Source organism: Ochotona curzoniae, unplaced genomic scaffold, assembly GCF_017591425.1.
Source record: "Ochotona curzoniae isolate NIBS_2020 unplaced genomic scaffold, NIBS_Ocur_1.0 scaffold_4506, whole genome shotgun sequence".
In the NCBI taxonomy this organism is placed as follows: domain Eukaryota; kingdom Metazoa; phylum Chordata; class Mammalia; order Lagomorpha; family Ochotonidae; genus Ochotona; species Ochotona curzoniae.
This window is the reverse complement of record NW_024467119.1, coordinates 29,325,153-29,397,241: the sequence shown is the minus strand read 5'-3', so window position 1 is coordinate 29,397,241 and position 72,089 is coordinate 29,325,153. Positions and strand designations below refer to the sequence as shown.

At 39.2% G+C, this 72,089-nt stretch overlaps 2 protein-coding genes across 3 annotated transcripts; both read right to left on the bottom strand.

Moving 5' to 3' along the window:
• Positions 1 to 23,345: 23,345 nt before the first annotated feature.
• On the bottom strand, positions 23,346 to 34,733 carry MEPE (matrix extracellular phosphoglycoprotein). 2 transcript variants are annotated; one of them, XM_040967485.1, is made up of 4 exons: positions 34,671 to 34,733; positions 30,797 to 30,850; positions 29,064 to 29,156; positions 23,346 to 24,722 (listed from the first exon to the last, which is right to left on the bottom strand). In XM_040967485.1, the coding sequence occupies exons 1-4, from the start codon at positions 34,731 to 34,733 to the stop codon at positions 23,346 to 23,348; spliced, it is 1,587 nt and encodes a 528-aa protein (XP_040823419.1). The 2 variants fall into 2 exon arrangements, with proteins under 2 accessions (XP_040823419.1, XP_040823420.1); XM_040967486.1 differs by having other exon boundaries at positions 34,680 to 34,733.
• A 21,383-nt stretch (positions 34,734 to 56,116) lies between these two features.
• LOC121147397 (integrin binding sialoprotein) lies at positions 56,117 to 64,444 on the bottom strand. The gene is made up of 6 exons (XM_040967251.1): positions 64,391 to 64,444; positions 64,249 to 64,299; positions 64,077 to 64,154; positions 60,424 to 60,486; positions 57,348 to 57,509; positions 56,117 to 56,801 (listed from the first exon to the last, which is right to left on the bottom strand). The coding sequence occupies exons 1-6, from the start codon at positions 64,442 to 64,444 to the stop codon at positions 56,253 to 56,255; spliced, it is 957 nt and encodes a 318-aa protein (XP_040823185.1). The 3' UTR covers positions 56,117 to 56,252.
• Positions 64,445 to 72,089: the final 7,645 nt, after the last annotated feature.

Sequence of the window (72,089 nt, the reverse complement as noted above, 5' to 3'; positions counted from 1 at the left end):
TCAAATGTCTACAGCTGCTGGGACTTGGCCAGGCTGAAACCAGGACCAAATATTGAGTCTAAATCTGCAACATGGGTGGAAGAAACATAACCACTTGAGTCAGCATTGGCTGCCTCTTAGGGTGAACAACAGCAGGAAATTGAAATGGGAATTGGAAATGGGACTCAAACCTAGAACTCCCCAGTTTGGAATTCAGATGTTCCAAGTAGTGTCTTAACTGAAAATATCTGTCCTCAAGCTTTCTATTTTATGTTCACACTGCTTCTTTCTCAAACTTACTCAGAGGAATACTATAAGCGCTAACAGTTATTAATATATGCCCTGTACTGTTGAAAGGGCTTTATATCAATTATCTAATGCCCTACAACATTCTTTCTAGGAAGGTAGAATAGTATACTTTCTGTCTTACAAGTTAAATCAGTTGTTTAACATCCCATAACTTTTTGTGAGCAGTGGACCAGTTCAGACCCAAGTCTGAATCACAGCCCACAGGTGCTTCCACCTCTACCCTTTGTTCTGAAAACTGCAGGTCACCGCACACAACTGGGTCATGAAAGCAATTTAGAGGGCCACAACTATTATCTTCAGAAGTGAAATGAATTAGAAATTAGCACAATATGTGCACATCCTGTGGTCTTGTGAAATCTCCAATTGTGTATATGTAAGAGGACTCTTTCAAAATGTGAACGGTATTGCTTACTATACTTTGGAGGCTAAAAAGTTTGGAAGTATACTCACAATGTACTTTCTCTCCTAGAACTCTTATTCAGATCTGTAGAGAAGATAAAAATAGGGATTAGTGGAGGGAAACTTAGGACCAGAAGCCAATATGTATTATGTGTATCATTGTGAATAGAATTCCTTCTGACATTCGTAAAGGAAGCAAATAAATATTAGTTATATGTAATTTTTTTCATTGGGGATATCCAGAAAGCCCCCTATTGAGATGAATAATCTGCTTTCTCAGTCTTAGTTAAAGTGTTGTGACAATGCAGCTTGTGAGGGATCTCTAGGACCCCTCCCCACCACAATGGCACACTCCCTAAGCCATCACAACAAAGCTGTGCCTACAGAGATTGGGCCTTGTGACTCCTGCCCTTTAAGTTGTAGAGTTTGTTTCATCGTCCCAGAAGCCATTTCAACTGTCTAGGTTTTAAGATGTGAGCTCCAGCTGCCACAAGGGGCATGAAATTATGTTTCAGGTGACTGAAACATTGAAAAGTCAGCATCTCTTCAAAGAAACTAGATGTCCTAACGTTTTCTTGGTGTTTGACAGGAGCTATGTCTTCTGATAGTGTAGAGAGGAGAAGTGGCTCTTCAGATATCAATACTAACAATTAAGGTCATTCTTAGGAAATGCTGAGGTCTACCCTGCTGAATTTCCTGCTTTAAAGAAATACATTAATAGAATTAATTATTAATAAATGAATGCAAGCTTTCTTCAAATTCACAAAGATCCAGTTCTCATTGTCAGGAGTGTATTGAATTGTGCACTGAATTGTAAATAAAGTCTTTCAGTAGCCAGAGAAGGCTTATTGTGAGGTTGTTTGCTCCAAGGATGACAATACTAGTAGCAAACTAGATTTCTCAAAAGTGATGCAAGAGTCCTGGGTCAGGAAACACATGGCTTTTGCATTAAGTTAAGAGCACAAATGTGCCAGACTGTTTAGTAAGAAATGCTTTACCAATGATAAATATCAAAATAATCTGAATCAATTCACATCAGGTCAAAGAGTTTTTCAAAAACATGACTAGGAATTTTAAGTGCAGTGTCATGTTTGTCGACCATCCTGAATTTTGCCTCTGAGTGTTGGCAAAGAAATGATGGACGACAGAGAGAAATAGGAGTAAAATAATGATCAGGGGCACACTGCCACTTCCAAAAGGTAGCTGGGAAACATTCCAAATTGCATGTTAAAAATAAGCAATGCTTTCTGTAAATTTCTTTTCTTTTTTTTCTCAGTTGTAAGTTGTCCAGTCATGACCTCATCAGCAAATTCTATTTTCATTGTGACTGGAAAACCATCTACTTCATGTTCATTTTGGGGAACATCTAGTTCTTGCTTTTCTCAATTCTTCCCTCCCCAGTTTGCTTGCTTTCTGCTTCTCTGTCTGAGATGTCCCATGGAAAGTTCTGCTCATTTGTCTAAGAGTTTCTTCCTCAGGCTCATCCTCCAACTGCATGGCACTGCATCAGTTTCATTTTAGTCATTGCTATTTTTCTCAGACATTACTCTATTGCTTAAACCTGAGCAGTGCAGTAAAATATAGGGAACACAACTTCAGTTCACACATTATCAATAGGATTAGAGTAGTGGCAGAAGAATTTTTGTGGAAGAAAAAAGAATACCGGGTGTTTTAAAATGAATTCGTTGTTATCTCTGTTTTGTTCTAATACAACTCAGTGGTTCATATCAAACAAAAAAATGTTTGTTTTACTTTGAAATTCTTTCTAGAATGTCAGAATGTGACTCAGAACGTTTTTAGGAAAAGCTGCGATGGACTAATGCTGGACAGAAATGGCTTAGAAATCAGGTAACTTTGCATGAATATTCTCACTTGTGACATATATTAGATTTACACTGCATCATACATGATCCTATAGGAGAGGATTGTGGAAGATGCGGATGATGAAAAAAATTAGATGTAGATATCAAAACTTATCCTTGACCCAAATAGATTTACCCATTTTGCACATGCTTCTTTAAAAAGATTTGATGGATTTATTTGAAAGAGTTACAGAGATAGAAAGTTTGAGAGCGAGAGAGAGAAAGAGAGAGAGAGAGAGAGAGGGAGAATCTTTCATCCACTGGTTTGCAATGGCTGCAATAGCCTAGGGCTGGAATCCCACAGCTTCCTTCAGATCCTGCACGTGAGTACAGGCACACTTGGACCATCCTCCATTGCTTTTCTAGGCCATTAGTGGGGAGCTGAACTGGAAGTGGAACAGCCAGACATGAAATGACATCTGTATGGGATGCCGGTTGTTGCAGGTAGCAGTTTTACTTGTTACATCTCAGTGTCAACCTCTTCCACAACTTTTTCAAGTACCCTGTACTATAGATAATTAGGGAAATTCATCAAAGTTTAAAGTTACTTTTAAAGTTGACTGCATTATTATTTTTTGAAAGAGGATATTTATGTACTCTACATTTTTTTACATCATGGTACATATTCAAGTTCTAGTCAGCACAGAATCGATATCACATGTAGCGAGATGCCAAAGAACTAAGAGTTCATTTCATGGAGAAAACCACTACTAAATGGTTGGACAGTCTCATGAACCTGCCTCTGGAATTGAAGTTTAGTTTCAGAGACACACTTCTGCTTTATATCCCCTACATGTGTTTTGGCAGACACCTAGAACATGTGAGAAAATGAATTTACCATGTGTTTGGTAGGCAGGATTTTTGTGGATGTCTATTGAATTGGACACAGCAGCAACAGAAAGCAAATGAAATGAGATGGGATGGATAGATAGTAGGCAGGATGGAAGCTTTGTTCTACTTTATTTCTGTGAAGTTTTGTATAAGGTGGCCTTCAAAATGTTTATGGAAACCTGTCTACAGGTGAATGTTGCTGTGTTTGAACTTGGCCTGAAATAGGGTGTCATTTGCTGGACTTTCTGGCCTGACTCAGTGAATCAGCCAGAAAAGGACTTCCTCCCCTCACATCCCTGCCCTGCTCCAAATGCAGAGGAATGCCTTTAGTTTCTCGAATGAGTACACTTAACTCAGAATCATGAATACTCTTATTCTTTTGCCTAAAAGAAGGTAGATATTAAAAATACAAAACCTGGACCCAGTGTGATGGCTCAGTAGCTAAATCCTTGCTTTGCATGACTGGGATCCCATGTGAGTGCTGGTTCATATCCTGGCTACTCCCTTCCCATCCAACTCCCTGCTTGTGGCCTAAGAAGGCAGCAGAGGATGGTTCCAAACCTTAGTACCATGCATCCACATGGGAGACCCAGAAGAAACTCCTGGCTCCTGGCTTCAGCTCAGCTCAGCTCTTGCCATTGCAGTCACTTGGGAAGTGAATCAGCAGATAGGAGATTTTTCTCTCTGTTTCTCCTTCTCTCTGTAAATAAGCCTTTCTAAGAAGAAGAAATAAGTCTAAAAAAAGAGAAATTTTTATTAAGAAAAGAAAGTGTTAAGACAAAGTTCAGAATTTTTAAAGAGAAGCTCTTCAACAAATTCGTGGAAAATGCAGATTATGGAAAAGCTATGTATGGATTTCAGATTTATGGTACCAAATATACATGTATACATACACACACACGTACACACATATGTATATGTGTATGTATATATCTCCATATCTTTGAACTCCATTTTCTGTGAACTAAGAACCCTCACACATCAAAAGAAGCTGGATGTTTCTGAACAGGCCTGGCTTCCAGGGCCTGGACTTGGGATCTCATGCAGAATGCCATATGCTCACAAGAAACCCACACTTGCTTTGCTCTTGAAACTCTTCATTGCTGTCTTTGAACATATGGCTTACCAGAGAAGTCCAGTGGGATACTGGAGTGGGTGCTTGGGCAGGTGATGTATGCACAAGAAGGTAGGAACTTCCTATTTCATTACAGAAGTGCAGTTTTCCCTGCTTTTGAAACAACAGGCTCTGCACTTTATGCCCACTGGCCTTCACAGATTGGGTTGTTGGTCCCATCATCCTATGGATCTCTACAGGTTTTTAATCTACTAATAGTTGCAGACTTATATTGGGGCTCTTCAGAGAAGCAGAATCATGGCAATAGATAGAGATAATTATGAGACATATTATGGGAATTGGGACATGTGATTATGGAGACTATGGTTTATCCTAATCTTACAACTCCTAGCTGGAGACCTCAGAAAACAGATGGTGCATGTCAATTAGTCCAAGTCAGAAGGCTTGAGAACCAGGGGAACTGGAGGTATAAGGTCTGGAGTCTATCATCCTGATCACTCGAAGTAACAATGTCCCAAGGAGGGGAAGATGGATGTCCCAACTCAAGCAGGAAGCAAATGTGCCTCCTCTGCACTTTTGTTCTATGTGGGTCTCCAAACGGGTTAGGCCATGCCAACCACAATGGGGAGAGTGGTTTCTCACTAAATTTGAATTAAACGCTATTTTATTCTAGAAACATTTTCAAAGACACATTCAGAAATAAAACTTGCCAGTTATTGAACATCTTTTAGCCTATAAAATTGACATATGAGACAAAACTGTCATGGATACTTTTAAAGATTTTTTTTCTAAGATGTATTTATTTTTATTGGAAAGTCAGATTTACAGAGAGAAGAGACAAAGATCTTCCATCTTCCGTCAAGTGGCTGCAACAGCTGGGGCTGAGCTAATCTAAAGCCAGGATCCAGCATCTTATTCTGGGTCTCCCAAGCAGGTGCAGGGTCCCGAGGATTTGGTCTGTCCTCTACTGTTTTCTCAAGCCAAGCCATAAGCATGGATTTGTATGGGAAGTAGAGCAGCTGCAACATGAAGCTGAGTCCATATGCATATAAGGTGAGGACATTAACCACTAGGCTTTAGCCACTAGACTTTAGAACCATGCTGGGCTCTAGAGTTTTCACCTATGAAATATCTACATTAAAGTCTTCAACTTGTATGGCAGTGATCTGTTCTATGCATGCATGGGGTTACTCTGTAGAAATCAGCTTATGAAAATTATGAAATGATGTTAGCTCTTACAAGTATTAGTATTATTGAGTCTAAAATCAAGCCTTCCTAAAAGTGAAAGTCAAATATTATTGTTGCCATGAATTCTGAAGGTATTTCTCAAGATGTTCAGAAATGAAGCTTGTAGCTTCACAAGAAATATTTCAAAGAGCTCCCACTTGGATATGCATATTGGTAATAAGAACATCAGTATCACCAATATGTAGTCATCATTACGAAACAAAAATCTGTAAAACTATGATAAAGCCAAAGTCTTCTCTCTGACTATATCTTAGATATAATCCAACTTCCTGTAGATTTGCTTTGGATTAATCTAGCTCAAGAATGTGAAGCCTTCAGCAATAACATTTATCAACTTGAGTTAACCTCAACCCAGAAAAAAAAAAAAAGCAAAAAATCCATGTAACTTTAATTGCAAGGGCAAAATTTGCTGAAGTGGTGGGGTGAGCTAATGAAAAGTTCCATTATGGTTGGATTTTTTTTCTCTTTTTAACTTATCAGGAAAGACAAACATTTATTTGTGCTTCATATGCCACCAGCTTTCCCCAAAAGGCCATGATTTAAATTCCCAAGGGTCAGTGTCAACTCCTGTCTTATTTCATCTTCTACGTTGTTATAACAATCACTGAAACTGAGTAATTTGTCGGGAAATTAGCTTTATTTATTTATCACGGTTCTGGAAGTCAAGGGCAGGGTGTTAGCATTAGCTGGGTTCTGGTGAAGGCCTCCTTTGTGTCACAGCCCAACAGATGCCCTTAATGGCAGGACAAGACATGAGAAGTAGAGGGTGCATAAGACAGGAAGCTAGAGGAAGTTAGTTAGGCACTCAGGAGTTAGGCTCCCTGTTCTTAAAACCACCCAAACTCACTGGAACTCAGTTACTCCAGTAGTCCAACATTGATGCTTTCTGAGAACAGCATCTCTGATGACCCAGTCACTTAAAGATTCCATTATCTTTTAATATCACATCGGGGACCAACCTTCCAATATATTAATCTTTGGGATACAAGAAGCAGCCAAACCATAGCAAATCCAAGTGTGCGCAGAGTGGTAGCCTAGTGGCTAAAGTTCTTGCCTTGCATGCACTGGGATCCCATATGGGTGCCAGTTCTAATCCTGGCGGCCCTGCTTCCCATCCAACTCCCTGTTTGTGGCCTGGGAAAGCAGTTGAGGATGGCCCAATGCCTTGGGTCCCTGCACCCGCAGCCTTGGGACCCTACATCTGCGTGAGAGACCCAGAAGAGGTTCTGGGCTCCTGGCTTCAGATCAGCGCAGCTCTGGCCATTGTGGCTGCTTGGAGAGTGTATCAGCAGAGGGAAGTTCACCTGTATCTTTCCTCTTCTCTGTATATCGGCATTTCCAGTTAAAAAAAAAAGCTTTTTAAAAAATAATAATAAAAAAAACTTTAAAAACGCAGACTTCCAGGAAGAACAGAATTCCTTATGTCTCAGTCTGCCAAAAATTAACATTAATTTCCAGAGATTCTGGATTCTTTTCACATTTGCCAGAGTCTCCAACTTCCTTGGTTGCTTCTTATTGCACATTTTTTTTTTCCTAGCTGGTTGTTCTTCGTAAGCTGCTTGCTTCTGTGGCCTTTAATTTTTACTGTGGCCAAGGTTTGCCATTCATTCTCGGGTCACTGTCCAGCTTCACACACACCCTTGCTGATCTCATATAAACTTAAGGTTCTCAAATTTATATCCTTGGCTTAATTGTTCCCTAAATCTCAAGATGGAGTGGACACCTCTTTCCATTATACTATATTTTTAGTATCTAGCATATTGTTTAATTTCAGTTGTGCCTGAAACACACTTTGAGAAAGGATTCAGGTACTATAGGCTTTTATTGTTGATTTTGCTGTGATTGTTTAGTTTTGTTTGTATGAGGAGATGTGAATAATGCAATCAGAAAGTGAGGGGAAAAAAATGAAGAAATCCAATAAAGGATTCATGGTTGGCAGGCAACTCCATAGGCAACACAAACCTCAGAACTATTCTAGCCCTGGGGTGAGGGAACTAGACCTTGTCCGGTATTGGCATCTGCTCCAAGAGGGTGTTACATTCCCAGAACTTTCAGTCAGTTTTGGTGTTGAAGCAGACCCGTGTTGGGGTAGAGTTCTGAGGAAAAGATGTGAAGTTCTGGCATTGGAGTCAGGCAGGTGTGCACTGGAGTGAGTAAGATGACAGAAGCTCAGAGCACCAACCATTTGAACCATAGGTTCTGCAAATGTCACACCAGCTGACACTCACTACTTGCAACTCTGTCCCTGCCCATCTCTGAGGGCAGTTCCATCCTCTTGTTGCTGAGGTTAAAAATCTGAGACCCATTACTTACATCCCAAATCCACTCCACTAGCAAATTCTGTCCACATCACCTTCAAAATACAATCTGAATCCAAACACCCCTAACTCTTGCTATTCTGAGCCACGCCTGCCTCTGGCTGGTGTTACAGTGATGGCCTCCTAACCTGCCTCACTGCCCCACTTTAGCTCCTGTCTGTTTGGCAGGTGGGGGATTCTTTAGAAATAAAGGTCAGGTGATGGCACTGCCTTGTCAACACTCTGGCGGCTTTCCATTGCATTCTAAATGCCAAAATACTTCCTATGGCCCATAAAATCAAATGCGTTGTCCTTTAGCCTCCACTGACTCTATCATACCTTTGATCCCATCACAAATTCACCTAACTATTCATTTTGTTCAGATATATAAGTCACACTTGCTGTTTGTCAAACATGCTAGGCATTCTTCAGCCTCAGGATCTTTGCACTGGCTATTCTGTCTACTTGCAGAACTTATTCCGGCAACATTATTTTTAATCTTGGGTTGCCTTCCTACTCTCTTTAAGCTTTTATTCAGAAGTATTTTTCTTCCCATTGAGAACATTTCTTGGCATCTTATATGAAATGTTGGCCCTTTCCTCAGAATCTTAGCTTTCCTGCAGAAGTTAGTTTTCTCCCTTGGTATTTATTACTTAATAGCATACCACTAATTTTACTTGCACATTTTCTGTACTCAATATAAATGAACCATTTTTATATAGGCAAGACTTGTAGCTGATTTTGTTTAGTACAGTGTCCTACCTTGATGACTGTCAATAGATATAGGTTAATTAAATGATGGCAATTCCTACTGCTATGCTTTTCTTGAATTCATTTAAATTTGAATCATAAATGCTTAAAAATAAACAGGTGTAGAATCAGATAACTGTAGGCCATTTAGCTATGGCATGAAAATTCTTAAGAATAGGTGAAGATTGGCCTTTATTGGTATATTATGCATAACTGCTTCTCAGCCTTTTGGCTAAGATCAAGTGTGGTATATTATGCATGGTTGGCACACATAGTTGTGATGAAAAGTAGCTGCAACATTTCCCCTTTTCTAACCACATCCTTAGCTATTTGGGTGGTTGTTTCCCAAGAGGCTATGTGTCTTACAGCTTGGCTTTCTGATTTGCTTTTGCCAATGGCTCTTTGGCAATAAGAGGCTAGCAGCACTCTGGAAAGTGCTTACACATAAGATGATCATGAGAAAAAAACAGAGATATCCTGCTTGCAGATCAAAGGTCACCAAGATGAGAACTGAGGCAACTGCTCCCAGCCACCAGACCTGGGAGCCAGGCCACACTGCATCACCCAGCCCCCAGCTGACAGGTACAGAAGAGAACACAGATGAACAGCCCAGCTTGGAAGGAGCACTCAGCTAACCCAAGGCCTGGGAGATAAACAGATTGTTAATCATCTTTAGCCTTGCGATCTTAGGGTGTCTTGCTGATGTTTCTAAATGTATTACTCTGATGATCTGACCCTACATTTGTTTTCACGGTATCTAATTTTCCTTTAGTTCCTAACAGTTCTTGTACCTGTTTCAGTTCTCCAGTGGACATAATCATATATTTAATGGATGTCTTTAATTATTTAAGTCCTTATATCCTACTGTTGGCATTTGGTGTATATACCATATCCCTCTACATCTAAACCACATGGTTCAACCACGGGAAATATCACTAAATAAAGAAGAATGGCTTAGCATGTTACAAGTGTAGAACCTGTAAAAATGTATCACAGCAATTTAGGCTGCTTGCTATATAATAGGAATATGTGTATTGTATTGTGTTGGATGGCCTTCGTTGAGTCTGCCATTCCCAATTACCAGGTTCTTCTGTTATGTATTGGTAGGACTCAATAAAGAGTGTCTGGGAACTTCAGGTTTTTCTTTTTATACTTTTGCTACTATGGTGGCATCTGACAGCGAAGTACGTCTTAAGCAAAATTATGCCACTTGCTTAAGCTCTTATTAACTAAAAGACAACAGCTAAAAGATTGTTTCTTAAGTCATAATGAAGTCTCCACCGGTAAAGTCCTACCAATAGGCACCTTGCATGAAAGACTCTGTTGTTGGGAATGCAATAACATTCTGATGACAGGTTCTGGTAACCTTCAAGTAGGGTCAGGAAACACATGCCTCTCCTGATGGGGAGGTCAGATGACCTTGCTGAGGGAGAATTAGATTCTGGGTGCTTCGGAGCCCCTCTCTTTGCTCATTCAGAAAGGAGAAACCTGAGGATCTTCCTAGCGCGTTATATTTTTCCTTAGGGTTATACTGCTTGGCATTCACTCAGCTTTTTAAATCAACAGGTTTTTGTCTTTTGCCAAACTTGGAAAGCCTCCAGACATTATTTCAAGAAAGTTTCCAGCCTGGCTCTTTGTTTCATCTCCTGGAACTCCAGTGACATATGAAATCATTTGTTATAATCCATGGTCCCCCCGGCTCTGTTTTGTTTTTTTCAGTCTATTTCCTGTGTTCAAACTGAACAATTCCTATTGTTTCATCTTCCAGTTCACAGGTTCTCTCTGTTTCTTCCATTCTTTTAATCTATTAAGTTTTTAAAAACTCTGTCATTGTGTTTTTCAAGTCACGAATTTCCGTATGATTCTTCTTCATAGTTCCTATCCCTTGGCTGGGAGTTGTGTGTATGTGTGTGTGTGTGTGTGTGTGTGTGTGTGTGTGTGTTTTGTCTGAAGTGTGTTTATGAAGTTCTCATTGAAGCATTTTTATGATGGCCACTTTCAAATTCTGACATTTGTGCCTCTAAGATGTTGGTATCTACTGACAAGCTGCTTTCATTTGCTTCAAAATCTTCCTGTTCCTGAACAGTAAATTTCCTTTGGGACTAGGGAGAGGAGCTTTCTCTAGTCCTTGCCTGGATAGATAGAGAACAGCAAGGAAAGCTTACAAACAGGAAACGGTCAAGGGGGGTGCACTTATAACTCACTGGGTGGGACACAAAGATTAGTTACTCCTCACTAGGGTATTGAAGATTTCTCTGCACACCCCTCCTAAAACTGTTCACCTAAACTATTGACATATGTCTTGTTAGAGATATAGAGTTAGAGTACCTGAAAAACAGCCAGGTTCTGCAAAATGATGCTTCAACACTATAAACTGCTAAATACTAAAATTAAAATAGACATGAGACAGCTGAATAGTAATCTATAGCCATTTTAAGATGTATAGAACCCAGTTGTATATAAACTAACAATCGAAATGTCAATGCAGAAGTCATAGGATGTGGTTCAGAACTTGCATTCTTTTTTTTTTCTCTCTTATAACATGTTGGTTACTCAGTACCATGTCAACTAATTCCATTACGTTATAAATTGTTACTGATGTAATTTTGGGGCTTTTAATTGATTGGGATGATACTCTGTCGGCTCTACCTTCAGACCAGAGATAGTCTCCCCAAGAAACCGATGAATTTACCTAGACAATAAGATACTGGACTTTATGCTTGCTAGATGCTTGCAATGAAAGAATCTCAACTGAATTTGAACTGTGGCAATGCAACAAGGTGGAGGAATCCACCATGGGGGGAGGCGGGGTTGGGGAGGGGAGAAGGGGATCCCAGTGCCTATAAAACTGTGTCACATAATGCAATGTAATCAATTAAAAAAAAGACTAAAAAAATCTTCCTGTTCCTTTATATGATGAGTGATTTTCAGCTGAGTCTGGGATGTGTTCCTGTTGTGTTATGAGACTACAGATCTTGGGTAACTTCTGTTTCAGCTGACTTTTCTTGGCACCACGTTAGCAGGGTGGAAATAGAAGTCAGGGTTTCCATGTGGCTCCCTTGACATTCAAGCATGGACTAACCTGGGGTGGGCAGAGGGGATTCATCGCATCTCCAGGCAGGGGTGAAGACACTGGCTCCCCGTGTGGTGTCTGCTGATACCTTGAGTGGATGGCATCATTATAGATGGATAGTGGCTAAAGTCCTGATGGTCCCCAAGTTCTCCTCTCCCTCCACTTCAGCAGAGCACTAACAAGTAGTAGTGGAATTTAGGCATCTCATGTGGTCTGCTTTGACATCTCAGGGCCAGATCAGTGTAAGTTGTCTGGAATGGAAGTACCAGCTCTTGGTTTTCTTGAAAAAACCCTGGTGACTGTGGTGGCACTGACATAGCTGTAGCAGTAGAAACACCTGTGACAGGCTCCCAAGTGCTGAAGTTTAGGCTTCCATTCAGCCTTGATAAGTCAAAGTGATCCTGCTTCAGGTGACCACTGGACCAGATGACCTCTAAGCTGTCCAAGAATCTGTAAATCTCTATATAATAAATGAGAAAAAGGTTGACTTTGTGTGTGTAGGTGTGTTTTTAGGGATTTAGTCTCACAAAACAGCACAGCTGCTCTTCAGCTTTAATGAGATCCAGATATTAGTGAAAAAGACAAGCGTTATTTTTAGTTAAGATAAATTTCAGCTATCATCTAAGGAAACAGGAAATCCAGGCTTTTATTGGAGAGATGCATGCAAGCAAAAACTGAATTAAACATTTCCAGGAGAGAAGTTACTATAATTTAAACAGCAGAGTCCTTGTTTTTTGACTATGTCCTTGCTTGGACTATGAAAAGTAATGAGATACGGGCATTGTAAAAGAGAAGCATCCAGGGCATCTGCTTGAGTATTGAGAAAATATTAAACAATAACTCAGTAGAGAGGTAATGTGTGTCTCAATCTTGACTCTCCCTCCTCCCCTCCCCTCTCCCTTAAGTTTTAGTATTTTCAGAAAAGCATGTAAGGTTGCCACCTAGTGACTGCTTGTGGTTGTTGGTCACAGAGAGGCTCTGAAATAGTGATCTCCATGGCAGTAGCCCTTTTCTAGTGCAAACCTGCCTCTGCACCTCACTAACCCTGTTGTAAGGTGAAGGTATCTGAAGTCCCAAAGGCATTAAATGCATGTAGCATATGGAACATCAGCCCGGCAACACTGTGCGCTGTGCAGCACGCATTGTTTCACAATCACAGACCGGATTGGGAGCTGTGGCTGCTGGACAGAGAATTGCATTGCATGTTACCAACTGGGGAAAGGTCAAAAATCAAAATGCAAAATACTATTCTTCCTTCCTCCCTTCTTCCCCCTTTTCCTTCCCTATCTTCCTGCCCCCCTGATCTTCATCCCTTCTTCCTTTTGTCTGCCTCTCATTCATCCATTCATTTATTTACTGTAGTTTGAGAGGCAGAGAGAGAAAAAGAAAAGGAGAAAGGACTTCAGGCCGCTAGTTCACTGTTCACAAGGACTAGGACGGGGTGTGTCTTAAGGTGGGAGCGAGCAACACAATCTTGCTCTTCTACATGAGTGGTATGAAAGAATTGTTTAACCAATCACCCACTGCCTCTCAGGGTCTGCCTTAGAAGAAAGATGGAGTGAAGAGATGGGTCTGGGAACAAAATGGGTCAGGCACTCAGATGGGGGATGTGGGTGTCTTCATCTTTATAGTTAGCCCATTCAGATATGTATCAACCCAAGATATGATTCCTCCTGAACAGATGCTGCTTCTGCACATCCCAAAGTAAGAAATCCTAAATCCAGCCATTCTAAGCTGGGGAGCATCTGTTCTCATCTATGTGCTTTAAGAAGAAAATCTGTAAATCTGCTTTTCAAATTAGAAAAACAAATATTAAAAAGATGTTTCTTTCTTGTTTATATTTTATACTTCAGTTTTCACATAAAAGAGAGAACATATGGTAATTGTCTTTATATGTCAGTTTTCTTTTCTTTTTTTTTTTTTAAAGATTTATTTTTATTATTTTTTCATTGGAAAGGCGGATATACAGAGAGGAGAGACAGAGAGGAAGATCTTCCGTCCGATGATTCACTCCCCAAGTGAGCGCAACGGGCCGATACTATGCCGATCCGAAGCCAGGAGCCTCTTCTGGGTCTCCCACGCAGGTGCAGCTTCCCAAAGCTTTGGGCCGTCCTCCACTGCTTTCCCAGGCCACAGGCAGGGAGCTGGAAGGGAAGCAGGGCTGCCGGGATTAGAACCGGTGCCCTTATGGGATCCCGGGCGTGCAAGGCGAGGACCTTTAACCACTTGCGCCGCCGCGCCGGGCCCCTATGTCAGTTTTCTTAAAATGCATGTATCACTTAGGAAGAGAACTAAAGGAAAAATGTGTTGAAACTATTTTTCTGTATATTAATGGTCATAATTAGTTTTTTTAATGATTTTATGTTTTGAACATTTATTTTATGGTCAGAAAAATTTGACTGTTTTTGGAAAGCAAATTTGTGCAAACTGGTTCTGGGATTCCTGTCATAAGCTTTTAACTCTAGGAAAGATGGATAAGCAAGGGAAGTTGAAACAGAGAGGCCTCCTCATGTACTCAGTGGTCCCTGAGAGACTGCGTGCCCCGAGGAACAGCCCTTAGGGACGTGCGTCTATGGGTTGAGGTTGGTCAGGGTTGGGCTTTCCCACTGGATATGCCCTCTTCATCAAGGCCATCAGCCTCCTGCTCTTTGTTGTGAAGCATTGTGGTGCAGCTGTGGGTGCTGTCCCAGGCGTGCCTTTGTACCTTTCAACAACCTGGATCTCCTATGGAAGAGACTGCAACAAAACAAAACAAAACAAAACAAAACAAAACAAAACAAAACAAAACAAAACGCAGACTACGTAAAGGCAGATTTTACACAACACAGATTCTTGGGTCATTGCTTGAAAACTCTACCCACCAACGTTTCTATTCACAGGAGATGGTTTTCCAGAATGCGACCTTTGTGCAATAGAAGACAGCAAGCTCGGGACCAAATCAGCAGACACTGACTTGCTCTTTTGCACTTTGAACTTTTGCTCCTTCAGTTCCTTCTTTATTTCCTGGCCACAGTTTCCATTCGGTCTGTTGCAGAAACCAGCCTTGAGTAGTTGTGGTCATCTCCTCTTTGGGTGTCCAGCTTGTACGTGACCTGGTGCACACCATGGGCATATAACCACCAGAGGGTTTTCCACGAGGCTGTAAATTTTTGAGTTTTTGTTTTACAAGAGCTAGTCTAATGGTTTATTTTTATGAGGTTTCTTACATATCCCCTTTGATTAATATTTTTATTATTTGTTGTTGTTTATGTGGGGAAGCTCTGGACTTCCCAAAGGCCCCCTAAGAGACACAAAGCAGAGATTTTAAGGTGATTGGGGAAAAAGGCTTAGCCAATCTTCCAAAGGTGAAATACAAATGACCAACAGACAGATGCTCAGGATAAACTAGTCATTGGGCAATGCAACTAAAAACTATGTTATTTTACCTTACTACCCCAGTTAGAATGTCAGCATTCCCAAATAAATAAATCAATAAATAATACATGCTTGGTAAGTAGTGGGTAGAAAGATACCCTAATCTACTTTTGGTAGGAATTTAAACTACCACACTTTTATGCAAAACATCTGAAAATAGAGCTAGCCATCTTACTCTTGGGAAAATTATCCAAATGAAATGAGGTCAACAGTAATTTGTGCTTCCATGTTTATCTCAGTCCAATTCACAATGTCTATCAACTGATGACAGAGTAAAGAAGGCGTACAAATACACCGTGGAATACCACTCAGCCGTGAGAAAGATTTTTGTCTTTTTCAACCAAATCGATGCCACTGGAAATCATTCTGTTTAGTGAAATAAGCCAGTTTCAGAAACACAAGTATCTTATGTTTTCTCTGATATGTGGTAGTTTAGAACAAAAAATGTATAAGATTTATAAACTGGTCATTTTGGCATATGATTCTTTTGGTTAGTCCTTGTCTATATTCCTCTGAAACTGGGATCTTCCTACTTTTAACTTGTTAAAAGTTATGGCTTTGGGTCTAGACCAGTAGCCTAGTGGCTAATGTCCTCGCCTTGAATGCACCAGGATCCCATATGGGTGCCAGTTCTAATCCAGCAAGCCCTGCTTCCTATCTAATTTCCTGCTTGTGGCCTGGGAAAGCAGTCTAGGATGGCCCAAAGCCTTGGGACCCTGCACTCGCACAGGAGACTGGAAGAAGCTCCTGGCTCCTGACTTCTGATTGGCTTAGCTCCAGCCATTGTGATTGCTTGGAGAGTGAGTCAGCAGAGGGAAGATCTTCCTCTCTGTCTATCTGACTTTGCAATAAAAATAAACAAATCTTGCTTTAAGAAGTGATGGTTTGTGGAGCATTATGCCTGTAAATATAGAGTAGGCTAAAATCACGTCTAGCAATAACTGATAAAAACAAGGGAGGAAGGGAGAGATATGGACGAGTCAGGGTAGTAAGGGAAGTCTGGTTGCTCCCTGGATCTGTACCTATGGAATGCATAACATTTGTTCACTTTGTATTCACGTCTTTAAGAAAGATGGCTTAGTAAGTGGTGGCAATGTTTGGTCTCTATCAGAGTCACTTTTGCCACCTGCTGTATATAGAAATCTGTGAATCCTGCTGATGGCCTTATGTCAACACCCACTCACTAATACAGTGTTTCGGATTGGCTCCAAACCACACATTTTGCAAACAAGTAGGCTTATCTTTTAGTTTCATTTTCTCACAAACTGCTTGAAGTATTCTTATATTCCTGGATAATTTACAGAAGCCTTCTACCTCATTAAGGAAAAAAAATGCTTAAATGAGGATTGCTTAAATAATGTTGCAATTCATTAAGCCAATAATCAAAATATTTTCCTTTAAAAATTACAGAATCTATTTATTTGAAGTATTATTTTCCATGATACATGATAGTTTTGAAGGTATTTGAATTCCCACCTCTCCTTCCTCCTTCTTTTTTCTCCCTTCCTACCACTCCCCCTGCCCATGTTATTACAATAGTTTAGTCCTTTATTGACAGTTATAGGTTTAGCATTCTGCTATTTAAGTGTATCATGGCATTGTACGTAAAGGTAATTGCTAAAAAAATATCTAGTATCAATTAGTCAAGGTATACTTAACAGCTTCAAAAACAGTATCCTTAAAATTCAAATACAGCAGAGAATCAAAACAGCTGAACAGGGTATGCACATGTTTAAAAAGACAGATAATCATTAGCCAAGGTGAAGCAGAGAGGGCTGATTCTGGGAAATAGGAGAGGATAGGCTGATGGTAGAGGGGCACCTATAGACTGACGTGGGAAAGCGGTGAAGACAACAGTGTGGTGTTACAGTGACCAGATACCCCAGTGGCAGTCAGCAAGCAGTAATCTGAGCTCCACTGGTAGCCAGAGTTTCACCAGCAGCCATGTGGGAAGTGGGGTTCACCAGGGAGCTTAGCTGGTGAGGCCAGGAAAAAAACTGATCATCCTGCTGATTTGTTTGATTCTACCAGGAGAAGAGACAGAGCAGAAGACCCCAAGCAGGCAGTGCAGGATCAGGGTGGATTTCACAGTCCAGACCCCCGTGAGAGTTGCATCAAATGCCATTTTTTGTAGGGAGGCAGAGGCTGTGGGATGGGACTAACTGTGCATGCGCTAAGCTGGGAGAACTAATTTCTAGCTCAGTGCATTGAACCTACATGGCATCCTACAGCTTCCACCCAAAATGGGTCTGGGAAGCCCCCATTTTGTACAGTGTAACAAATGCTTTGAGATTGCAGCGACAACAGTGAGCTTCAAATGCACTGAGCTGAGAGCAAACTCAATGCCAGCTTAGTGCATTGCACTGGTCTTACAGGGAAAATAACACTAATTTTGACATCCTACAGGTAAAATAGGTCCATGTGGCTCTCAGGCCCAATAGTCAGATTCTAACAAGATCAGCATCAACAGGATCTAGTTATTTAGGACACCTGGTATTTCCCTAATCCCGGGAACTGCTCAAACCAGAATTGGGACAAAGATTGTACAGACAACTGTGCAGCAATAGCACAGGATCACAGGGGGTAGGATGCTGAGCCGGAAGCTGGGCCTATGTAGACTATGGTGGGAGTGTAACATAAGAATACAAACCTGAAGCACGCTGAAGGGAGTGGCCCAAGTGACTGCAAACAAAGAACTGGGTACCAACCACAATAAGAAAAGTCATACTGTAGACCTGTGGGTGACACAGCTGAGAAACCTGCCCCAAGGAGAAGAATCTGTTAACCAGACGTACGATGACCAAGAGCAAAAGAAGAGACAAAGGCACAATGCATATTACTGAAGATACCCCTGCAAAGGAGCAAAATTCTTCTCCAACCTCAGAGTTAACTAAGTATACATTAAGGAAATGGGGGATAAAAAACTTTTAAAAAGAAAAAAAATGTGTTATAAAGCTTCTTATCAAAACCAAGGAGCACATGCAGGGATTTAAAGAATATGTCACACAGGAAATAGTGATATTGAAACAAAATCAAGCTGAATCAAGGACATAATGGAACAAATTAAAAATTCAGTGGAAAGTCTATAATAGAATGAATGAGGCAGAAGAAAAAAATCTCAGAATTGGAAGATATTTCTTGCCGCAATGGAGAAACAATCAAAAAGCTGGATGAGAAACTGAGTCAAACTGAAAAGTGTATCCAAGAATTAAAACTAAGAGACAGTATTAAAAAGGCCAAATATTACAGTTATGGGAGTTCCAAAAGGCATAGAAAGAAGTTGGGTTTACAAATATATTTAATGAAATATTAAAAAAAAGTCCTTAATGAAGAGAAAGAATTGGGAAACAATACAGGAGGGATCGAGAACTCCCAACAGGGTTGACCAAAAGCAATCTTCATCATGACACATGATCATTAAGCTCTTGTCAATCGAACATAAAGAAAAGATCCTTAAATGTGCATGTGAAAAAAAATTAATTGACATATAGAGGAATGCCAATTAAATTCACAGCTGATCTCTCACAGGAAACTCTGTAAGCCAGAAGAGAGTGGAGCAACATATTCCAAATTCTTAAAAAAAAAAAAAATTGTTAGCCCAGAATAATGTACCCAGCAAAGCTTTCCTTTATCTTTGAAAATGAATAAAATTCTTCCACAGTAAAGAAAAGTTAAAAGAATATGCCTCTTCTAGACCTGCCCTACAAATGATACTTAAAGATATTCTCTTGACGGAGAACAGGAATAGCGCCCACCATAACAAAAGGCAAATGTGAAGAACATCCCTGTAAAACAACAACGGAAGACTCAATTAAACAATGAATAGCCCATTGCTAAAATGACAAGACGAAACTACCACCTATTCATCTTAACTCTGTAAATGCCTCAAACCCACTAATTTAACATCATATATTAATAGACTGAACAACAACAACAAAAAAACAAAAAAAAATCCATCTATCCATTGCTTACAGTAAACACCTCACCAACAAAGATTAATGGAAACTACATCTCATAGATTTTGATGTTTTTATATTCATTTCTACAAAACAGTTTTCCTCATATTAAATTCTTCACTGACTCATAGGTCATATAGTAGCATAATTTTCTTCAAGATGGTTCTTGGTTTTCATTTCTTCAACGACACATTAGTCATTCCATATCACGTTATTTACATGGCATTGTTAATTTCTTTTCTTTTTTGTTTCTGTTATTGATTTTGTTTTGTGTCTTTTCATTTAAGGGGATGTATAATAACTGAGTAATGGATATCCAGATGTGAGGATACAATGCAGTATGGCATCTCTACTTCCAAATCAAAGATGGACTCCCAATGAAACTACTAAATATATCTTAACAATAGTATGCCAGACTCTCTGTCATTGACCATGCCTACAATGTCAGGATACACTTAGATTACAGAATGCTGTACTTATGACTGTTTATGAAGAGCTATACTATTGCAGTAATATAGGGGAAATTAGTGGGTGGGATGGGAGGAATTGCAGAAAGTGTAAAGGAAATCCCAGAGCCTATGGGACTGTATCATAAAACAATAATAATAAAAAACAGGAAAAATAATATATGCAGAAGAAAGATTTAATGGATGTCAGGAAAGAGAGAAAGATTAGCCATACCCAATGTGCCCTTTATGACCAATCTCAGATGAGCACTGCTTTTGGAGGACAATCCCACTGATTGAAAGACTTTTCTCCAGGCCCAATTCCTAGTGAACTGTTTTAAGTCTGCAACTTTAATATGTGAAATGAAATCTTCAAATCATAGCAGAGATTATGTTAAGCATCTTTATATATATAAAGAGATTATTTGTGTATATTTTTGTTGAAATATCTATTAAAATACATTATCTAAAAATTTTGAATAGAGCAAAAATCATAATTCTAAATAGATAACATGTATGCTACAATGGACTATCTAACAAATTTATAAGATATGGCTCATTTAATGAAATAGAGACAGCTTGAAGCTCTTGTCCAACCTCAGTCATCTGTGTTAATATAAATTCTCTGGCAGGTATGTAAGCATACTCAACATTTTCCTCCCCTCCCCTTCCCTCCGCTCCCCTCCCCTCCCCTTCCCTCCACTCCCCTCCCCTCCCCTTCCCTCCACTCCCCTCCTCTCCCCTCCCTTTTATCTTTCCCCTTCCTTTTCCTTCCCTCCTCCTTCTCTTCTCCCCTTTTCCTCCCCCCTCTTCTCCTCTTCTCCTCTTTCTTCTCTCGTGCCTCTCTCCTCTCCTCCCCTCTCCTCTTGATTCCCACAGCATTTTGGACAATGTGAATGTTCAGTCAATATTTGTCAGCTAAGCCAAAGCTATGCCAAGTGGGATCAGCTATATTTCCTTGACTGTTGGGGGTTGCCAAGAACAGAAATAATTAGGGCCGCAGCATCAAGATAGATTCTTAAAAGAATGGAAATCTGGGTAGGAGATGTTCAAGGACTCCTAGCAGTGCAAATCTGTGACAGAATCTGGAGCCTGCTGGCAGGGCTTGCCGCTGAGCTTTTCTTTGCAGACACAAGGTGGCAGACTACGTCCATTTCAGACATTTCTTTCAGGGCAGCCACTAGAGGTTGATGTTTCCTGCCCTGTTTTGGAAATCTGCTTAGGAGAAGTAGGGGATTAAAGGGCGGTGGGGGGAGAGCTAGTGCAGTTTGACAGCTGACACGGGAGTTTCGATACAGCACATGTCAGCAGCCTGGCTGCGAGTGGTCCCTGTGTGTGTTTTCTCCCTGGTCCTTTGCTCTTTGATAAAAGTTGCCTGTGTCTGAAGGCATGAATTTTGTCAGTGTTTCCAAGAGTTATCCATGAGCACTCAAAATGGAAGACAGGAGGCAAGACCTCATCAGTGAGTGGACATGCTCTCCAGGTGACCTTTGGAAGGTCCCACCTGTCAGTCCTTGGGGAAACATTCCTTTACTCCAGGGGGTATGGTTCCTTTACCACACCAAGGGCTTTTCCTGCGTTCAGCCTTTCATGTGGTAAAATCTCATATAACCTGGAATACAAGGAGCAGGCTTATTTCCATTCATTTACCTGATTTCCAATTAAAACAGTTTTATTCACTTCATTACGTTTTTGCTTCATTTTGCAAAACTGCATTTTATTAAATGCTAGGAAGAGTTTCTTATGGAATTCTGATGGTGACATTGGATGATGTATGATCTTTCCATTGCTACTGGCCACTGTTATGTCCAGAAGGTGGAGAACAAAGGAGAGAATAAAAACCTTGTTTTCAGGCTCTATTGTGCATTTCTTTCTCCCTCCCCATAGGTATATAGATATACCTCACAATGTCTGAATATGTCTGTATGTGTGTATATAGCTATGTATACAGTTACCTGTACATACTGATGCACACACAATATGTATTATGTGTATCCATATTTGTAATGTGTGGCAGTGCAGTGAGTATATAACACTGACACCTCTGGTGTGGAATACCTGGGCACAGATACTTGCTGACTATTTGGGACACTTATTTACTGTTCCATGACTGTTTCCTAACTTTCAATCATCGTAAATGCCCGTATGGTAGAGTGACTGTATATGGCACATGGTAACCACTCAGGTCATGTTAGTTCTTGTTACTTTTGTATATGTGGGAAACCGGACTCAGTCCACAGTTCGCATTGCCATTTTCAGTTAGGAGGGAAGTACTTCTGATTTCCCATTGGGGGTTTTTGGAAGGCATCCTAATATTGTATCAACACTGACATGCATTCACTTATGTAACAGATGTGACTCAAGTAACAGATGTTACTCAACTCAACAACCTAGGCGCTGTGTAGTAGCTGCCATTAATTTCTGCCATTTGGAAACTTAGCTTTTAAAAAGACAAGAAAAATGACAAATACATTTGCTTTTCCATTGTTTCTCTTGACCCTTATTGTTTAGAAGAATGTTCCGAATGCAGAGGTGTATCAGGAATTCAATTTAATAACAAAGAAATTAGAACAAATTTTCTCATACAACAAGGATGCTGGAGGCAAGAGCATGATGAAATTGATTTACTGGCCCGTCTATGATTCTTTTGTCCTTTCTGTCAGGGCCACCAACGGCTGCTGTACCTCCAGGCATTATGTTTGTGTTAATCCAAGAGGAAGAGAGTGAGAAATGAGAAAGGATGGTGACCGGCTATGTTAGTCCCTCTGATTAGGAAGATTAAAAGTCTTCTGAAACTCCTTCATCCATTACCAGGATCCTTATGTCTAATCTCCACGATGTTGGCACAAGGCTGTCATCAGGTGGAAAACATCTGCATTAAATGGCAAGAGAAAGAAATGGGCCAGCAGTAATTTGGGAATAGCCAATGAAAAGTATCTCTGAAGCTAAGTTTTAGGTCCTTGTGTTTCTTTTTCCTCAAATTCCTGTGTCATCTGTCCATTCTCCATCTACTCTATTCTCTGGAAAGAGGTGGAACTGACAAAGTGAGCAGAGGCCATTTATTTCAGAAAATGACATTTGTCTTATACGATGTTATAAAGGGGCAAGAGAAGAAACATGGAAGGATGTGAAGAAGGGAAGGGAGAGAGAAAGGGCAGGGGAAAACTGTTGGAAGCAGAGTGGTATGGGTGAGGGCCTTGAAACTTGATCTAGGTTTTAATCACGGGGACACTGCCTTTGCTGAAGGTGAGACCCATCTGGTGGCCTTGGAAAGAAAGCAGCACAGACAACAGCATTCCTTATAGATTATTTAATTACTGAGTATCAGAGAGAGAGAGAGAGATTGTTTATTTTCTGGAATACAAAGCAATCAATATAGCAAGTGGGTATTTGTGAAATATATAGATCAATTTTAATGACACCTATCCAAACTCATATTGCCTATTGCATAAATTCTCAACAAGACTTTTTTTTTTGCCTTAAAAAATATTACAGCTTATAGTAGAATTTCATACTGTGACCATCCAAACTGCAAACATTCCCCCCAGGAGACTAGGCACCTAGACTCACTCGGTCTCCAACTCTGCTAGCTTGGTCTCTGACTTTGTGCTCACTGCTGTCAGTTTGCTGTTGGGTCTGGGCTATTGTCAGCTTGCAGGGGACTAGGTGTTGGGATCACACCCTACCCTATAGGCATCCCTGAGGACTAATCACTGTCACTCTCACTTGAACTGCCACTGTCTGAGGATTCACTGCTGTCCTTTCTATGGAGCCTGAACCTCCTATTGGGATGTGATTTTCTATAACCCCAAGAGCCTTCCGTTTGTGGTATCCCCTTATTATTTTGTCGATAAGGCACCTGATAATCTTTTCTGTTGTGTGTTCTTGCATTCTCTACTCCTTGACTGCTGCCCTTGCTGGAAAATCTTTGGGTTTCATGAGAGTGGACTCGGTTTCTAACAGAGTGCTCTGTGCCTTGTCTACTACTTCCTTTGCCATTCTTGGGAATATTGTTGTAATGGGCACTTTCACTTGCAGCACCGCTACCTTCTTTTCTTTTGTCTTTTGAGGGTGGCTGAGGGTAATGAAACTCAACTTTTCCTTGGTGTGCATTTTGGCTGTTGGCATCCACTCTGCTTCCTTCTTTTCCAGGGAGTTCCTTAAAATTGGTACTACCTATGATGTCATTGCTGCCCTCTACAACGCTCACCTCGGTGGCTTCTTTTGTTGTTTGACCCCTGGTTCCAAAGGTATTTCTACCGTTTTGTTCTTGCTCTGGGATCTCATTATAACCTGGCCCCCTTGTGTCGGAATCAATAACCTCAGCTTCCCTTAGGCCTGTAAACCCTGTCTGGACATCAACAGGTCCTGAGTTGGAACCTATCACTCCTCCTTTGCGAGGAATGTCCTTAAAGGGTTGGCCATCTCCACTGAATGCAATGATGTCATTGTCCCCTCTCCCTTGAAGATCTGTGTAACCACTGCCTTCAAAATCACTGGGGACCTCTCGAGCTTTGGGGAGTTGTCGTAGGTTCTCAGCATTTTGTTGAGTATGACGGGTGTTCTTGCTTTTTATGGGGCGAATCCACTCTTGAGTATCTCTTGGATGGTTCTCCTTATTTTCTGAGTGGATTTTGGCATAGTGTACATCTTCTGGAATGTTTCTTAGAGTATCCCTAGGTTCACTCTTTTGATTTTCTTTCCCCAAGGGTTCAGTCACCACCACAGGTCTCATACTATGCTGCAGATTCTTTCTGTTGAGCCCTGTACTGTACTCTTCTTGGTCATGGAGTTTACTGGCAGCATCCTCTCCATCCTTAAGTCCTCTATCCCCAGTGGGTCCAGGATACATGGACATTGTTAGGTCCTTGTCTGCATCTGTGGCAATGATGTCGTTATAGTCTTCATTCAGTGTCTGTCTATTTGCGAAGAATTTTTGAGCTTTACCACTCTGGTTCTTTCTATTGATTTCAAGAAGGGCCAAATCTCTTTCCTGTATAGTATCTTTTTTAGATGATGTCTGCTGATTGCTTTTCTTGGCAGAATGGTCAAGAGCAGTGTTCTCTTTGTCTTTCTCTTCTTCCTAAAATACAATTCCCAAAACATAATGATTATTTTATATTAAATTTTAAAGTCAATTTCTTTGCAACATAAAAAAACCATCAGATGTTTGATAACAAAGTATCTATTAACTCCATAGAATTTATTAGGAGAGATCAAATTTGAAAATGTAATTCAGAACCTGATTTTGAAGGAAAAAAAAAACATGATAAAAGAGACATGGTTACCAGTTGGTCCATAGTGGGTCATGGCAATTGAAATGGATTTTATTGAAAATTTCACACACATGTGTGTGTGTATGTGTGTGCTCATGTGTATTTATCTTGCTCATTGTGAGTTTTCATATGTTTACAGAAGGATTTCCTTTTTCCTTTTAGCATAAAATCCACACACAGATGAATCTAGGTAAGATTCAGCTTCTAACCTTCAGTGAAGTTTCTTGTAGCAGTTTTGTAGTTATTGTCAAAAAATGGATCCATGAATCTCCTGTATTTGCCTTTGCCATATAATAAGGCAAATTCTATACTGTAGATCAATAGTACTCCAATTTATCATTTATAGGAATGATTTGGAAGAGTTGAATAACCCAAAATTATTAACAGTTTCAGGTGCAAGATAGGAGTCTAGAATCTGCATCTGTGACCAACTTCCAGATGCTGCTGATGTTGGTGTGGAGATGACATTTTGAGAACTTCTGTCCTAGGTCATGAACCGAAGGATCAGAGGTCCAGGCAAGAAAATTCCTGAATGGAGAGAATGTGAAGGAAGGAGAAAGAAAAGTGTTTAGTCTGTATCTCAATGTTTTATGTTCAGGAGACTATGGTGGGCTCTCTGAAGATGTTACTTAACAGCCTATACTTAACCAACTTGGAATGCAGCCACGTTTAAGTAATCTTGGCAGAACAAAGAAAAAAGAAGTTGAGATTGAGTTTGTCCCCTGCCACTCATTTTCTACAATACAAGCCGAATATAGAAGTATTTGAAGGGACTGAGGGTTTGGCGTATGGATGGATAAGTTAAGACAATGTGTCCCATGTTCAGAGTGTCTGGGCTCATGTCCCAGTCTTGCTTCCTATTCTAGCTTGCTGTTAAGGCAGATCCAGGTAGGCAACAGAGATACCTCAAGTATTTGGGTTCCTGTCACTCTTATGGGAAACCTGGATTGAAACTCTGGCTCTTGGCTTCAGGGTAGCTCAATCCTGGCTGTTGCAGGCATTTAGAGACTAAGAAGTGGATGAGAGTTCATTCACAATATCTCTCAAGTTAATCAATGAAATTGGGTTTCTAATTACAAAAAATTAAAACAGACTCGGAGAGTCTGGTTGGAAGTTTCCAGAGGGTGTTAGTATAGAGGGAGTGATGTGACTATAAAAGGAGCAGTGGAGATCAAGTGTATAACCTGGGGCCAAATCTGAATCATAAAGAGGAGCCAAAACTGCTTATGTGAGCCAAGAAAGGGTGAGGCCCCACTCAGGTTATGCTGAACGTATTCTTAGCTATGGGTCCCACTGCGCACAAAGGGTCCTGCAGCACTGTCCCAGGGATGTCTCAGGATCCCAGGTTTTCCTCTCCACTGTGAAATAAGGTGTGTTTGTACAACTGGTGTAAGTTACATAGTGGTGGTGTAAGCTACACCTGGAGGCCTTCACTTAGAAAAAAGAAAACAAAGTCCCAAGAATATTTAGCAAGGGGAGATTGGACTTACTTAGAGAACTGCCTAAATTGTTAAATAACCTTAAATTTAAACAAGTTGAGCTTAATTTCCACACCTTTCGTTGGCTCTGTGTTAATCCATTGGCTACGAGTTCTGGTATAACAAAAATTATAGAGAAAATACATGCTGGACTTTCTTTCTACCTCTAAATTGTCAAATGAGCTAGAGTTTATAAGACCACTGCGCAGGTGTTTGAACTGGTAAGTAATATAAAATCAATATAAGAGATATTAATTGAGGGACTTGGATATGTACAGAACTGAACTGTCACCCGTCCTAAACAGTGCCTAATGCTTGGCAGGCCAGCAAAGACATCATCCAGGAGGATGAGGAGAACTGACACTTACAGCTCTCTCTTGTTGTGTTCTAGGTTCAGAGTCATCCCCCATCTCTGGTTCTCCTGTACCTTTGTGTCCCAAATCAACTGCAGATGCTGGTGTGGCACAAGGCATGCAGCATTTCACAGGCTTCTTACCTTGGGTAATAGTCCTGTTTGCACCCATACTGCTTTAATGTATTTTCTGCCACACTTCAGTCTCTTGCCTCTTGTTGGACAATGAGAAGATAAAACCAGCACAAAAGGCACTCATAAAAGGGAGATTGCAAAGAAGATACAAAAGCAAATTCAGGGAAGGCAGCCAGGTAGGGAATAGTGTTGAGTGAAACAGGAGTTGCCAAGAGGCCTTTCTTTCTCCAGTCACTCCAAGGTTGACTGAAAGAATCCTGTGGAAAGACTGTGGGTTGGAATCAGTCTCACTTCTGTAGCTTATGAGCTGTGTGAATTTGGGAAGCTTATTTTACTTCTCTGAGCCTCAACTTTTTAGGTTGCAAATTAAGAAAAAAATATTGGAAGAATTAAAAGATTTTTATTAAATGATATAACGCATGGGAAGCATCTAGCATACGTCTAGCATGAAACATGTCTTGTGTCATTTCATACAGAGCTGTCAGTAGGCAACCCTTTACTGAATGTCAGTTTGTTTTGCTAAATATTGTTAATGAAACTCCTTTCATCACAAGATGTACAGCAGCTCCCACAGGTAGCAGATTTCTGTTATTAACACTGGTAGTGGCTGGTGGCTGTGAACTCATTCTGGACCCCTTCGACCTGTTACCTCCGGCTGCAGGTTCTGTAAGGCTGACGCTACATTATCTAAAGCAGATTTTGCTTGATGTCCCGTCCCACCTCACAGTCTCTTGTCTCTTATGTTGCTCCCTAGTATGAGGGCAGATTTCTTGGAAAATCGCTTGATTTTATACTGCTGGGATATGGGGGGAGAACAGTTGAATCAGCTTGCACTGAAATCTCAAGATAAAAATGGTTTTGGGAAATGCTTTCTACTCTGATTAACCTGGTTCATAAATGTTCTGTGAAATGCCGACCTGTAGTATTTTAATGTGTAATTGGAAATGATTTAATTGTTGAAGTCATGATTCCACCAATTCAGTAATATTTTATATGGCAGACATATTTTGAAAACAAGTTTTGGCCATGGGGAAAAAATCAAAGTAGAAATGAAGGTTTTATTGAATTATTTCTGAATAAAAAAAGTGTTTAAACATTTGATTTAATTGAAGTCATTAAGCTTACCAAGATCTTAGAAAGTTTTACTTGGATATTCATATTTCCATTTGCAACCATGTTCATACACTCATTGCTAATATAACCTTTTGAGTTCCCTTCCTATTTTTTCTCTCCTTATTCAGAAGTGAGAATTTTTGCTTACTGATTTTGCTTATTAATTCAGATTAGTCTGAATAAGAATAAACTTTGTACCTCTCAGAAGAAAATTGAATTTGTAAATCAGAAGAATGTTTTATAAGTGAAAAAGTAGTTTTGGGATGTGGTGTGCGATGGTTTAATCATTTGTGAATGGCAGAAAATATTTTAAAATGCAAAACAAATTGCAGGACCTTTTGTGAAATAATTTCTGAGGACACTGTTGACTGGTGCTCTGGACATCACAAACGTACTTTACTCCTTTGATGGAGAATGGTCTCCAATTAGCTGCAGCCTTAGAGATGTCATGGAAAGGATGTGGAGCAGAAGAAAAAAAGCATTCTAAAAGGCAACCACTGCTTCCATGGGAAATGGAGCCAGATTTGGAAAAACAAATAGCCCTTTTGCTGATGGCATTTTAGACTGTCTCCAGCTCTCTGGCCAATGAATTTGCAAAAAGAGACTGAATCAAAGGAACCATTGTCACCTCCCTTGACAGGGGCCTTGTTCTTTCTCTTCTGAGCACCCTGACACAGTGGGAATTGTCGCCAGCAGAGTGAATCTGAGAGACAGTAAGACGCGGTAGTCTGTGGGCCAAAATGCTTTCTTAGTAGCCTTCCCCTGATCATGGAACTCATGGTGCGACAGAGCCAGGCAACACCCTCCTAAGAGACACGGCCATGTATGTTAGGGCAATCAGTAGGTCCTTGGGTAGAGTGATACTGAGGCCCAGGTTATGGCTCAGCAGTTAGGAAGCTTCTAGAATGGAGTTTCATGGCAGAAGAGCATGAGGGGTTGGAAGTGTGGACAAAGATGGCAGGCGCAGCTAGAAGCCTGAGAGCAAAACCTTTATCTCGGTCATCCTGCCCCTTAGGGCCAGGTCACAGTGTGGCTTCCATTGAGGATGTTCATGCAGACATTCAGCTTACCTTTACGATGCTTTGATGTTTCTTCCCAGGCTGTGTGTAAACACATTTAAAAATGTAATGCCCATGCTTCTTGTGGTGGCCTTTTTGCATTATCTACAAAATCAGAACATTATGTTAAGATAGGCTTATCTCCTGCTGCGTTTTCATTTTTGGGGGAGGATTGTTTTTTATTTTTTAATAGGAAATTGAGTTATGCTTCTGACAATCAGTAGTACTTCTTTTAACCACAAGGCGGCGTGCAGCAGCCAGTTTTTGAAGGCAGTAAAGTGTTCCCTCTGTGTGTTTGTGTGTTTCTGCTTTGAGCCTATTTTCTTACAGCCAGTCAACTTCTTTCCTTCATCCAGTACATCCGTTTTGTTACTAAATTTCTTTTTTAAAAGGTTTATTTATTTTTATTAGAAAGTCAGATATATAGAGAGGAGATACAAAAAGGAAGATATTCCATCAGCTGATTCATTCCCCAAATGGCCAGAACAGCTGGTGCTGACCCAATCCCAAGCCAGGGGCCAGGAGCTCCTTCTGGGTCTCCCACGTGGGTGCAGGGAACCCAAGGCTTTGGGCCATCCTCGACTACTTCCGCAGGCCACAAGCAGGGAGCTGGATGGGAAGCGGGGCTGCTGGGATACAAACTGGAGCCTATAAGATATCTCGGCATGCCCAAGGCAAGTGCTTTAGCCAGTAGGCTATGTGTCGGGCCCATTGATACTAAATTTCAATGGAAAGGAACCATGTGGATATATGTTGGATGGAAAGAAATGAGGAAATTAGAGAAGAGGCAGGTTTTCACAACACTCATGTGTGTTGTTCAATTAATAAAACACACAGCATGAACATACATGCCCTGAAATTTGCAGTTTTGACCTTTGTAATTTTCAACTGAGATAAAGAACAGATGACTGTTGGTTCTTGGCAGAGAATTTTCTAACACTGCCAGAAAAAGTCATGGTGTGCAGAAGTAGGCTGCAATTTGGTGACACACAAAGCTGAGTGTTGAATTTTCTGGATGCGTATTGAACACCAATTTCAAGTAAATTGGATAGTCCATTAAGACTTGTCAACTCTGGCATAGTGAGTTAAACCACTGTCTGCAATGGTGGCATCCCTTAAGAGCATTGATTCATGTCCCAGCTGTTCTGCTTTTAATCTAGCTCCCTGCTAATGTGGCTGGGAAAGCAGCCTAAGATAGAAGCTTGAGCCCCTGTAATCACCTGGAATACATGGATAGAGGTCCAGGCACCTACATTTAGCCTGATTCAATGTGGCCATTTTGGGTCTGAACCAGCAGATGGAAGATTTCTTTCTCTCTCTCTCACTCTTTTGTTCTTCATTTAGATAAACGAATCTTTTTTTAAAGTCTTGTTAACCATCTTCTGTTTTCCTTCCTTTTTGATCACTTAGCTCTCAGATGAATGGATGGGGAAATGCTACTTGCTAGTAACAGTACTGCATAACTCTTACTCTGTTATTCCTCAAATGTCGACTGGTTAACTATGGGCTTATTTGAAGGAAGCAATCACATTGAAGAGGAAGAAATCTCTATGTTGAATGCTTTCCTCACTCCTAGCACATATTGTGTGAATTATAATACCTGGTTAACTAGAAAGTGTCAAAATAATGTTGTATAATGTTGTGCATCCACTCTAAGTAGCCACGAGTATTTGACAGCTGATGTCTCCCCTTTGTGACTTGGTTCATGCTAGAGCCCAGAGTTATTGGGGAAGAATCCTGTTCACCTTCTCTTCTTCCGCACAGCCTGACCGAGTTCCCCCACGCTGAGGTTGAAATGTCTGAAAGGAAATAAGGAACACAACTTTACCCAGTGCAATATCCATTGTTTGCTCATATCGTCAAACAATAGTTGCTTAGTTGCTTCATTCATTTTTCTACAAATCATATTTCTACATTGTATTATTTAAGGTAAAAAAAAATTGTGATCAAGAAAGCAGGGCACACACATCTTTACTATTACTGGCAGTGCAAGAAAAAAATGAACCCAGCTCTTCTCCCACCAGGAGGCAATGTTATCTCCTTCACAGAACCTCATTCCAACATAGCAAGTTGGGGAGTGGGAGAAAGGCAGAGTCGCACCCCAGACAGAGAAGATTGGTGCCTGGGCAGCCCCTGCAAGAGAAGTTGTTTAATTTCCATGAAGTAAAATGAGTTCAGTGATGTGAGCTACACATGTATATGGACTATGCAAGTCCAGTAATTGTGAGATTGAACTAATATACTACTAATGGCCCAGCAGGAATAAAACAAGAACACTGTTTAGAAATAGTAGGGTCATGCCCAAGGATAGAACCTGATTGCTGCCACCAGCTGGGACAACATTAATTCAGAGAAGGAAAAGTGTAGGTGGCCAGCAGATTGGGAAAAATTTTTTCTCTCGGTTCAATATGAGAGTGTCGTCACTTCATATTGAAGTGTACCCTTCATATTGAAGGGTACCTGCGGGCAAAGGTTGGCCATGGAGGCAAAGATGAGCCAGAAACCAAGCAAGGATAGACCAGATGGTTGAGCTGTGGAAGACCAAGCAGAACTGAGATTCTGGGGCAAGCTTGCTGTGCAAGGGGGCAGATCCTATATAGTCCTTTTATTCTTAGTATTTGTGTTGCCTGTCTTCTTTGCAAAACTACTAGTTTATTGCTGATGTGGCCAAGGAAACAAACATGTGGGCTTGGTTGGCGTTTGAGTGCTTCAGCTAAAGTGGATGAACAGGGATCATGCTCAGTTCTTCATGAAGGAAAAGAAACCCTTATGTGGAAGGTCAAAGGAAGAAGCAGTCCAACAAGCCCCTCAGTGTTATTTCAGAATGACCTTTGAGTTCTGGGTTTTGCTGCATACTATTGGATGTTGGTAATTCTGTTTGCTCTTAAATTCAGTTCTCCTCTTTGTTCTGGGCAGACTCCCTGCAAATTTCATTTCCCAGGATCCTTTGATATCTGGTTTAAGCTTGGGTTTGGCTGCTGGAGGTCCAGAGTGACACTGGAGGGTGGAAGAGAGAGGCCACATTTTCCCCTGCTCTGCCTTTCTGGGAGGCACCTCTAGAACTGGACATGTTTGCTTTGTGGTCCTAGGACCTGCCAGGTGGGAGTGGGAACATCACCTCCTTTTGTTTCTTTCAGACATAGGCATAATAGTAGCTTCAATCTTTGGTCTGCTTCATATAACCCTGAATTTGTTCCTTCTATACTTCACAGCTGGTTCCCAAGTAAAATCTCTCTCCTGAACTGTTTTTTTTTTTGGACTGGGCTTTGAAAAATTCCTCTTAGAAACATCTTATAGAGCCATTATTGAGCCTAGTACTTAAGATGTCCACACCCCATATATGGAAGTGCTTGGATTTGAGGCCCAGCTGGACCTTCCTGCTACTGTAGACCCTGGGACGCAGCAGTAGTGGGTTCCTGGCACCCACATTTGGGGAGACCTGGATAATACGCCTGGCTTCCAGTTTCAGCCTCTAGGCTGGACCAGAGCTGTTGTGGGTTTCTGAGGAGTGAAACAGCAGATGGCAGTCTCTATTTGTCCTGTTGATTCATAAGCAAACAAAGAAATGAAGAAACTGAAAGGTACTCCACTGATGGGGCTCCAAGGTGTACCTGTGTTGTATGCTAAAAGCAAGCTATAGTCTGTTGACAAGTGCTATATTTGTATACCACTTTGAAAACATCATTTGCATATATTATTTCACTTGAGACTCATCGTAAAAGGTAGACAAAGAAGTAAAATTATCTGTACCACCACAACCAATAGAAGTTGAAATATAAGAGATGTTTTAACCTAAAATCTTCTGTCTCAAAGTCCCAGGAATAAAGAGAAATATCAAATGATTAAATTCTAAAAATTTAATCAGAGGTAATGTTCCTGAATCTTATATTAAGTATCTCTTATGCATGTTTTATAGTTTTATTCCTTATTTCATTTTATTGTTGATTCTTATATGATCTTGTTTTCATTGCACAATTTCTCAAAAATGTCAAACAATTTTACAATTTTCAGAAAATATCAAAATTGTTTATCCTTTTATAGGAAGAAAAATCAAAATGACATTGGGTCAAAACTAAGCAAGTAATGACCATAAGCAATTTTAGGTTTTTTCTTTAAGAACATGCACTTATCTATATAATAAAAATATACTGAATAATGTAGATAACCTTAGTATAATTCAGGGCTTATTGTGACTTGCAGCAAAGTTATGATAGTTTAATTACAAACTAATGAATATTGGTTGAATTGTAAGTCTAATAATTACTTTTAATTTTCTTTCATCTACAAATTGTTTGGAATTTGGAATATAATTCAAAATCATATTTAAGTGGTTCATCATTCACCAATGTCTTGTACCACTGATCTATTATTCAGCAATTTAGGTCATTGCTACAATGGTATCTGTACGTCTGAGGGAGGGGAAGATCACATCTGACCACTCATGGTTCTGAACTTCCTCTCTCTGTCCTTGCTGACACTCTTGTTTGAGAGCTGTGCCTCCCCCATATCCACTTGGCAGTTGTCCCTACCCGAACGTGGCCTTGTTGTGATAGTAACTGTGTCTGCCTCTCGAGAGGAAAGCTGGCACCCTCTTCTGACCAGTGGTTAGTGGATCAATGTTGACACAGCACTTTACTGGAAAATGGTCAGAAAGTACCACTCCAGCTGTACTTTGGAATGTGTTGCTCAAAATAAATGCATCCTCAGCTGGTTGGATTGGGCTGGGTCAGCAAGACCAAGCTCTCACCATCAGGCTTGAGTGTAGATTGCTACAGCCCTGGCTGAACCAAATCACTCATCATGGGCCCAAGAAAGTCTATTCTTTTTTAAAATATATTTTTATTTTGAATTTTGAATTATGTGGTACCATTTCATATAGGTTGTGATTCACTGCCACCCCCCAAAACTCCCACTGCCTAACAGATTTTCTCCATTTTACTACAATGGTGTAGTCCTTCATAATGAATCATAATTCTATCAGTCTCTTATTTAAGTGTACCCCAACATTGTTGGTACAGGTAATGTCAGACAGTCCAGCATCCCATTGTCTACAAGAGAGTCTATTATAAGCAACCTTTCAGGACTGCACAAAGATGTGTGTGCTGACAAGGGGTTCTGCAACCCCCAACTTCTGCTGTCCTAACAGGGTGGTGGCGAGCATCCTTGCCAGTCTGGTACCTAACTGGCCACTCACTCAGTTAGGAGCTGTATTGAAGCATGGAAGCACAGAGATGATGACAGTTGGTTCAGTTTAAAATGCTCATGACAGATTATTTAAGTCTGTAGTAAAATGGTGAAAGTTCTTTTGTCATGCTGTTAAACTGAATATTTGAGTAATATACATTAGTCTCAGGGGATTTGAAATGCTGTGAGTGGCTGTTGGTTTTCTCCAAACTATTGTTTCCATGTTCTCTGAAAGGCTAGATGTTTGGTAATACGGCATGTTTATTTACTGTTTAGTTACAGGTGTGATATTTGATGCTTGGATGCATCCTATTTGCTTGGTATGCTATTGTAACAGATTTAGATAAATATTACTAATTTAAATATATATTGCTTTAAAAGAAAAATAAAGAGAGCAAAAAACGTATAAGACATAACTGAATTTTAAGTGCTTACTGTGCCTACTGGTGCTGCCCAGGTCACACCTAAGAGGAGCAGTCCTATGTAGACAACTTGCATTTTTGAGAATCTCTGTGAAAAGATAATAACATTTTATTATCTTTTAAATCCCAGAGTATTTTCAATGAGGAATTGCAATAGAAATACAGAAGCAAGTGTAAACATCTTTTACCCAGCAGTCCATGACCTTTTGTTTTATACGTATATAAATATGTACTGTTATGTGCATGATTAATAGATATGTGAGAAACTAGCATATAACTATACATAACTATGCATAATTTATTAATACCCAAGTACAGATATTTTAATCTAAGGATGTTATCTATATATTCCAATGCCAAAAGGAAAGTTGCTGAAAATCATTACAATAATAAGTTAGAGAAATTTATAGGCACATATTATGTGCGTGGTTGTCAATCCTAATTTTTCCCTCATGTCTTTATTTGTGTAATGCAAAGTGATGCTAACATCCTAGCTCACTAGCTTGGTTAAGCCTGTCAGGGTCACAGACTCCTTTTTAATTCATAGATGATAAAGACAAGAATGGAAATTAGGAAGCAGGCAATGTTGCCAGGTAGTCATCATGATGAAGACTCTATCACCTTAAATATATTTCTACCCTTTTATCCCATTACACAAAGGTCTACATGTGGCTGACTTAAAACAAATCGTATGTTATATTGGCTTCCCCAACGTGATACCTAAAACATCCATAGTTAACAGATAATGATACATGTGGAAGCATTAGTAAGTGTATTAAAAGGCTCTAGTGAGCTCAGTTACGTCAAATAGTCATTTTGGGCTACTAATCTTTACAGTTTAATGAGCAGTAAATATTTTGCTAACTGCTACACACACACACACAGCAACTAATATGAAAATAAATGCATACCTCTCTTTGATATTACTTAGAAAAAAACATGTATCAGGGAAAATAATGTAGATTATTTTTCTAATCTTTAATCAAATCAAGGTAAAGCTTTTATTTGGAGACATAAGGATAACTTGTAACTATTTTGTAAGATCCTAAGTTATTCTCTTCTGAATTAATACAGTTTTAAGGATCTTAACTCTAACCTTTCCAAGTATGCACCTTATAGGTCAGGATTATATAAGGCATTTTCTCAAATAAATTAGGGCTAATCATCAGACATATCAGCACAGGCGAGAGCAGAGAACAGGAATAAGGCCAGCTTCTTCTGACTTCGCTTTGTAAAGGAAATGACCTGGTTTTTGTGAAGACAGGACAATTCACATCTTTCACTGTGGGTCTCAGGCATGCTGATGGGTGAAGCAAAGGGAAGGTTTTCCTCAAACCATCCATTATAGGAAATGAGTTCTAGAGTTTGGTATTATACATCCTATTTTATAAAGCAAAGCACTAGCTATTTCACTGCTATTCTCAGTAGATCATATTTTCAATTTACATTAATTTTCCAAAGCAATTACTGCTGGGTGGTAGTGTCTTGAAATGTAAATAATTTCAGTATAAAGCTATTTGCTGTCAAGAACATAAAGAGAGTCAAATTACCTGGAATCTTTTATCTTCAGAATATCTGCCTCCCTCTGCAGCATTAGCAGGCTTGGGACATTTTGCTGAAATTTAAAGTTGTTAACAGTTCCCAGTGGCCAATCAGCACTGGCTCACTTAGTGCTGGCAAACAATTTGTTACAGGTGCCCACAGATAACCATAGGGGATAAAGTAATTTTAATCTAAAAATGTTCTGTGGTGAAAAGCTGCTATCAAATGTTCCAGAAAGTGGAATAAACAGAAAATATAAATACTTCAGTTTGGACATCATGTTGGTTAGGTGATGAGAACTGATTCCATAACTATTAATTAAAATCGACTAAATGCCTAACAAGTTTATAGGTGAAAGTTATGTTCGCACTCCTTTTATGCAGAGGCTATATAATTATAGTTTTGCTGGAATGAAATTCAGCAACATTGAACAAGAATGGGTTGAGCAACTACCAAGTGTCAGGCACACAGAAGTTGCAATGACAGGAAGAAGTGGAAAAAAAATTATTGTTCTCATGGTGTATAGAGTCCAGTGTGGCGGGCAGAGGTAGACACCAACTAAGATCATAAATAAGTAAAACACATTACACTCTTAGTAGGTGATGATGTAGATTAAGCCTCCAGAGACAAGCACCCTGGGAGCAAGGGGAAGGATAGCAAGGAACGGTGGTGGAGACGTTTTTGGTAATGAAACCTTGTGAGAAACAGATCAAGTAAAGACCTTGTTATGACTGGAACACATGCGCTGTTTCAAAAGTTCATGGAAAAACGGAAGATAAACTTACTTTGGTGAGAATAGTTTAGAAATCTGTGCATGGATTTTCCATACTACATATTTGCCATGAACTTTTGGAAGATGTCTTATGTATATTCCTCCAAAGTTCTTACATAGAAGCTTTGAGCCCCAGCACGACCGTATCTAGAGGAAAGGCTTTTAGAAGGAGTGTAAGTCATGACGGTAGAGTCCTCATGAATGGGTTTAGGGACCTTAAGAGATTTGGGGATGGGGACCTATCTAGGTCCCTTTTGCTCTTCTGCTCTGCTTCTTCCAGCTGTTTCTTCCAGAGGCTTCAGGGATAGTCTTCCTGGGGGTGGTGACAGCCATTTGTCACCAGACATTGAGGTTGATGGTGCCTCTAACTTGGGTTTCCAGCCTCTGGAACTCTGACCAATGAATTTCTGTGCTATATTGTTATGGCAGCAGGCATGTATTGATGGTCCATCTGTGGTGGAAGGACCAGGAGACACAGTGGGACACAGGAGACACAAGGGCCGGCTGTCTTGTCTCAGAAACAGAAAAGAGGCCAACTTGGCTATAGGGACTAAGCAAGGGGAAGGGCAGCCAACAAAGTAAAAAAAAAAAAAAAAGGTTTTACATGATGATGACATAGGACCTGTAGGTTATTACTAGGCTTTATACTTGACCCTCAATGGAAAGTGAAGTCCTTGGAGGCTTGGAGCAGAGAAGTGATGGAAGGAGTGACCAAAGTAGAAAGAGGGCAAACTGACTAGGAAGCTCTGGCAATGGTGGTAGCAGGTGGTGACTGGGGCTTGACCAGAAGGGAAGGTGACAGGCAGGTTCTATTTTAAACGTATTTGGAGAGGAAGGCCACTAGGATTGTTGATGGAGTAGGTGTGGGCTGTAAGAGAAATAAAAAAAATCAGGGTGTCACTGGCATTTTCACCCTGAGCGACGAGGAGGTTGCTTTGTATTAATAGAGATGAAATTCAGAAGAATGTTTTGAGGGAAATGTTGAGGCTTTGGATGTGTATATGCATTTTGTAAAGAGATTCATTTCGGGTATTGGATTTCTTAAAGTGCCTGGGACACAGCTGTGTAAGAGTAAGCCCTCCTGGGAGTCATCTCACATGCTTTGTCCATGATGGTTGCCAAAATCATGATTGCAATAATTTGGAAGACTTTACTCAGTCTAAAAATATTATAATACTTGGTGGTACAACTTACATTAGGACTATATGTGGAAGTGTTAATAAGGCATTAATAAGAATGATTTAACTATTGACAGTTCAGCACACTTCTAATAGATGAAAATGACATGTAATAAGATTTAACATTAAACTTCCAATTTTGTCCACCTCCCAAAACAAAAATAAAATGAACAAAACAGAAAGAATAGTACCTTTCCTAGTTCAGGCCATTATACCTTCTCCAAATTCTGCAGATCCTCCAATTAGTGTCCTAGGCTTTTATTGGCTTATTTATGCTCACCAGGGCTGGAATTGGAAGTGTTGATAGTGGGGCTTTTGTTGCTTCTCACAGCTGTTTCACCATGGATTTTAGAATATCCAAACATCGCCATTGATCACAGAGATATTTAACTCTTGATAGCTTAGGGGACAAATCCAGTGTCGAATGCTCTTTTGCTGTGGTAAGTTGCTTAAACAACCCAAGTGCAGCACTCTGTGCTTCTGTTTCTACATCTGAAACTGTGGATTGTACTAACAGGCTAAACTAGCAGTGCCTGCTATGCACCAAGCAGTTTGACCGTTGGTTGACACTGCTATCATGATGCTGATTTTAGTGACATGACATTCAGTGCTAAGTGACTTATTTAGTGTCATATACAAGCAAGCAAACCAAAAAGCAAGAGGTTACAGTTAAACCGAATGACTCACCCCTCCCCCCCAAAAAAAGCCACCGCACAACTGTCTCATCAGATCAGCAGAAACATTAAATTAGCAAATCCCAGAAAGTGCTTAGCCCAGTGCTTAGTGAAATGATAAAGAAACTACCCACCCCACCCATTCTTCCCACCATTAATAATAACTGTAAGAGGATGTTTGCTGTAGCAGTTAAAATGCTGCTTGGGGAATCTGATTCTACTTTCAATTTCAGCTTCCTCCTAATGTGCTCCTTGAAAGGCAGGTAGCAGGTGATAGCTCAAGTCCTGAATTGAGTTCCAGCCTCCTGGCCTTCGTTTCGCTCAACACATCCCTGGCTGTTGTAAGCATTTGGGGAATGAAACAATGGGTTGTACGTTCTTCCTCTACCTCCTCTCTTGCAAGCAAAAAAAAATAATAATAATTAATTAAGAAATAAAGACATATTCTAAAAAAAAAATAAACCTTGGTATCTCATTCCCACGCTTTTTTGCTTTTCATGTGAGTTGTCTTCCATTACTTATTTCATGCACAGGCAAGTGCAAAGAAACATAAATTTGGAGTCTCAGAGAAAATCATGGCCTATTTCTATAGGGATTGTAAATATTTATGATTGGGTTGATAAGGAAAGAGGCTAAAGAGGAGATGGAAGTCAAAGAAAGGCAACGAACAAGAGCATTCTCTCAACTACGGGAATGAATGCAAAGATACAGCTGTGTAAACAGCAGACAGATGTGAAAGTCAGAAAAATGATCATTTTCAACTTTGGGTACAATTGCGATAATTTTATAATAATTTTTAGGTTATTTGGTATCTTAACCTATTACTCTGGTCCATAGCACTAGCTATTTTGAAACATCTGGCAACAGGTGCCTTGTATATGGGGAAGCTTTAGACGGTGTTTCTTGTTTCAGACACTTCTCTTCACTTGTTTTCCTTTGTTTAAAAAAGAATTTCACTGTTTGTGATTTTCCTTCTCACTTAGGTAATAGAAAATACCTAATTCTGAGTAGATATTTATCATAAGAACTTGTGTTCTGGAAAGACAAAGCTCATAGAATTTTAAGAGAGAAAAGCTAGTTCTACAAAGCAGAGTACTGGTAGTAGCTAAATATACACGCTCTCAAAATTGAAATGAATTCAAAGCTAAAAAAAAATTCAGCTAGAGTCTTAAATTTAGAACCTGCAATTGACAAAAGCAAAAAAAAGGAAGGGCCTGTGCTAGCTGGAAGGTTGTAGGGAAAAAATTCTGGGAAAAAATTAAAACAGTGATCATTTGGTAAAGTTCTGGGAAGTAGGGATTTTAATTTCTAAGTCTTGAAATTTGTACTCAAAGTTCAAGCACTTGAGATAAATGTCCTGAGTGTTGTCTGCATAATAAAGAGCTTTGCTGTAGCATTTCTTCAAAAGTGACAACCAGAGTTAGGATCATCGTCATGAACCTCTCATTCTGTGACATTAATAGCTCCATCTTCAGGGAAAAATAGCATATTTATGTATGTATACGAGTCTACACATGAAGAAGATAAATAAAAGTTAGGATTGGTAAATTTTGAAACTAAGAAGAGCTTATAATAAAAAGAATTAGCCATCATCACATCTTTGTTTAATTGGAAAGCAAAAAGTAGGAAGCAAGGAGGAGGTGATAGAGAGAGGCAAGACATGGACACTTAAAGTCTCTCTGGTTCTTGGTCTGTGGTTTGAGAGTGAAGACTCACTGATGATGTGCCCAGCCTGGACTTTTCTGAGCGTGGCTAAGGTGAAGAATTTCTCCATGTTTCAGCCCGTGATAGATTTTGAATTTCCTGCACCTTATTGGCATGTGAAAAACCACATAAAATGTTAGCCAACCAGGAACTTGCACCATCCAGCTCCTGGATGCCCAACTAAGAATGGGATTGTTCATGTTTTGTTTTTTTTTTCCACTCATTTCTGGTATTCTTCTCTGTACTTGCTCCCTATACCCTATTTCTTTGATATACATTTTTTAGAGCTTGGTATTGTAGATTCCCCAACTGTGATTTCTAATTCATTATTATCACCAATAAGGTAGTGCATTTATTTGCTGGCATCCTGGACAGTTAGAAATAAACTTATATTTCCCTAAGTTCAACAGGCATTACTCTATTTTCCTAGTTGATGCAGAAAATAAGCATTTTACCTCCAGAATCGGTGGAGAAATCGTTATGGAATTGTGGTTAGAACATAGGGACCCCTGTTAAGCACGCTCCTCTTCACCAAACAGACATTGAGATTCGTCAAGGCTTTGGCATTTCATAGAAATATTTTGTTCCCATTGATGTCCAAAATAAACTTGGAAATGAGTGTGCTGGGAGTCTAACCCTGTTTTTAGTAAAAGAAAATGTTTTTGTGTTAAATATATTCATTCAGGAATATCATTTGTGCTAGGCCAGAAAAGGGTCACTTCTTCTAAGATGCTACTTATGACCAACATTTTCATTTGCCCCCCCCAAATTATTTTTATCTTTAGTTATTATTATTTTTTCTCTCAATATTTGAAAATTTCAGAAGAAACACATAAATATTTCAGCTGGCCCCAGAACCATGGAAGGTCACGCACAACAGCATGGAGCTGGCTGTGTGCTCGTTTCTCTGGACTATTTGTTTACTCATTCAGCTATTACCGAGCAAAGGGAAGATATGTCAATATAATTAGCTTTTATTTTTATATTAGAAAGATGTCTTATGATACCTTAAAATGTAACTCAGAGGATGTAGTTAACATGTAATTATAATCATGCAGCCCTTTCCTTCAGGACATGGTGTCACTACTGGAAGTTCCTGCAGAGCCTTATTGCGGCATCTGAGGGGAAAATATGTCTGGCTCTCAAAATAGTTTTGTTCAGGGGTTGGCATTTTGTTTCTCAGTAGTCAGGATCTTCTCTGTAGGACAATGAGTCAGTTAGTTAGTCATTGTACTGGACACACATTTTCTTCCCTAATTAGGAAACATCTTTTCGTTTTTAATTTCACATGTATCTGCTTTGCACTATCATTCTATTCTGGATCTCTTTCCATGGTGCTCGTCTGTTCCTATTCCAGTTATCTATCACTCTGCAGTGCATCATCTGAAAACTTAGTAGCATGAGCCATTAACTACTTTTTCTCAAGTTTCTGTGTATTTGCTTAGCCCGGCTGCATGATTTAAACAGTGCATTCAGAGAGAAAGAAGCACATGCCAGGGTCCTCTCCACACTCCACTGAGTTGCACATACAACATGCTGCATTGGTGATTCGCCACCTGACCTGTCTCCCTCCTTCACAATAGGCTGCACTTCCTACATTGGGGCTCAAGTTTCAAAAACACTCCATGGATAGGGCGGGTTTTGGTACAGTGGTTAAGACTGTGTGGAGTTGATACTTGTATTTCTATTAGAGAGCCTGTATTTGAGCCTAGTTCTAGCTCTGAATTCTGCAGGTGGTGAGCCAAGCAGTTGAGTAGCTGCCAGCTATGTGGAGGACATAGACTGAGTTCCAGGTCCGTGTCTTCAGTGTGCCCCAGCCTCACGTGGTATTGGTATTTGGGAGGTGAACCAGGAAATGTAAGATCCACCCTTCCCCAAATCCCCTGTGTGTGTGTGTGTGTGTGTGTGTGTGTGTGTGTAAGATTGTGTGTCTATGTCTGTCTGTCTCTGCCTTTCAAATAAAATTTTATATATATATGTATATATATATAGTTCTAAATATGATTTGAGTTGTAAACTCATTAGTTGGATCTGTTGGTCTAAGAAAAAAGTTTCCATGCAAATTGCATTCCATTATATTTTGTTCTTTCTTTAGAGCTTTTCATCTTGTATTTCATGAATCCCATGGTCTCAGGGGCAGAAAGTAGAGCCTGAGGCCTCATCTCCAGACCTTTACAGAGTCGTCCTCTGCACACTGGTCAAAGCAGTTTGATGGAAAGTAGAAGGGATGCAGGCCTAAGTCCTATACCCTGGCAGAGGAGTGGCAGCTTCACCCTGCAGGAGAGCATGTGAAATGGGGAATAACGCTGCAGATGGTTATAGAGAGCAAACTGTGCTGAAGACATTCCCTGATGGCAAAATTCAGATACTGAGCATTCACACAGTTACTCTCATATAGTTGCTGTGCTGCATTTGATTATAGTCCATTTTATAACAGCCTGTTGCTGAGCTACGATTCAAGCTGTCCTGTGCATTTTATACAATGACCCTATAGCTAGAGTCAAGATCAAACTTTATCTCAGCTGGCTAAATGGTAAGACATACATGATAATCTCCGCCACAGAATTTCAAGTTGCAGCACAGTGAAGAGATTACTTTTAATATTGTTGAAGATAGGACTTCTTTATGCATTTAGATCCAGGAAGTATTATAAGACTTTTTATTAAGTAGAAAGAAAATTCACAGGCAAGTATACTAAACATTAAGCAATTTTAGTGATTTTTTTTAAAAAGATTTATTTATTTTTATCGGAAAGTCAGATATACAGAGAGGAGGAGAGACAGAGGGGAAGATCTTCCATCTGATGATTCACTCCCAAAGTGGCAACAATGGCTGGAGCTGAGCCAATCCAAATCCAGGAGCCAGGGGCCAGGAGCCAGGATCTTCCTCTGGGTCTCCCATACGAGTGCAAGGTCCCAAGGCTTTGGGCTGTTCTTGACTGCTTTCCCAGGCCACAGGCAGGAAGCTGGTTGGGAAACGGGGCTGCCAGGATTAGAGCTTGCGCTCATATGGGATCCTCGTGCATGCAAGGTGAGGACTTTAGCCACTAGGCTATTGCACCAGGCCCCTTAGTGAGTTTTTTTTAAAAGTGAAGATTTTGTTTGTAAGAATCAGAGTTATACACACACACACACACACACACACACAGAGAGAGAGAGAGAGAGAGAGAGAGAGAGAGAGAGCGAGAGAGAGAGAGAACGATTTCATCCACTGTTGTGTTCCACAAATTGTCACAACGTTTATGTTGGGCCAGGCTGAAACCAGAAACCCACATGGGTGGCAGGTGCTCAAGCGTTTGGGCCCTCCTCCATTGCCTTTTCAAGGCCATTAGCAGGCAGTTGGATCAGAAGCAGAGTGACCAAGACTTGACTGGACACCTGTATGGATATCAGTATCATAGGTAGCAACTTAATCTGATGTGTCATATCACTGCTCCCTGTGGGTTTTTAAAAAATATTTATTTATTTTTATTGGAAAATCAGATATACAGAGAGGAAGATCTTTCAACCATTGATTCACTCTCTCAGCAGTTGCAATGGCCAGAGCTGAGCTGATCTGAAACCAGGAGCCAGGATTTTTTTGGGGGCCTCTCTTGAAGGTGCAGTGTCCCAATGCTTTGGGCTGTCCTCCACTGCTCTTTCAGGCCACAACCAGGGAGCTGGATGGGAGGTGGGACTCCCAGGATTAGAACTGGCACCCATATGGGATCAGGGTACACATGGTGAGAACTTTAGCTGCTAGGTTACCATGCTGGGCTCTGGTCACTGTGTTTGTTATTTTTTTTTTAAAGATTTATTTTTTATTATTTTTTCATTGGAAAGGCGGATATACAGAGAGGAGAGACAGAGAGGAAGATCTTCCGTCCGATGATTCACTCCCCAAGTGAGCGCAACGGGCCGATACTATGCCGATCCGAAGCCAGGAGCCTCTTCCGGGTCTCCCACGCGGGTGCAGGGTCCCAAAGCTTTGGGCCATCCTCGACTGCTTTCCCAGGCCACAGGCAGGGAGCTGGAAGGGAAGCGGGGCTGCCGGGATTAGAACCGGCGCCCATATGGGATCCTGGGCGTGCAAGGCGAGGACCTTTAACCACTTGCGCCACCGCGCCGGGCCCTGGTCACTGTGTTTTTAAGTAGAGTTCAAAACAAAGGAAAAACCTTCACTTATAAAACAAGAAACTAAAGAAAAAGAAGGCACCTTGACATCCTAAGTATTCAACAACAGCTCAATGTTTTAAGGATTCAGATCTTCCAAGTTTATGACTTTATTCAATTAACTAATACAGGGGTCAACCAACCATAGCCTGAAGGTCAACTCCTACCCCTTGCCTGTTTTTTTCAAGTGAAGTCGTAGCGAAGCATAGCCAGCCCCAGACTGTTCATGGCTGTTTTCATTCGCTGGCAGAGCTGAGTCATTGTGATAGAAATCATGTAGCATTCCCTCAAGCCAAAATATCTACTATTCCGTCATTCCCAGGAAAAAGAGATTCTGGACTTCTGCCTTTCAAGCAAGGCTTGCTGATTCCTAACAAAAATGTTGTGGGTTGAATTTGTATTTAAAGAGAAATGAGGGTTGCATGCTTGGCTCAGTGGTTAAGATGCAACTTGGGGTGCCCACAGTCCATTCTGAAATGCCTGGGTTCAAGTACTCATTCTGCTCCTAATGCCAGCTTTGTGCTAATGTGCTGCCCGAGAGGTAGCAGATGATGCCCCAGGCAATCACATGGGAAATCAGGTTGGAATCCCTAGCTTCCAGGTACTTGGAGAGTGATTCGATAAATAAGAAACAAAATTTCTGTGCACGCTGGTAGAAGTCTTATCTTCTTGGATCCTGAGAATCTTAGAATACAAGGGAAGAAGGCTCCTGAGAAAGTACAGAATAGGAATTTCATCTGCATGGGAACGTTTTCCTGTGACCAGCAAACTGAGCTCATGGATTTCTAACTCACTGAGAGCATTAAAGATCTAAAGGCAGGAAGTTGTACTGCCTTGCTCCTCGATAAACAAACCGTTCAAGGATTGCTTCATGGTTTATTTTTATTAAAGCTCTTTTTTTGTGAGACTCATATGTCTTGATGTTACTTTTTCTTTTTCACAAGAACATGTCTACACTTGACTATATTCCTCACACTTCCACTGTTTTATTTCTCATCATTCAGATCAATTAAATTTGTCTCGGAAAGGATTGGGTCTTACATGAAGAAACTTAGTATAAAGAAAATCAAAATTTGCTTTTGTTCAACTGCTGAAATAAGCTCTTGAAGACCACGTCAGAAGTCATCATTGTGAAAGCCAAAGCTTTAGTTTTGCAAGGGTAGAACTTCATTAAGAGAAGAAAGGATGCTATTAACCCAACATCATCAGTTATAAATAAGACAAAGTATATGATTCTTGCTACATTAATAGATTGAAAAGAGAAGAGAAATATTCAGGCATGAATTAAACATAGATCTCCTGGGCTGCCATCTCCAGAAGATATTGATTGAGACATTATATTGAGGGAAATAAGAGGGACTTGGAATGAGAGACTGCAATGTAGGAAGCGAGCGGGGTCACCTTTGAGAAACAAATACCTTATGGCCACACTAATACCTGCAGATCATCCTGCCTGCCCTGTTTGTGGCATAGTATACAAAAGCAATGACAGAGAGGCCTTGTGTGTCTACCTCACAGTATTCTGTAGAAGTCACCCACTTTGTGGATTTAAGAACTTGCTTAGCCAGGCTGCACTCTCATGTGAGGCCACTCTACTTTAGAACTATCCGGGACATTCAAAACTTCCCAAATCTGGGCCCAGTGCGGTAGCTTAGTGGCCAAAGTCCTCACTTGTATGTGCTGGGAACCCATATGGATGCCATTCCTAATCCCAGCAACCTTTGTTCCCATCCAGCTCCCTGCTTGTGGCCTAGGAAAGCAGTCAAGAATGGCTGAAAGCCTTGGGACCCTGTATCCACATGGGAGACCTGGAGGAAGCACCTGACTTCTGGCTTAGGATTGGCTCAGCTCTCTCCACTGCAGCCACTTACAGAAGATCTTCCCCTCTGTCTCTCTTCCTCTCTATATATCTGGCTTTCCAATAAAAAAATAAATAAGTCTTTAAAGTCCAAAACTTCCCAAGTCTTGGGATTTGGAAGAGGTAAATAGAAGAGTACTTCTGCTAACTCTGTGTGATGACCTTGTACAATGTTGTATAAGTCACATCTGTATGGATCATGTTTGGGTCAAGAATTAACTGCAGCCCATCCTGAATCCTGTAAAAGTGTCTGTCATTCTTTCTGGAGCAAAAATCAATGAGTGGCCAGATGAAGAGAAATCACAGGCATCGTTTCATTCACCTCCCCAATGTGTGGGAGATGATCCCAAGGCCATTTCCCATCTGTCTTCCTAGCTTCATTAAGCATAGGACATTCAACCTTATTTCTGGGGTTTAACCATGGACTCTTTTGCAAGTCTATCTGCTTGGTCATGGGTGAGAGCTGCTGGATTCTTAGCAGAGCAAGACCAATCATCTGTGTTATTTGTCTTCTCTGCATCACTATCATCCTGTGAGGCTAAGACTACAGGGAGTGAGGATAAGAATACAAGAGCAGACTGAGCCTGTTCTCGCTCTTTAATTTCATTGGGCTCCTTGTTTCCTTACTGACCAAATCTAATGAAGTGCCCATGTGAATGTGACAACTGCAGCCACCATTTTCGTAGCAATGTCACCAATAACTGCTGTTTCAGGATCATGTGATGAACTGTAAATGGAAGACACTGGGAATCTGCACTTCGGTAGGGGTGGAGAACCATGAAATCTACATTAACTACACAAGTTATGCAAAAACTATCTGAATTATCCTAGAATACACGGTGAGTCAGGTGATCCAATTTCCAGCTATTTTACAATATATATTAAGGGTTAAGTTTATACAGCATTTCATGGGTATTTGGTTAGGAAGTATATGTTCTGATGCTGGAATAGAGTGAGGACATATTAAAACAGATAGAGAAGAATTAGCTGATGGAAAGCAGGGAGGGTGTGATCCTGGGAAATAGGAGAGGACAAGCCAGTGGCAGAGGAACATCTGGAGATCCATGGACATGGGGAAGTAGCAGAGACAATGATCAGATACCCCAAGAGCAATCAGAGCTCCCCCGGTGGCCAGGTGGGAAGAGGATATCAGTAGGAACTCGGGATGTGAACCCTGCCATAGAACTGTGGGTCCTGCTGGTTTTTTTAAATCCAATCATGTGCAGAAGCAGAGTGGCACAGCCATTGTAGATTATGGTGTGGGAATAGGCTGGAATTCACAGTCCAGAATACCATCAGTGACATCGGGTGCTATTTTGACTTCTGTGGAGAGGCTTTGGGGGAATAACAGCGAGCAATGCATGTGTGAGACAGAGGAGTATTCACTTCTGGCTCAACATATTGCACTGGTCTCACCGGGAAAATAATACTGATTTGGCATTCCACGGGTTCTATTCAAAAATAGGTCCAGATTGCCACCAGGCCTAATGCCAGCAGGTTCTGGCAAGATGAGGAAAGAGAAAAAAATTCATACAATGGACACCACTGACAACTCTGTGATCCAGATTAAAGGCACAACTTGTGTTTTCTTAAGCCTGGGTTCTGCTGGAACTAGGAGTGGGAGAAATGTTGAGTAGACAATGGTGCAACCACAAAATGGGATCATAGTAGGTGGAGAGTGGCAATATGAGAGTTGGGCCTGCAGGGGCTGTGGAAGAAGTATAACACAAGAGCTTAGGAATGAAACTCGCTTGAGGCACTGAATAGAATCAGTAAAGTCAACCTGTACACCTGTGGACATAGAAGTTTAAAAAGTAGCCTCAAGGAGAAGAATGTGATAATCAGAGTTGCAATGGCCAAAGGCAAAAGAAGAAGCCTAGGCACAATGAATAAGGTTACTGATTCTTCCACCCACAAAGGAGCAAAAACTATGTCAACCTCAGAGTTAAGTGAGGAAGACATGGAAGAACTGCCTGTGATACAAAATTTTAAAAAATCATTATAATGCTCCTTAAAAACAACGGAAAGCTTATACTAGAGTTCAAAGAACTCTTCAAGGAACATATTTAAGGAATGTGTTACACAGGAAATAGAAACATTGAAACAAAACCAAGCTGAAATACTAGAAATGAAGAATACAATAAAGCAAATGAAAAATTCAGTGGAAAGCCTTAACAACAGACTGGGGAAGGCAGAAGAAAAAAAAATCTCAGAACTGGAAGACGCTTCCTGCAATAGCAGTGAAAGAGTCAAGAATTTGGAAAAGAGACAAAGTAAAACTATGAAAAACATCCAAGAGCTAAAGGAGATCATAAAAAAGCAAACATAAGAGTTATGGGAGTTCTTGAAGGTGCAGAAAGAGAAGCCAGGTTCAAAGGTGTATTTAATGAAATAATAACAAAGAATTTCACTAACATGGAGAAAGAATTGGGAAACAAAAATCAGTAGGAGCACAGAATTCCCAATAGCATTGACCAAAACAAAGCTTCATCATAGCACTTGGTTGAACATGAAGAAAATATACTTAAATATGCATCTGAAAAAATCTATTAACTTATACAAGAATCACACTCATAGCTTATCTCTTAGAGGAAACCCAACAGGTCAGAAGGGAATGGATTGACATTTTCAAATTCTAAAAGGAAACATTATCCCAGAATAAATTTACCCAGAAAAGTTTTACATTGTGTTTGAAAATGAGATAAAATACATCCAAAGCAAACAAAACCTGAAAGACTTTGCCTCTGCCACACCAGTATTACAAATGTTAAAGATGTGGTACATACAGAAAGAATGAATAACACAAAAAATTCCAAAGCCAAACATGGAGAAGTCCCAATAAAATGACAACAGAAAGCTAAATCAAACAACGGGAATCCATTGCTAAAATGAGATGACCAAATTACTACCAGTCAATATTAACCTTGAATATAAAAGTTTAACTTCATCAATCAAATGACACATATTAATGTACTAGATTTAAAAATCCCTCATCTATCTGTTGACCACAGGAGATACATCTCACCACAAATGATAGGCAGAAACTGAAAGTGAAGGGATAGAAAAGGATATCCCAGGTTAATGGAAAATAAAAAAGCTGGTGTAACCATTCTTACATAGACTTTGAATTGAAAGCAATGAAAAGAAATTAAGAACACCACATAAGGATCAAGGGATCCACTCAGCAAGAAGATTTCACTATAACAAATGTTTGTGCATCCAATACCAGGGTACCTAGCTATGTGAAACAAATATTAATGGACTTAAAGGGAGAAACAGACTCCAATACAATATTAGTGGGGGATCACAATACTCCACTAACCTCAATGGACAGATTGACAAGGCACAAACTCAGCAAAGAAACAACAGAGCTCACCATACAATAGGACAAATGAACTTAATTGATAACTGTAGGACCTTTCTTCCTATAGACACAGAGTACACTTTTTTTTGTGAGCATATAGAGCCTTCTCCAGGATTGTTAATGTTACAGGCCACAAGACAAACCTCAGCAAATTTTTAAAAACTCCAAATTGTACCATACATTTTCTCAATCATGGAATGAAACTGGAAACCAATAAGCCAAAATGCTCCAGAAGCTATACAAATACATGGTGACTGAATATCATGCTGCTAAACGAACAATGAGTCAGAAAAGAAATCAGAAAGGAAGTTGAAAAATATGTTTGAGATTGATTAAGGCATTTGCACAGCATATCAAAGCTTATGGGAAACAGTCAAGGCAGTGTTAAAAGGAAAGTTAATGTCAATTCATGCTTATGTAAAGAAATTAGAAGAACACCAGGCATGTGGGCTAACCATATGTCTGACAGAGCTGTAAAACCAACAACAAAATAACCCCAAGAGAAAAATAATCAAAACAGCAGAGAAACAAACCAAGTAGAGACCAAAGAACAATGAATTAAGATCAGTGAATCAAAGAGCTGGTTCTTTTGAGGAAAATCAACAATGTAGATTCTCCACTAGCTCAATTAATCAAAAGGGGAGGAAGCTAAGAATAAACAGAATCAGAGATGAAAAAAGAAATGTAACAATGGATCATTCAGGCATACATAGAAAAATCAAGAATGATTATAAGCAATTACACACCAACAAATCTGAAAACCTAGAAGAAATGGATTGTTTTTTGGACACAGACAATCTACGAAATTGGGTCAATTATAAATCTAATAGATCTATGGCCAAGATGGAGATTGAATCAGTAATGAAATCCATCCCAATTAAGAAAAGCCCTGTATCAAGAACTTACCATAGTCCTCCTCAAGTTATTCAAAAACAATAGAAAGGGAGACAATACTTCCAAACTCTCTGTGAAGCCAATATCACCTTAATACAAAAACCAGATAGAGACAAAATTGAGAAAGAGAGCTATACATAAATATCCCTGAAGAACATAAAAGACTCTAAATACTAGACAACAGAATCCAACAATATATCAGACAGACAATTCACCAAGACCAGGATGGATTTACCATTGGCATCCAGGGATAGTTTAACATTTGCAAATTAGTAAATGTGATAAACCACATCAAAAAGATGAAGAATAAAAACCATATGATCATCTCAATAGATGCAGAAAAGGCAGTTGATAAAATCTACCACCATGTTAAAAATTCGAAACAAGATAGGCATAGAAGGAACATTCTAAAACACAAAGTACTATATGAAAAATCCAATGCCAGTATCATTCTGAACGAGGAAAGATTGGAAGTTTTTCCACTTAGATCTGGAACTGGACAAGGATATCCACTTTCACTACTGCAATTGAACATGTTATTTGGAGTCATTGCTAGAGCTATTAGACAAGAAAAAGAACGAAAGGAAATCAAATCAGAAATAAGAGAATAAAGTTATCCCAATTTACAGATGACATGAATATAAGGAGAACCAAAAGACTCAATAAAGTAACTATTGAAGCTCATAAAAAATTTTGGCAAGGCACCAGTCTAAAAAATTAGTGAACATAGATTAATAGCCTTAATATACATAAATAACTCCATGGCTGAGAAAGAACTTGTAAGAATCTTAATTACCTTGGAATAATCACAACTAAAGGTGTGAAGACCTATATAATGAAAATTACAAAATTTAGGGAGACCATCTCTTGTCTGAAGGTAGAGCCGGCAGAGTATCATCCTGATCAATTAAAAGCCCCCAACATAACATCAGTAATAATCTATAACATTATGGAATTAATTGACATAGTAGTGAGTAACCAATATGTTAAAAAAGAAAGAATGCAAGCTCTGAACCACATCCTGTGACTTCTTCATTGACATTTCAATTATTAGTTTATATACAACCGGGTTCTATACACCTTAAATGGCTATAGATTACTATTCAGCTGTCTTGTGTCTATTTTAATTTTAGTATTTAGCAGTTTATAGCGTTGAAGCCTGATTTTGCTGAACCTGGCTGCTCTTCAGGTAGTCTAACTCTAACAAGACATATGTTGAACATATGAAGAAACTGTTGAACTTATCTGGACAGTAAGATGCTGGACTTTATGCTTGGTAAATGCTTGCAATGAAAGAATCTCAACTGAATTTAAACTGTGGTAATGCAACAAGGTGGAGGAATCCACCATGGGGGGAAGGTTATGGGAGGGGTGGCGGGAATCCCAGTGCCTTAAAACTGTGTCATATAATGCAATGTAATCAATTAAAAAAAAGAAAATTGCAAAATTTGAAAAATAAGTAGAGAAAGACATTAAGGGGTGGACACATTTATCATGATCCTGGGTCAGTAGAATTGGCATAATCAAAATGTTTATATAGCTAGAGGTCATACATGGGTCTAATGCAATTCCAATAAAAATCACAACATTCTTCTCAAAGCTGGAAAGATGATGCAAAAATTCATTAAAGCTGGAATGATAATGTGAACATTCCTCTGGAAAGAAAGGGGATCATAGATAGCAGTCCATATCAGAAGCAAATAGAGTTCAAGATTTTACTTTTCATAAAACAGCAACAGAAATAAGCATAAGAAATATATTTGCCCACCTTCTTATCTTAATTAAGTTTTAAAAATCTCTTAAGAGGTATTCAGAATATGTGCATTTAAAATCAGGGTAATTCAAAAAGTTACTAGAAAGGTGGAATTAAAAGTATGAATTTATTTTGGTGCAATTTTATTTTTCATAATACAAGGAAAAAATCATGAAAAATCATGCATAGATTTCAATTTTTTATCAAAATAAGCTTGTACTTTTAATTTTGTTCTCCACTAGCTTACTCTCATTGGTATGTCAGGTCTCTGCTTATTTTGCTGTTGCTTTTGAAATAGCTTGAAATTCTTAGTCTTAACTATTTGTCTTTTTTCTCTTTCTGGCTTGGGGTGTTTCTAAAAGAGTAGCAAAGCAATTAAGGTGTTGATGCAAATGAGTAAATATTGACAAGGATGAGCAAAATTCCACCTTGACTGTGTAACCTTCTATGTGATTACAACAGTATCTTCTCTTGAGGAAAATTCCTTGAACTTCAGAATTGAGACTGGGTAATCCTGATGTAACACTTTAGAAAAAGCTCCAAAGAAGATATTGAGACCAGGGTCTGGGTGGGTCTGATAGATTTGGTGAGCCTAAGAATTCAGGTGAGGAAGCAACTGTTTTGCCAAGCCACAAGCAGGGAGCTGGATGGAAAGTCAGGCTGCCGGGTTTAGAACCAGCACCCATGTGGAACTCTAGCTCTTGCAAGGTAGACTTTAATCTCTAAGCTAAAGCACCAGGCCCAATTTCTCTTTCTTGTTAATGTCCAGGACAGGGAGAATCTTCTCTTTGTTGCTGTAGGCAAAGAATCTGTTGCTGTGGTAAAGTATATATTTTACCACAGTTTCCCCTTGAAAGACCTAACAGCCTAAAGGCAACACCCAGATGTTTAGAGGAATGGCAAGAGTACCATTTGCACATGGACATAGAAGTGAACTTGCTCTATCCCACAGGCAGGGAAGAAAGGAGTGAAAATGCATATTCCATGGGTCCAAGTCTAAGGAAGTAGCAGAAATGATTGATAAGTTTTAAATAAGTATATGTCATAGGCTTAAAGATCCTTCCAAATCCCAAGGTGATGATCCTGTGATGTATTGAGATGGTTGGTGACACTAAGATAAATGACAAAAATAATCTGCTTCTTACAGAAAGTATTGAACACATTGGTCTCAAGGTCTTAATTGTATCAAAATGTTTTGTTCTGCAAAGATGCTTAGGACAAGAGAAAATAGATTGGGTGTTGTTTTTATGACCATTAATTCCATTAAGATAAGATATATCTAACTGCCAAGAGAGAGCAAGGTAACAGAGAGAGGAAGGAAGGACAAAGAATGAGAGAGGAAGGAAAGCAGGAGATGTGATTACATGGAATACTTCATAATCCATCAGACTCTGAACAGCAACTCATTGAATGGACTCCTTATGTGGAGATGAGGGAACAAGATTATAGACAAGGGCAGACATTTGGTGCAATGGTGAATATATCACTTCAGAAACTCATATCCCATATTGGAGTGCCTGTGCTTGAGTCATGGCTGTGTTCTTAATTCCAGCTCCTTGCTAGTGCACACCCCAGGTGACAGCAGATCACGCCTCAGGTAGGTGTATCCCTGACATTCATGTGGCTGGTACTTGGATTGAGTTCTGGAATCCCGGCTTTGGCTTGGCACAGTCCCGACTGTTGGGGGAGGGAGACATTTGGGGAATGAACTAGTGAACGGGATCTGTCTGTCTTTTCCAAATAAAAACAAAAAAGACTAAAGATGTAAACTAATTTACTCTAGCTCACACGTACACATTTTGCACAATGTCAAGTTGAGTAGAAAGATTATGAAAAAATAAGACTGTAAGTTTGAAAATATTATTTCAGATTTAGATCAGAAAAGATGGTTTGTCTCATAAAATTGTATTATAAGACAACATTTGCTTTTTAGGATGCTGGCATCATAGATTGCCTGCCCATCAATCACTGATAAATATGCATCAGTGAATATTGCATAAAGGATGCTGAAGAGCTCAGATGGCAGTGCCAGTCTGCCTTTACTGCAGCTACTTATGACCTCTCTGTGGCTCTTTCTCCTCTAAATAAAACTGAGGATGATAGTGTCAAAGTTTTGTGAGGATTAAGAGTTACAATAAAGGACACAATTGGAAACTTTTACATATGGACTGATTCTTAAAATAATGTTGTATGTATATTACATTTCTTGAGAATTATAGCTGTAATAAGTTCATGTAGAGAATTCTTCATGTTTTTTTTTTTAACCAAAAGCTGTAGTACTGTAGTATCTAGGAGTGAAGTGTGTTGATATTGTATTGTCTGCAACCAATCTCCTCTTCTATGGTTTGGTAAAAAATATATACATGTGCAGAGACACATAGAAGCATGGAGAGCATGTAAGTGTGGTAATATGCTAATCGTGGATGAATCTAGGGGAAAACACACTTTTAGGGTGCTCATGTAGTAGTATTTCAACTTTTCTGCAGACTTCATTTTTTTTTCAAAATAAAAAGTTACAGACAATGAACTGGTACATGTAACATAGAACATGTAGCTGTGAGTGCCAAATCACTTTTAGTACAGTGTTCTTCATTTTCTGAGTATGATGTCTAAGCATTTGCCTGGTTGTATAGTATATGTCTAAAATATTTTATCAGTTAGTAAGTTTAAAAAGAGAAATAATTTTTTCACTATTCTTACTCCTTCCAATTATTCATAACTACTCACATTTGAAATTTGTTTTTAGATTAACATTAGAAGCATAAGTTGCCATTAAGTGTGAGTGTGTGTGTTTAAGAATTTTTCTGTCTTCTGCCTCTTACCTCTTTTGAAATCAAGTTAGTTATGGGTAGAATTTTCAGAGATAGCACAGGACATTCAGTGAAATTTGGATGTTAGAGACATGGTAAATTGTCTATTTAGTTTTAATATGTCCAAAATATTTCACAAACTGACTTATTTATATTAAAATGACTAATGGTTCTCTGGAATGCAAATTTAAATAGATGTCCAATATTTTGTGTTTGTCTAATCAATCAAGTCTAATGAAATGTATCCCTTCCCATTGTATGTATGGCTGCCATTGTCCACAAGCCTGGCATTATCTTAATTATGAGAAAATATTTACGATGTTCTGAGTTTAAACTCATAGTGGAAATAAGCTTTTAGCTGAATTTTATTGACTTTACCTTTTTTCTTTCTGACTTCTCACATTTCTTCATAATTATAACACATTTGAAAGATTGCATTTTTATTTGAGATAAAGCCCCTGGATAGATCACATAAAATACATGAGGATGTTAATTAAACTTAGTACACAGTGTTACAAAGGCAATATGATTAAGGAACTGCACAGTTATTGTACACAGCATTATTAATGTCAATGAATTTCTTCTTAGAAGCATTTTTCATAGAAAGAATTTGCTTTTGAAGTTGGCAAACACAAACACTATTTGTCGAGTTACCACTTCAGAAAATTCCATCAAATTTGATCTCATGGGTTGATGTGTCATTCAGTAAGTGGCCCTGATTGACACAAGGAAAAGCATCAAGCAGCCCATTGTTTGCAAAAGCAATTACAGAAGATTATTCTGGAACAGTAGCCCCGTCCCACATTGTAATATGCACATTTGTTATATTGCACCTTCCTGAGTTGAGCTTTGAAAATTGTGGACAGCTGCAATGCCAGGGCAGAGGCATTGCCCTTCACTGGTGGTAGTAGTAATCCTGGCCCTCGTAGCCCTCATAGCCACGCCCTTTGTAGTAACTGTACTCATCCTCATAAGCTCGGTAATTGTCCCCACGCGGTTCCCCATGCTCGTTTTCATAGACTTCGTAGCCATGGTCATATTCAGGATTACCTATTTGCTCATACTCCCCCACGTACTCAGCTGCTGCGGTTGTTCCAAGTGGCGGGGAGGTGGTCTCATAGACCTCCTGGGGTGGCGGTGTAGGTTCCAGCCCACCTTTCAGAGAGGTGGGGGTCCCGGAGCTCTCGCTGACCTGCTCTGCCTGGGCCATGGTTCCTGCTGCGTTGGTGGCCGTGACACTCTCCTCTTGACCTTCTTCCCCGTTGTCTCCACCACTGCTGCCATTGCCATTTTCCACCTCTGTGCTGTTGGTGCTGGTGCCGTTAATGCTCTGCTCGTTTTCATCAACTTCTGCCTCATTTTCTTCGTTTTCATCTTCTTCTTCTTCCTCCTCCTCTTCATCACTTTCCTCCTTGTTTGCAGCCTTGTTTTCTGGATTTCCACTCTGGAAGGAAGAGTTGAAAGAACCCAAATGGAGGTGTGAAAAAATTTTTTAAAGCCTTCTCTTCATCCAATACATTACTCTGTCCTGACAGGCTTGTTGTGGACACCGTTTTGAACGGAAGCCAGTCTCATGAAAGAACTGGTAAGGACATCAAACATTCAGGATGAGCAGCTTTGTAGTGGGTCTTATTGGGGGAAGGCTGTAACTGATTAACTCCAGAGGGAAGGGGAGGGAGAACATGTATCTTGCAGCTATGAAATTTACTCTTTTCATCTTGGAATTGGAAATGTGATTCCATTTTTACCCATTTCTTGCTACTTACTCAGAATCTTTTATTACAAGGTGGGAAGTCCTCGTCTTAATAACACTGGGAATAGCATTTGGGAAAAAAAGCTTCCTTGATTTCCCTGCTAGCACAGATTGTAACTGTTCTCACTTTGTCAATAAGTTAATGAAGATAATGCCAAACACTGTGCATAGTGTTGGGGTAGCCTTAGACTTCAGTAACAAAACCAAACCAGAGTGAATGCTTGGAGGAATTATTACCTTCTTGGGAAGCTGGATTCCAGCTAATCCTATAGATTCTGTTCCAGGTGTGATCTCTCCATAGTCTGCAGTTGTGAGAGGAAGTGTGCTGTTCTCACCCTCAGATTCTTCATCTTCGCTTCCGTTTGACTCTTCATTGTTTTCTTCTTCATTAGAAGTCTCCTGATGAAAATATTCACAGCAAGAAATATGACTAGCTGGACTATGGCTCAAGAGTCTGTGGAACTATGAACCATTATTTGGAAAACTGTTGCATCCCTCTGGTTGCTATCATCCAGAGATGACAATTCAGCCTTTATCCATTGCACTTCCCACTTCTAAAAATTCAGTTAAAAGCTATTTAATCCTATTTGCTGCACCATAATATATTTTAGATATTTCTGCTCCCCATTTTCTTGATTTCAGGCATTTGTGCTTAAAAAGTATTTACTAGCTTACTAGAATGGCAAAAAGAATGCAAGAAGTAAGTTTTTGAACACACAGAGCAATTGATATCCTTACATAAGGATGTTGGAAGCTGAGTGTAACTGCTTTGGAAAGCTGTTAGGTTGCATCAACTAAGGTTGAACATATGCACCAGCTTCTGATTCCTATATTTTATCTTTACACAAACTGACTTTTAAAAGTGAATTTTTTACATGAATATGAAGTTCTAAAATAGCAATTCTTTTTCAATAGTCTCAACTCCGACACTACTCAGATGTATGCCAACAGAAGAAAAATACATTGTGGTACATTCACATAATAAGATAGAGAGTGTCAATGAACACTCTATAACGACAGAATAGCATATATGACTCTTTCGAATGGAGAACATCAGGATAAGCCACAAATAAGAGAGTACAAGCTGGGGCAAGCATTGTGGCGTAGTGGTAAAATGCTGCCTTACAGCATCAGCATTACATATGGGTGCTGGTTTGAGATCTGGATGCTTCACTTCCAATTTGGCTCTCTGATAATACGCCCGGAAAAGCAGTAAAAGGTGGCTGCCTAAGTGCTTGGACCCCTGCACTCATGTGGAAGACCTGGAAGAGCTCCTGGCTTCTAGCTTCAGCCTGGCCAGCCCTGCTTGGTCATTATGGTCATTTGTGCAGTGAACCAGTGGGTTGAAAATATCTCTTTCTCTCAGCCTCCCTCCCTCTCACTATAACTGTGCCTTTTAAATAAATAAAGATTCTCTAAACAATGATGTCTGCTTTATATGTAATTACATATGTAATCAACAAAAACAGGCACAAGTAGTCTCTTAGGATTTCCTAACAGAGGTTGCCCTGGTGGGAGTTGGTTAATACATGGAGTGTAGTCTAGGGCTTGTGCTGCTTTTTGGTGTGAGTTCTGGCTTCAACTTAGTGTTAAAATTCTGAAACTTCAATGATCTTTACACTTGGTAGTTGTCATTATATGTATTTCAGTAAAATGTGTTATTAAGGTGAAGCTAAGCAGGAGTAAAAAATGTCTGGTCATGAAGGACATGAAGAAGATATGCTTAAGTGCTTTCTTCATCCACACACAGTTTCTGGGTACTCTAAATTTAACCTGAATCATCAATAGCATTTTAAGAAGATACAGAAAAAAAGAGGTTCTGTAGTTTCTTCAGGATGGAAGATTCCTGGCTTGATTCATCCACTATTCCATGATTATTTTTAATGAAGGATCTTTGGAATACTTATTCCTCTGAAGTCTCAACAAAATCATTAAATATTTGCTGGGCATCATGCATGTGTAAGAAATTACGGTAAGCTTAGAATTGTATCTGAAACACATGAAATCTGTTCTCTTTATATCAATAAAAATAAAAAATTATTCCCATTAGTTTGAGGGAGTGTAAGGAGGTTGGTAGGGTTCTTCCTCAAAACGTGGATTTAAGTTCTGGAAAGGTAGTAAGTATTGGGTGGGGCATGATTTTATCAGCACCCAGACTATCCTAAGCTTCTTCCATCCTCAACCATCGTCACAATAAATGACAGACCATTGCCAAAATGTATGCAATCACATGGGGAAATTTGAGGCAACTGTACAGTTGCTGTGTAGCAAATAGCTGTAGCTAAATGGGTGACTAGCTACTTGTGTCTGTCTGCTATGTGGAACTCCAGGTACTTTTCATGGGATTCTGTAGGTGGTATTTTTCCTGGCACTGGCCTGGCATTCTTTTAAGGCCTTCCTTCAGGCTATCAGTGTAAATTATAGTACAGACAATGTTACTCTCGTGGGTTAAAAAAAACAAACAAACTAATAATTTCTCACCTTTCAAGTTCCCACACCATTTTGTTTTCAAGATGTTATTTATACATGATCCCTTTTTGACTGTCATTGTCCATTCACAAATAGCACTTAAGAATAGCTCAATTTAGAAGATTCCCTAACCAGCTATAATTGACCATCCAGGAAAATACATCCTAATTGGTATGTTGCCTTAGGCAAGAATGTCAGTCATAAACATGTTAGCACAATATCCAGAATATGTAGATCAGTTCTAGCCATAGACTATAGCAAGCTACAGAACTAGGGAGGAAACTATCTAGACATTCAGAGTATTTGCATTTCTGTATGAGTATAAGTCGCTCTGTTAGATAAAATGTAAGGAGTTATTGTTGAAAAGAACAATTCTGTCCTGTGGCTTATGAAAGGCAGATGTGTCATGATAATTGTCCTGAAGATGCCATTTGACTTTTATGCACTATCCCATTGGTACATGGAGTTTTTAAAGTCTGTTGCTTTTAGAAGCCATTGTACCATAATTAGGATTATTATTTGTCTTCTGCCATTATGTTGCATTGATCTAAATATAAATACTACTGTCTGTTGCCCCTAAAAGATTTTATGTCTTTCATTTAAAATGGAGATACTTCTGTATTTGTGTACTATGTACAGGTAAATTTAACCCCAAACTTTAATAGTGCGATTTTAATTATTCTAATTTAAATAATATTCCAGCCAAGCCACTGGTAAGGTGGGAACAGCAATTTACTGAGTCTATACTTGAGTTGACTGATTTCCTCTTTCTTTCTCTCTCTCTCTTTGTGGGTATGTGTGTGTTGTGTGGTTTATTAGGAAAAGACTACAAAAAAATTCTTACCTGTCCCTCTTCCTCTTCATCTGAGCTATCGCCATTTCCATTTTCTTCAGATGAGTCACTGCCCTAAAATATGCACAATACACATATGTGAGCACATACATATTCAGTAACTGAAATAAGATATAGCCAAGTATTTACTCTAAGCAGCATTGCTCCCTTGCCTGAACTATTTTCTTAGACTCAGTGTTATGCTAGTATGAGAAAGAAATGAAGAAACGGTATGTGTGAAGTAAGATTAGACAGAAAGAAGTATTTTACAATGGTCAAGATAGAATATGGGATGATCAGTTTCAGCCCTTTAAAGTATTAACGGCAGTTGGAATATTTTGTGGGTTAATGCTGGAGTAATGAGTCTTGGCATTACTTACCTCGGAGGAAACAAAGGACCTATCTGCTCTGAATTTTAATATTACAGAAAAAGAACCGGACTCTCCCAGAAATTATGACTTATCCAACAAGTTCAAGGAAGACATCATGTTAAAGCACAGACCACATTTATGTAAATATAAAAATGAAGTTATGATTCATTTTCTCATAAGATATACATTTTTAGTCTGTAAGTAATAAACTGTCCTGGTATATTTATATTAGAATTTGATTTCAAAAATATTCATATAAATCTCAATAGCTTTCAGCCTGGTTAAAAATAATCCTAAAAAAAGGTTACTGTGTGTCAGTGAGTTAAGTGTGATAACAGATTAACTTGGCTTGCTTATTTAGGAATATTTAGAATACTATAGTTCTAGAATATTGAATGAAAGTGATTTACTCCAATGATTCTGCATATAATGATATGATTACAGGTTAATGAATTTTGAAAGGAAATAGAAACCTAAATTTCTGCTATTAGGATCTCAAAAACAGAAGAGAGAGTTTGAGGAGTTTTTCATGTTTCTTCCAGTGATAACCTAAATCAAATTGCCCTTCCTTTTCTGCAACCACTCCTAGTGGCATGGCATATGCAGAAGGATAGCTAGGCCAGAGTCTGCTGTTTCTCAGTCTACACGTTTTATCTTCAATTTATGACTCTGGAAAACATCTTGCACTTAGAAAACATAGCTGCAGAAGGACCACTAGTCTCTGGGTTTGAAACCAGACATGAGAAAACACCAGCCCGGGGCTGGCCCTGCTGGCCTCATTCAGCAGGTGGCCACGTCATCCACCCAAAGAAAGGGAATGCTTGTCCTTTTGAGCCAAGAATAACTTGAGGTGGAAAAGAGAATAATTAGCCCTGTTCTTCCACTGCTATGACCTTAATGATTATACCTTCCACAGCCCAGAGAGAGACTAGAGCAGAATATTATTTCTGTACTGTTTCTATTTGTTGATCAAATTAAATATACAGGATGGTATATTTGTGTAATGAGAGCTGTTTTTCTCAGTGGGAGATGTTTCAGGCATTTAACCTACTTCCTCATGATTTTCTCCATAACTCAACCACATTGCTCCTCAATTACTACCTACAGTGAGCAGGGTTTAAAAGCCACATGAAACATTCTGAGACTTTGGAATTTCCCCTTAATCTTTTCTTCACTTATGCCTGATCATCAATTTGTCTCTATCTTCTGGTGATTTTTTTCAGAAGTCTGAAATGAAGTCATGTATGAAATATATGCATGGATACAGATGTAGAAAGAATTAATGAATGGACAACACTGAAAGCTCACAATAGCTGTACCCAGCTGAGTCTTATGAACAAATTTAAATTCTTGCTCTGTAAGAAATCACATACTGATCAAGAAACATTTGAATTATAAAATTCTTTCTCAGTCATAACAACATAAAATTATTTCTCAATTAATGATTTATTCAATTTGTTCATATTTTAGTTTCTATAATCTGTCATAGATTAGCTATAGCAGAGTGTTGATAGCTTTGCAAACCACATAACATATGTCATGCAAGTTGCTATTCTAGAAGTTATTTGTATACATAAACATTTTTGTGAATAAAGCATGCATTCCAAGGAAATTGCAGCTTACTGCAATTTGAAGTGACAATCTGAGCACTAACTACCTTCTTTAGGAGAAACCAGATTTTGAAAAGCAAGAGAATTAGGTCGGGAATAAAATAAAATAAAATAAAATAAAATAAAATAAAATAAAATAAAATCTAAAATAAAATGAAATAAAATAAAAATCTGATTTTCCAAAATTTTTGTGCCAAAAGAAACTTACCTTTTAGTTTCATTTCCCATGAATTTTTGAAATACTCTCTTACTAAATCAGATAGATTTGGATTGAGAAATGAATTTTATTGAATTTTAATTTAAAATAACTAAGAACTTTTACATTATTTGTAAGAGATTTAACTGCATATTGTTTCACATATTGCATTTTGTGTATTATTAATCTACCTAAAGAGCTATGACATTTGAGCCTATCAATAATGCAAAATCTAACTACTAACATTTTATTATGGATACTTTTAATTGGATAACACATGTATATCTGTAAAAATATCTAGGTAACAGGAAATGTTTTTAAGATTCTAATATTTCAGAAAAGGTGAGATATAGTGAGAAACTTGAACTGATTATTTCCATTGAGTTAAAGAAAGAAAAAAGAATAGTCTTTCAAATGAACAGTGTTTATTTATGGACCTGAGGTCAACTCAGGCATAGGAGATAAATCTGAAACCCACAACTCTTGTATCATTTATGCTCGTATTTCAGCGGCCACTCAAATTCCCCATAATTATGATGGCACTAGAAATACTTGAAGACAATCATTTCTCATTGTATGAGTTGGAGGGGGTTAGCCCAACATATGGTGAGCTGCTTTGCCAAGCCACTGTGCTAGGACATTGTTTTCTGAGCCCTGACTGCTTTTAGTGTCTCAGGAGTCCTGGATCAAATGCTGCATAATTGGAACCCTGTATTGTGGAATAAATAGTATGGTTTTGCCTTGTGGTATATTTAAAATCAACAGCATGTTCCGTGCTCTCCACATTTCTAAGACCTTGTCACAGCTAGCCCAGCAAACATGGACACTCTTTCTTATTGTTTTAGTGATTTTTCCCTTGTGTTTACAAATGTTACAGAGGTTTTCCTTTTGTTATAAATAAGTTTTCTAGCACTCATGAATCTCTCTCTCTCTCCTCTGTGGCTTTAGGACACATTTGTTATAATTATTTTCCTATATATGATTTAGTGTTTTGGTCATCTGCAAGGACAAAACTCCAGAAAGTCTTCATTCATTATCCCAGAGTATCAGGGTTCTTTATCTGAGACTATCTATCTATAGTCTCTGCTTTTTATTTCCTCTGCTATTTACAGAAGTCTAAGTTGTCTGTTGTAAATAGGTTGAATAATAGTTATCAATCAACTACAATGCGCCAATTACTGACTTTTCCACTGACTACATTTTCAACAAATAATAAGGCTCTATACATTTGTGAGTTCATCCAATGTGTGTGTGCATGTGCTTCTTATGTCATTTTAGAGTAGGCCCAAATGATTTTGTGTGTTACCTCTGTTTTAAAAATGAGGCATACAAGTAAACTTTGTTTTATGACATTAAAAACAAATATTTCATAATAAGCAGCTTTTTGACTGAATATTGGTGAGAGTTGAATTTAGACATTTTTTGTGCTTCAATTTTCTCTCCTTTCAATGGGAATAGATGAGAAGTAAAATTAAGCCTTATACTCACTTGAACTGCAAATCGTTTTAGAGGAGGGTAAAAATAGCCATACTTGTGGAGATAGTACCGTGGTCTGAACTTGAAGACCTAAATAAACAAAACAAACAACATAGTTGCATCCAATGCGTAATAAACACATAGAGGTATGGACAGAGCCAAGAAATATACTAAAAACCTTTACCCCATTTTCTTCAGAATCCCCTAATTTGGGTCTTCGGTGGAAATGTTTCATCTGTAAGAGAGCACTTAGTCATTATGTATATTTCCTTTTACATAAAAAGGTAAAAACACAAGTATAAATAGCTTTTTGATAAAGAACTTACTGAGAAAGCACAGGCTATACCCAGAATGCTGAGCAAAATTAAAGCAGTCTTCATTTTGGTGATTGCTTCTGCAATAAATGAAGTAGTAAGGTGGTAAATAAGTGCTAAAATTAAGAGCCAAGAGCATAACACTTGTTTATACTAGAAGATGAAGCATTAAGTTTGCTTTCATTTGTGTACAATTGTCATTTAGAATAATTGAAACTAAATTATTTCCTTCACATAAGTCATTTGGGTTAACATTGAGTCCACAAGTTTAAGTCATCTTGAATTTGTATTTGGCTTTAACCTGTTTGCAGCGTGACTTCAATCAGGAGCATCATTTCATCATCGCAAGGGCCTGTGAACACCGAGGAGCACTTCACATTGGGGTGAGCGGGCCACTGGGTGAGTGGGTCACTGACTTAGCAGCATCAACTAAGTACATTGAGTTGTTAATGTAATTATGTGCCTTGTTTGATTATAATAAAAGACTAACCACAGGAAATATTCTCATAGAATGTAGCATCCTATAACTAGCTCTAAGGTTGATCCTGTGAGATGAATTCTTCAGTTTACTCTTGGGCTATGAGGGGCAAATCTCAGATTAAGTTAGAATCCAGCTCAGTTTATGTTCCCCATCTGCTGGCGGGATAAATCAGCAATCTTCAGGGTCAGGTGATGGATATGGATGGAGACTTCGGTTCTATGGAAACATTGAAGATACAATTTTCAAAATGGGACTAGTCTCTAAATAATCCTTGGGTTATGTTAACTGCCATGCAGAAAACCTCAGTGCCATTTAAATTCTTCTTAAGAAAAAGATTATAAATACTATTCTGTTTTAGTGTTACTCTGTTTAATGGATTTTTATTTAAAATTCTACTGTAGAGCTTGACCAAACTTAGTTGGACACCACTTAATGACCACTGGTTGTACTCACAGACACATTTAACTGATCACACTTTTGCATACGTAGTTACAGCACTGACAGCAATATGGACGTAGTATGTAATGGTGATGGCAGCCTCCCCAGAAATATACTTCAAGAAACAATGTTTTTACTTGTTCCCTTCAGGTGGCTTTTGTGTTTTATCATTCTCACCCAATATAGATTGCATCCTAATTGATAAACATTTCTTTGAGTTTGAGGCCTGCAGAAGCGATCGTTGATCTGGAGTTACACTCTGTCTTTATTGGTAGTGTGTCCCTTAACTCTGATGTTTCCACATTTCCTCGAAGTCCTGGCCTAGGTGGTCATATGAGAATAAAGTTTTGCCCTTCAAAGTCTCCATCTGCTTCCTTTGTTATTGGGGTACTCTGAAAAATACTTTGCACTTTGACACCCAAAGTTAAGCTCGTTAGACGGCTGGAACACTATTACATTGCAGATCTATGAAATGAGTTCAAATTAAATTAAAGGGCTAAAAATTCAAGCACATATAGCTGCAGAAAGTTTTGTTTCCATAAACTGAATAGCAACCATAAAAAAAACTAGCTAGATAGAAACGTGGCAGGGATAATAATAATAACAGCAGCAGCAGCAACAACAATAATAATAATGATAATGAAAAACAAGAACCAAGTGATTCCTGAAGTCACAACTGGGGACCTACATAAATCTCATTTTATTTTATTCTGTGATTCACAAAAAACGAAGACCTGTTTCATGACCACTACTAACCTAGACAACAATCCAGACATTCTTGAAGACCATTTTGAGAAATTAATTACAAATTTTTATTGGGAAGAGTCAGATGAATCATACAAATTAGCCATTTCCTTAGTACCGCACATTTTCCTGCACTGATTTAGAGCTATAGCATATTAACACTTTAAAACTTCATGTATAACATACTAAAAAGATTATCCACAAAAAAATACAGACTAAGTATAATTAAAGGAGAAATGCGCCTATATCAAGGCAGAGTTTCAAATGCAACATAGTGTTTCAGTTAGGTTATTGTGGATGCATCAGAATGAGAAAACACATTTTAAAATGATGTGTAGAAATAGAAACTAAGAAGCTTAATTTTCTAGTCCATGTGATAACATTTTAAGAATAAGAATTTATGTACAAGTTAATAACATTAGTCTTAAAGAATCTAACATCATGGCTATTCCACATAATGTAAGAACATTTAAGTTAAAAGAGCAAAGCCAAGTCCAGAGATGGAAATTGTAGTGTCTGATCCAAGGCAATGAAAACGTCCTATTTGAGCTTACCCTTCAGCCGTCCTGGAGTGAGGAGGCAAGCTGAACAGTGAGTGGCACAGATTGAATGTGTTCTTTGCTCTCCCACTCACTCATTCACTTAGTCTCGCAGGCTATAAACCCTTCTTTGCCTTTCAACAGCCAATCACTGCCTCGGCCAAGGTGATGTCAGAATGTGGATTCTCACCAGAAAACCCCTAAACTTCAACACTTTTTCAAGACACAGGCTGAGTTGAATAAACATGAAACGTGGTTCTAGTGCCAAGAGGTTTGCATTGTGGAATTTAATTGAAGGTTGAGATGAAGATGAATAGCTTGAGTTCCGAATATATATAATAATATACTGGATTGAATTAAAATAAATAGAAAAAGATTTAACCATTTAAAATTTCATAATTTTGCAAGCTTTTACTTGGTGAAATGAAAGAAAAATTTACTATTGTCAGATACAATCCTATGTTAGTTTGGTTTTTTAAAATAAAGGAATTTAATTTCATGGGAAAGAAGCTTGTGAATAAATAACATATATTTTAACACAAAGTGTTTTACACTTAAACCTGAATAAATTGCAGAGGTACATAAATTAAAACTGATAAGATAAATCAAGTCCACCAGATATTATCAGTTACATTTCCTAACCACATTGCTGAGGTTAGAACCTAAAACTTTTGGGAAACTTTGCCACAGAGAGGAGAATTTTATCTTGTCTCCTAAAATAAATATTTTTTGATTGTGCATTTGGGTGGTCCCTTCTTGTGCAAGTTATTCTCTTGGAATTTTGTGTACCTGTTTCTATTCATTTCTTATTTTTTTTTTCTGTGAGTATACACAAAAATGACTGTAGCTGGCAGGAGTTAGTTATTCATTGTTACAGAAAAATTCATAATAAATGAAAGTACAAATACTAATTTTTAAACTTCCAGTGGGAAATCTAGCTTAGTAGTTTACATGTTTCCCTCGTTCAGTTACTTTCAGTTTTCCTTCAATTGCAGGATTTATTTGAGAACTCCAGAATTAATAAATGTCATCTTTAAATTGTGCCAGTCACTCTGTGAGGTTCTTTGGATAAGTCTGGTTTTACTTCAGAAATTTGCTTGGAGTATATGGACTCATAAAGACAGAAGTTGATTCTTTTAATTCAATTCAACCTCATAAATACAGTTCAATTTACCAAACCTTGAATTATTGAGTTTGCTACTGGGCCAGACAATGTTATGGGACTTCGGGAGCCAAACAAGAAATATCTGATCCCTGTCTTTAAACATTTCACAATCGTGTAGAGAGACAAACATAGGGCTGCAGGGTACAGCAACCAAAACATCCCCGAGGGCCAGAGACATCACGAACGTAGAGATGCTTGACACTGGCTGACCAACGACAGTGGGTCTGGCCCTGATGCAGAAGTACAGATATTATAGTTCTTCACAAGGTAAATGTTGTCAAGAAGAGGAGAGCAATCTTGGGAATGCATTCAAAAATATGGAAGCGTAGGGAACTGTGTAACATCACCATGTTGTGTTCACGAATGTGTACATACTAGTTCTTACTTTCACTGTTTCATTCATTGCACACACACACATACACACACAACAATTCTGATATTCTTCCCATTATTCGGGTGATATAATTGAGGCACAGTGATGATTACGTATGCTTTGGATTGCACTGATAGTAAATGGGGGGATCCAGGCATCAAAGATAAGTTTGTCTGAAACTGGAGTCCGCCTACTATGTTTCTTCATTATCACATAATGAAGCTTCACTAATACAGTAGGATGGAATATAATCGGTGGACAGAGGAGGTTGGTCATAGTCAACCCCAGATGATGAGGAACCTGCGGGTCGCATTGAGGAGGAGAGACTGCATCACAGAAACGGAGATAGCAAAGGGTTAAACAGAAAATCACTGTGCTCTGGTCTGCAGCTGAGAAAAGCCTTGCTGACAAGGGAGAGACCTGCTTGGGGAAGGCCTGGCTGCTGAGGACCACAGGAGCTTCCATGGTGCAGGGGAGCGATGACCAAGCTCTGAATCACAGCAGAAGTGGGGACGCGGAGCAGGAAATAAAGCACAAAGATGTTAAGTAGGTAAAATCGGTGTGGCTTGGTTGAGACAGGAGATGTGGACAAATCCTAAACGCCTGCTAGACTTCTCGTTTGATTTTGTGGCTGGCATATCTTAGACAGCAGTGAGTGACCAAGTGACCAAGTGAAAAGTGAAAAGTGGAGAAAAATAACAACCAAAGACTAGAGTTTATTCTCTTTCTTCTTAAGATTTATTGATTTTTATTGGAAAGGCAAATCTACAAGGAGAAGAAGAGACAGAGATGGAGAAACAGAAATCTTTCAACTAGAATTGAGAGCAGAGCCAGGACCCAGACCTAGCATTCTGATGTGTGAGTGCATGTCCCCAGCAGCATATTAAGAGCTGTGCCAAACTTGCATCTCTCCAGGATAGTTTTGAAGCACCCTTGTACAAAAACATGGAAAATAAATCCATTGAGACATATTCAACAAAATTGCAAAATGTTGGGAGCTATAGGATGTATGACCAGGTGTGTTAATAAAATAGGCAAGAAAAGGAAGCAGCAGGTAGGAGAATCTTTAGGTTAAAAAGGAGTCCAAAGACGCAGCTAAAGAGATTATAAAGCAATCGGAGAAATGCTAGATCTAAAATATTTTGTGATATTGAGGAGTTACTAATTTTGGTTATGATGCTATCATTATTTCTTTTAAAATAATTTTTACTTTTTGAGGCAAAACAGTTAAGTTGAGGTAACGGTATCACATTGGTGTTTGGTGAATTAATAATAGATTAATGGAGGTCAATGAGACTTCTCTCTGGTTTTGTGTGTTTTAAATATTCTATAAATAGAGTTGTTATCCTCTCTTGTAAAAGATATTTATTTATTTTTATTGGAAAGGCAAATATACAGAGAGGAGGAGAGGCAGAGAGTAAGATCTTCCATCCAATGTTTCACTCCTCAAGCAGCCGCAATGGCTGGAGCTGCGCCGATCTGAAACCAGGAGCCCAGAGCTTCTTCTGGGTCTCCCAGACGGGTGCAGGGTTCCAAGGTTATGGGCCGTCCTTGACTGCTTTCCCAGGCCACAAGCAGGGAGCTGGATGGTAAGCGAGGCTGCTGGGATTAGAACCTGCACCTATATGGAATCACAGCGCATTCAAGACAAGGACTTCAGCCGCTAGACTACCATGTTGGGCCCGTGTTTTCCTCTTTTAAGGAATTCATTGAACTAGGTCTTCTCTAAGGCCTTTTCAGTTTCTGACATTCTGTGATTCTTTACCTTCTTGATGTTATGGAACCTGGCATTCCCTTTTCAACAGTCCTCTAGGTACTATGTCAATTAAATTTACTCATCTATGCTTTTTGGAGAGTATTTCCCAAGGAGTAGTATTGGAGAAAATCACAGATCTTGACTAACTTTGCTTTTCCTGTAATCAGGGCTGTCCCAACAATGGCTTTGATGCAATTCCAATGATCACAACACTGCATTTAGGTGGGTTGTCAGGAGCTGGTTCTCATAGGTGGAATGTGAGCAGTCATTCATCTCCCAGGATCAACCGCACTGGGAGATGAGTCATTTCTGAGAAAACTCCACCCTCCATGTGATGAACCCTCTTTCTTACTTGTCACAATATTGGTCGTCAAGTCCTATTAACACCACGTCTATGTTTCCTTTGGAATCTAACCTCCCTTCTAGTCACTTCTATCTTGGTTTAAGTCCTTATTACTATCACACTACTGTAGTCATTGAATTGTGGGCATGTTGCCTACGTCCCTAACCACTCACTTCTATAGTCACACAACTTGGAAGCAAGTATTGACATGAAATCCTCACGTTATGTCTAAGTTATATCTTGCTAACTTTTATTTTGTCATTTTTACTTTAATTTTTTTTTCAATAAAATCTCAACGCACTGTGATAGAACACTAAACTAAGCTTTTCCTTCTTAAATCTCAGACAGTGTTGTCAAGGATTGACACAGTGTTAACTTAGCAGATCTCTACAACTTACTCACTACGAATTACTGAAACTTTATGCCTTTGATTAGCAACCTTCCTTTTCTCTCTTATGCCAGTGTCTAAACTGCTATTCTCCTCTCTGATTTTATGAGCTTGACTGTTTTTTAAAAAAAAGTCTCACAGAAGTAGAAACACACAGTGCTATTTTACTGGACTCATTCACTTGGCATAATAGCCCTTAGATTAATCTGTGTTATTTTGTACAGAATCTACCTGTCCCTGCTACTTTTTTTTTTAAGACGGAGAGATAAAGGAAAAGAGGTCTTCCATCCACTGGTTCAAACCAGATTGCTGCAGTAGTCATGGTTGGGCCAGTCTGAAGGTAGGAGATAGGAGCTTTACCTGGTCTTTTACGCAGGTGCAGGAGCCCATGCATGTGGGCCATGTTCAGTGGATTTCCAGGAGCAGAAGTAGGATGTTGGATAAGAAGCAGAGCAGTTGGGACATGAACTGGTGCCTATATGGGTTGTTAGCATTTCAGGCAGAAGCTTTTTATTACTATTATTATTTTACTTTACTATTACATGAATTAGTTCCATAGGCTCTGGAATTTCTTTTCCTTCCTCCCCTGATCTCTCCCACCTGCCCCCCCTTTTCTCCCATGTCATTACAATACTATAATCCTTCACAATCAGTCATTAAGTCCATCATTCTGCTATTTAAATTGTATCTTGACATTGTAGGTATGGACAATGGCATCCTGTATCATATGCTTTCTCTGATATAAGGCAACTTTCATGCAAAATGACATCAATAGTCTTTTCAATACCATTTTTGCTGCATCTCAGGGGGTTTCATATTTTTGTTTTAATTTTCATTTCTTCAAAAACATTTATTTTTGTTAGTTTCCTCACTCATAGGTCTCACAATAGCATCGTTTGCTTCAGCAAGGTCTTTGATTTTCTTTTTCGTTTCTTCAGTGACACATTGGTCATTCAGCAGTATGATATTTAACTTCGTGTTGTAAGTTTTCTAGTTTTCTCTTTGTTGATTTGCTTCATGATTTTTCACTTAAGCGGTTGTGTAGTAATTGTGCAGTAAAGACTGTCACATACAGATGTGAGGATACAATGCAGTGTACATCTCTACTTCCAAATCAAAGATGGACTCCCAATGAAACTCTTGGATGTATCTTGACAATAGGCAGCAGCCTTACCCACTAAATCACAGCACAGTTCATTTGTTTGAAAACCATAGAGACAGACAGAAAGAGATCCCACCCATTGTAACTAAAGTCAGGAGCCAGGAACTCAACTCATGGTCCCACAGTCATGGCAGACCCTAATTACTGGAGTCACGGCTGTTGCTTCCCAAGTGTCTCAATAGCTGGAAGCTGTGGCTAGGAGCGGAGCTGAGACTTTCTCCAAGATTTCCTTACTTTTTGAGGCTGAGTAATATTCCCTTTTATGTACATGTCCTTTATCTTCATTTAGTCAGTCCTTCATGGACAATCAGATTGTTTTCAC

Coding starts and splice junctions, on each gene's coding strand:
- MEPE (XM_040967485.1), bottom strand. CDS start 34,733: ATGCAAGTTGTCTACATAGGACTGCTCCTCTTAGGTGTGACCTGGGCA. Junction 30,851..34,670: donor GGGCAGCACCAGTAGGCACA/GTAAGCACTTAA, acceptor ATTTCCTTTCAG/ACATTTCAACCTCAGCGTGG. Junction 24,723..29,063: donor AACATCAAAGCATCGTAAAG/GTAAGCTGAATG, acceptor ATTGTATTTTAG/GAAGAAGAGAAAGACAAAGA.
- LOC121147397 (XM_040967251.1), bottom strand. CDS start 64,444: ATGAAGACTGCTTTAATTTTGCTCAGCATTCTGGGTATAGCCTGTGCT. Junction 64,300..64,390: donor GTATAGCCTGTGCTTTCTCA/GTAAGTTCTTTA, acceptor GCTCTCTTACAG/ATGAAACATTTCCACCGAAG. Junction 57,510..60,423: donor ATGAAGAGGAAGAGGGACAG/GTAAGAATTTTT, acceptor TATTTTCATCAG/GAGACTTCTAATGAAGAAGA.